This window comes from Haemaphysalis longicornis, unplaced genomic scaffold (genome assembly GCF_048455015.1).
Source record: "Haemaphysalis longicornis isolate Haplotype H1 unplaced genomic scaffold, Haemaphysalis longicornis Haplotype H1 scaffold_8, whole genome shotgun sequence".
NCBI classification, from domain to species: Eukaryota; Metazoa; Arthropoda; class Arachnida; order Ixodida; family Ixodidae; genus Haemaphysalis; species Haemaphysalis longicornis.
Window position 1 is genome coordinate 27,679,374 of NW_027526445.1, and position 71,446 is coordinate 27,750,819.

Genomic DNA, 71,446 nt, shown 5'->3' on the forward strand with positions numbered 1-71,446 from the left:
AACGAGTTGGAGGGCGACGACGACCACGGTGCCGCCGGCGGCGCCGACAACAACGAGCACGTGGAGGAGCTCCCCGAGGACGTCGACATCGACGACCCGGTGGACCTGAGCAAGCTGCTGCACGCGATGGAGCGCACGGTCGTCTACGACGACAAGGCCATGCACGCCGCGCCGCCGCCGTCGTCGGACGAGGCGCTAGCGCAATCGGCGGCGACGGCGGCATCGGCGACGGTTGAAGAGGACGTGGTGGCGCGCAGATTGGTGCACGGCGAGTACGTGGTGGACGCTGTTCCCGGCGAGAACATGCGGCCTCTGTCACTGTACGTGGACGAACGCGCCGAGGAGCTCGCCTACCCCACGATCTACATGGGCAACGACAACGGCAGCAACAACAACAGCAGCAGCAATAACAACGACAACTAACGATCGCCTCATCGACTTCCCCTCGATTGGGGACCAAGTCAACGAGAGGCATTTACGCGTTCACGAAGAGAGAAGACAGAAGAAAGAAGACAAGATTAAATAAAGAGATCATAACCTGCTAATAAAGGATGTCACGTTACCTCGCAATTAGCAGTCGTCGTTAATTACAACAATTAGCAACAACAATAGCAACAACAATTACAACAACAAGAACCAATACGTAATCCATACGACTTGCAGGCGCGCCCCCCGCGGAAATGCTCCGCATTTGATCGTGCCCCTCGCAGGGGATGTTTCTGGTTTTTTTTTGGGGGGGGGGGGCTCGACGCCTTCATGTATAAGCGGACGCGGTGACTTGAAAAGCCGTCGGGGCGAGTCAGTTCGGCTCGCAGGCAGGGGGTGGGTTGATGCGCTTGTCGGGCTGAGTCGGCGGGCAGTGGGGAGCTGAATACCGTATTTGCAAGATTATAACGCGTCACCAATTGTACCGCGCGGGTAGGTTCGCGCAGGAAAAAATAATAATTTGACGTCGGATTTACCGCGCGCGTGTAAAATACATGACACTACTTACCTAGAACAAGGAGAGTTTATTTTGTTCGTGCAACTGTGGCAGTCAAAAATAAATTGTGCTTCGTAAACTTGCTTATCCAGCTCCTGCGGGGAATAAAACTCTTGACGGGAAACATTGAAGCTAGCTCTTTGCGGCTTCAAGTTCGTTGACCTTCATAATTCTACGTGTGATGGGCTAATTGCAATAGCAGAAAGATGTGTAAAAGCTGACCATGGTACGTCATTCAGTAATGAGCGCGCCGATATTCACTCACGTGATATTTGTTTCTGCCTTCTAAGGGTCATGGTTTGCAAATCGTAGTCGCGAATCCAAAACAAAACTTCTTGATTGAACTGTGGAACTACCATATCAAATGCAATGCATCGTGTAAGTTATTGGCACGATTTGTTGAGTTTAAAACTCGTGCTTTCTATGTATAAAAAGGAAATAATGGTACTTTGAAAGGACGAAATCCTGTTGTGTGTATTTTGAAAAATGGTATGTCTTTATTTAGAGGAAGCATAGTGTACTCCCAACCACTTAAACAAGGCACAGTGTAGATCTGGGGTAGGGCAGGAGGGGTAATAGGGTTGCGGCCGGCAAAGCAAACAATTCACATATGTCAGTCGGCAGCCCTGACCACGTATAAAATGAACGAGCATCTTTTATAGAGAGAAAATGTGCTCCAGGCAATTAGGAGCGAAAGCGCGAGCACCGGAGCAATAATTTTGTTCTATCATGTGCATAGGCGAACAAAGACGTTGCGCGCACGGCTCCAAAACTCACACTATTCTTCCGAGACCTTTCGTAATATCTGTTACGCTGGACTTGTCCAGTAGTTGATAAACACAGGGTCACGTAGAAGGTTTCCGGAAAGTACGGAGGGGAGGGAGGAATAGAATGCTTGCAGTACTAAAAAAAATGTCCCTCTGACGTACCGTGAAACCATTCGGATGCTTTTTTACGGTTATAAATTACAACCGACGGAAAAACTGAATAAAATGCTACAACTGCCTGTGTACGCACGGGCACGGCGTCAGCACAACACGACCAAGTTCGAGATTGGCGCGAACGAACGGCCAATTAGGCGTTATACAAACCAACGTCGGTTCTTAACGTGCACACTCTACCAAATTTAAGGGCTATTTTTTCGCCATTAGCTCACCTAGTTTAGACTCCAATATGTACGAAAAAACGTGGTGGCTACGAACGCGCGGTGCAAATGTCGTTCCCTGTTCGCGCGAACTCTCTGCGTGGTCTGGAAGCGTAAAAGTACCACCCTTTTCTTTCCATCAACGTTTCCAGTCGTGAGCGAAATGGGGGATTAATAAAATGATAAAAATTACACCATCTTCCCGTAGGAGAACCCTGAGTAGTATGGGAAGCAGGCATGGGGTCGATTCAAGTGCTCATTAGTTTTCAGTTCGTCGTTTTCGTGAGGTTGAGGTACGCAGCTACTGTAGTATTTATCGTTTAGTTTCCATGGTAACTACCACACTTTTCACTTACCGGAATTAGGAAATGGAAAATTACGTTGACGCCATTGCTGTTTCGCATACTACTCAGGGTTCCTCTACGGGAAAATGGTGAAATTTTATTGGAGGCGGTGGGGGGTGTTAGAATGGTGAGGCATAAAAAAGAGACAGAGAGAGACGTTGTACGTGGTATGAGTTTCTCTATATTTAGGCATTATCTTCATCATGTTCAAAGAAGGTGATGTCAAGCTGTGTTTCGCATTCCGCTTTGATTATGACCGCCTTATGGTGTGTGAAATATGAATTCAAGGGCTGTTGTAGTGGATGAATCCTAAAGTTGCTGCAGATGAGGTAGATGCACGTTCCCCAGTTGGTTGTGGGCTGCTTGCAATCACGGCCCGCCGAGACTCGCCGGACGGCGCAATAACAGCAACGACAACCACCAGGGAAGGACATAGGCCCAACCATGAGATGCTTCGTATCTAAAAAAGACGGCCTAAACGGAACTGCCAAAGTCAGGCGGCCCCGTCCCAAAGCGATCCTGCGGCGCAGAATATGGCAACAGGCAATGCTCGCTCCCGATAAATGAAACAACATAACGGCAGCACAATAAAACCTGCACGGAATGGTGCTTCGCATCCTCCTCATGGTTCCCCACGGAAAGATGGTGTAATTTGTTTCCTCATTACATCGCTTATTTGAGCGAAGTATACGTTAAAACTGCTTTCAGTGTGATTTTAACCAAGCCGTTTTTTGAATGCACCAAAGTTGTGTTTTGCCTTTGTGGCTCCTTTAGACCTATTCTAGAAGTCCTGTGCACCGATCACTTGATATAGCAATAACCATAACAAAAAAGCATAACAAAATCAGGATGAGCACAAACTTTATATTTCCGAAAGCTAAAAGAAATCTTCCCCCATACCGAACCCTAACCCGACCCACTGTCCTTCAATACTTTTCTGGTCATGAAACACAGCCTTCACGCTATGGGAGAGCTTCTTCCGCTGCCCAGGGAGGCCGCACCGTGGCCCTGTTGGTGATCGGAGGGCAGGCGGGGACGTGGTCTGAGCGTGTTTGTTAGAGAACAGACGCTCGCCGCCTTATCAGCATTGCGCTTTCGCTTTACGTGTCGTGGGCCTCTGAAATGAACTTATCATCTTGTGAGTAGCAAAAAAATTTGGGGTGAACGGACATGCTGCTACTGCGTTCCTGCCGTCGGTCTGGCCACAGAGCAGCGGTGGCCGCCCGATGCACTCCGATCTGCGGTGGTGCCCCTTGCGATAGCGTTTGCACGCGTACGTAACTTGGCCGGGAGTTTCATGACCAGAGAAGCATTGAAGGACCCTGCCCGAGCCTTCTCATTTCGAAGCGAGTGCTGTACCACAGCGCCAGAGGAGCAGCTGTAGGAAGACGTTTTTAGGGAATATTTGCCCAGAGAATCTCCAGGTGGCGTACTTAACCACTCAGAGGAAACTGCCGTGAGAAAGTTCTAACAGTAATTCTAATGGTCGCAAGGATAATACAAACTACGTAAAGAGTACGTTGGTCTGCGACAACCATGAAATATTGCGCGAAAGCAGCATGCAAATAAAGGGCTACACAATACCCCGATGCGAGTTTGCGCTGCTCTATGGCTATTTAAAACTGTGGTCGGCTTCAGACTTAACATGCACTTTGTATAGAATACGGCAGACAGCCCTGCAGCCATCTTGTGGTCGACAGTCATAAAATTTGCGCTTTTTGTTTGATTGATTTATTGGTAAGTTTGAGCATGTGAGAAATGGAGTTTCAAGACACTAGAAAGAAATACAACTGTATTCCGATCACACTAAATTTATTGCTACTAGGAACATGCCTTCCAGGAGTTCCTCGCCTCCTTTCTCTTTGTTCGTCGGTTCTACCCATGGCGTCGTCCTCGATTCGTCCTCTTCTTTCCCCGGGCTATTTCTTTCTCCGTTGCAAGAAAATGCAACAGAGCGTATACCCTAGGAAGCCACACGGTTGCTCTAGCCGTTGTAATGCGCGATGCAGCTGCGCGCATGTCTTCCCTTAAGGGGTTGTCCAATGAAAAGCCGCTGGTGTGGGCAACTGTGTAAAATGTATCACTTTGCTGGGATAACAGCAACAACTGGGAGAAGCGCAGGGAAAAAGGCGAATTTTCCGCTTTGACGCCCAGCTGCCCAAACCTATAGCCGCAGTTAGACGCACTGTCAGTCACAAAATAGGCCGGACCAAGGTAGCGGTGTGTGATAACTATGGCGCGACGCCTCCGGGCCGAGCGCCTGCTGTCGGAATAGGTGAGGGCGCATGCCTGTTCCCGTCCACTCAATGCATGTCAGTTTTCTCGATCTCGGCCGCAGCGCTTCGTTTCTCTTGAATGTTGCAACCAGCGGCGCCTTGCGCGGTGCTCCGAGTGAGCGGCAAGATTTTTGGCGGTGTCTGAGAGCGTTCCGAATGCGCTTACATGCGGAACGGCGCCGTTCGTCTTTGCGATATATTGCCGGGCTCTGATTTTATTGTCATCGTTCTGACTACAGAAAACTAAAGGAAAATTTTACAACCACCTGAATGCAAAACTTACTCCACCTTGGGGATTTGCCCTAAATCTGGTCGGTCAGCTGTTCCTCCGTTAGAGTTGTTGATCAATTCGCTCTCGCGCTGCAAACGGCTAGCCTCCTGGTTAGCTCAGTTGGTAGAGCGACTGCTCCGGTTAAGCGGTGGTCCTGGGTTCAAATTTTGGAACAAACAAAGTTTTATTCAAATGCGTGCGAAGTTTTCGAGAAATTTCCTTTTGAGCCGTACGGCTGCATTGAGGCGGATGTTAAACTTTCCTTCGCCGAAAACTTACTCCACCTTGGAGTTTTAACTAAATGTGGTCAGTGACCATACTTGCAGAGCGAACAGTATGTTCCACCAAACGAATATTTTCTACCTAAACAAAAGGAAGACAAGTACAAACGCGGTGAAAAACAATGCAAATGCAGAAAATAGCTCTACAAAGTATGCTGGTGCCATCTATGTTGAATAACGGTAAATGAGGCTCCACAATCGGCTACAGAGCAGTTCTTCTGATGTCATTGCAGACGTTTTAAAAACACACGATATGGCGGGAAAGTCCCAATTTTAACCTAAATTGATTAATTTATATATGAATAAAGCATCTTTTGTTTCCGGAAAAGCGCTGGGGTTCCTATAAAACAGATAATCTTTCTAATTAAACATACTTGTATTTTGCCTGAATGGCCCATTTACAGAGAAAGACAACTAAGTTTTGTGAGTGCATGTCCTCTTGCACATATGAAATCCAGGGTTTTGTATATTGGAGTAACCACAAGAAATTACTCAACAAAGCGGCAGAAATAATTTTGGTTTGACACGTAACATTCTGGTGTGAAAGGTAGCGTCATGTTGTGCCTAAACGTGACACTAGCGTGCATGTCAAAACAACGCCGTCAGTTTCAACGCCTGAATCGAAAATCGCAAAAAGAATAGGAAAGGTTGTACATAACGTTTGTTTTATACGGTTGTAATGTTTTAAATACTGTTTTCATCTCACGTACTGTTAAACGTGTGTTGCTGCACGGTTTACTATCATGACTGCAAGTATTATTCTCGGCAGCCTCGAATGACTCGTACGTCAAAACACCCAGGTTTCGACAACTGTAGGGCGCTATCAATAAACCCGTTTCGTGTTAACGTGTTTATTGTGATGCCCTTTCAATTGGAACAGAAAAGTAGCTTGACAAAACTAGGTTATACATCCATTTAACGAGCGCCGATATCTCGAACACACGGGCGTTTCAATTTTTTCCTCCATCAGAAAGCGGCCGCAGCGGCTCGTAATCGAACGCGCGTCATTAAACTCAGCAGCACAACGGCTATAGCAACTGATCCACAGCGGCGGTTCGGGGCCCATATTAGATTCTTTTATAGCGCGAGCTACACTGGCCGGGGTTGAGCAGTTCCGCGTGGCTCCTGGAGACCCATGCTGTGCATGCGCGAGGAGTAGTGACATTACACGGCACAAAGAGCGTTGCTTGCTGCCCGGCGCCTCTCACCCACCCCACGGGCCTAGCGTCTTCGCCGACCTCCGTCCTGCACGCAGCGGCCCTGTTCACTTGATCATGTGAGAGATGACCTGGTGTGGAACACATGGCTGGTGAGTTGCAGCAACACTGGCATGGGCCTGTCGAACCACCTTACCTCTGGGGCGATTGGTGACGCTGCGCCGGAGCCGCTTGATAAATATAAATGTGTCACAAAACGCGTATACCGGGTGTGTGTCATTGAAGCAGCACTAAGCATCATAATCAAGCTAATCCAAGACAACAAGGAAAGCTAGGAATAACCAGCTGAACCTAAGCTCAAGCTACGTATATCCTGGTATGGCAGAGCTAACGCACTGCTATTTTTTTTGCAGTTGTCTAGTGGAACGAGAAGGAACACTCCCAGAACGCGTCATGCTTCGTGTTGTCCTGTTTGCGTTCGTCTTGTTCCACGTCACCATTAACACCAACGCCGCCGGTGCCGGAAAGTAAGCGCCGTTAACCTTAGGCACGTGAAAGCGAAGAGAATTTGTAAATCTGTCGGGTGTGTTATATTGCGTACACGGCCCAAAACAGACATGCTTCTCATTGTTAACAAGGTCGCTCAACAAGTATTAATTTTAACAATCCCGAAAACAGAATAAATACCACAAGATGACTGCGGCGACAGCTGCTGCTGTAATAGTGACGTGAGAAGCACAAACTATTGTGGCGATGTGATGGGACGGTAACCAATATCTGATTATTCCTGCATATGTACTGGCGTTTGTGTGCACGCAGCATTTTTTTTCTTTGGCAACAAGAGTATGTAATATAATGTGACTCTTATGGTTTAATTTGTGGAGAGTCGTGCCAACCAGTTTTGATTTCGGTTGTGAGCAACACGGCCGTAGGTTTTAAGGTTATCTCTATTCGCGAATTTACGATAGTTAAGGAATCGAGATGACCCACCATTGCAATGTTTTGGACCGCTGAAATGTGCCGGCTAAGACTTCCAGCCCTACTCATGGTTACCAAATGTAATAAAATAAATCGCCAAGGGATGAACGGCGGCTTACAGTGGCTGACCGTAATCTGCGCTACCTGAAATAATGAATATTGAGGCCTTCCGGAGCCCGCCTGTCTCTTTTATGTAGTACTCACCGGCTCATAACAGGCTGGTGGGCAGAAGAGCGGGAGACACATAACCATGTGGGAGACCAAAGAAACCCTGCCTAAAATTTGACCCTTACCCCTCACCGAGATGTCACTCATGTAGTGCTTCATACGATTGAGCTACGCCATCCCGAAGTATCACTCCGCAACAGCATTAATAAACAGGGTGATGAGTATTCAGTCGACCGACTTTTTTTATATTAGGCCCTTAGATTTGCGCAAAGACCGCCTCTATCTTGAGGTTAATTATTTATGTAGGTGGTTCAATTAAGTTTTTAGTGGCTGCAGTAAGCAGGCATGTTCGTATTGAAAAGATGCACGCCATTGCGTTTCCACGAAGTTTTATTTAGCACGATACTTCTGGCGTATCCGTACTCCGAGATATCGAATTGCAAACTTTAATTGCCGTTCGTATGATTGCGCATGCAAGACAGTGATGTCCGGCGCAAACCTCCCCCTTTTGTGACGTGCCTGCTGTGTACGGTGTGTAGTTTGACAACAGGGTGGAGGCATAGGGAGAAGTAGTAACTGGCACCCTTGGAGTCTTGGCTGGCGTTATCGCAATCTGCAGTAGTTGGAACTGCTATCAAAACACATATTAAAAGGGAGGAGCTTTGCGTCGGTCCTCACTGGCTAGCATGCGTAAACATGGCTACGGCAATTGAACTTCGCCGTTCAATATCTCGAAGCAGGGATGCGCTAGAAGAATTGTGCCAAATGAAACTGCGTAGAAACACGATTGCGTCTTACTTTTCTATTCAAACATGCCTGCTTACTGCACCCAGAAAACAGTTGATTTACCACATAATTCGGTGTCCCCCTGGCTGCAAAATCTGACTGTAGAGTCAGATTTGACTTCACGTAAAATCTAAGCACGTAATTTTTCAAAACCTGTCGACGTAATTTTTATCACCCTATACACGCCAATGACTACCCCGTCATGACATACGTTGCTGTTAACGTGTTATATAATTTTCAGCGTGCAAAGGCACACGCAACTGAATGGCTCCCACAAAAGTTGCGTTCGTCACCCCAATTTGCCTTTTTCTGGGTAGGGTTCCCATCGACGACATGCGTGATTATCGCAATTGAGTCATGCAGCCCGAACTAACTTTAATTTTGTTGCAGTGGTGTGGCGCGGACATCTTACTCGATCGAATACGATGATTCAGTCGGACGCTTTTGTTTGGACACTGTGGTCTGTGTTCTATTCCGTGCCATTCTGAGGTCCCAAAACAGCATATCCTTGCCTTATTGTGGCATTCCTATAGTTTTTTGAATATCGAAAGCATTATTCATATGACGTTTTGTTAAAACGAAAGTGTTTTATTCCCGGATACATCAAGATTTAGGTGACGTTATCTCCGTCACTGCAGTGACCTCATTACAAAGAAGCAAGCCGCCTGTAAAGGGTGCTCCCCAACACACATTGTATTTTTGCCGGAAAGCAAGCTTTAGCACTAAAAAGCTAATAATTCCCAAACACTCATCGACCACGTTTGTGCAGCCTCCATGTTGCACGCCCCGACACCATATACCCGTTTTCCACTGCCACCGTAATATGCATAGGGCATACGGGGCATTTAGACGGCGTAGCGCTTTTAGCGCAGGTCGAAACTCGGGAGGAATTTTTGCGTCAGAAAGCACGCTCTAAAAATGTACCGCTGCGTTGGCAGTCTTTGAATTTACTTGGAAGCGCTAGGAACTGAATACGTAGTTGATATCGCAATGCTACGTCGACCTGTCTTAAAGTGACCCGTGACGCTTCTCGCATACTACACCGCGTGATTTGTGCGCCAGACATCAGTTAACATCCGTGACTTGAGAAAGCATTGATTTCTCCCCTTTATAGGCTGCTCAGCTCATGCCAGGAGAACATCTGTTTCCATACATGCAAAAACAAGTACAAGGTGCTCAACGCCGAGGTCTGCGAAGGACCGCATTGCGCTTGCAACATGAATCGTACGTATACATATTTTTTTTTCGGCTGTACTTTACGGGAGTAAGAATAATTAAGTTGCGAAATTACGTACAAATTGCCACGAGAGTGTACCTGTGTTCCCAGAAAAGACGCCGTACACGATACCATCACTGACTGTAATGACGCTATATGGGGTGGAAGATCAGTCGACGTGATTCATTCCCACCCCAAAAATGCCCCATTACACGAACATGCCGCGTCCGACGTTGGTGTGGCGAAAAAGAGGACGTAAAAATGTCAGACAGCAAAGTACAAAACTGCAAAACAAATTTATTTACGTGGGCGCAGCTATTGAACCTGGGGACCAAGGAACACCAGTCCAACATGCACCAACCTTCATCATAGCCTACGTTGTTAACAGAAAGCTGAATAATGGATGCGTTGTGGCCTTCGAATTAGAGGCGGATTTCAGAGACCTATATTGAGGCGTACAACAGAAATTTGAGGATAATAATAACAGAAGTTGAAAAGCATGTCCCCGCCAGTAGCGAATACGTACCGCTTAAGGGTGAGGGCGAAAACAGAATACAAGAAATTGTGGCAAAGCAGAAAATAGGACGAGGGTCACAGCAGAAGGGTCTAACTTCCCCACTGCAGTTTGACCGGTGTAAACTCCCAAAGCATGCTTACGCAAAAAGCATCTATATATTGCTAACGTGGACGGTCGCCTAAATCTAACCTTCCTAGTCCGACAGGGAGCGAAACGACGCGAAGGGAAAAAGGCAGCGCATAACGATGGTAGTGAGAAGACACTATAGCCCGGCTGGACACGTTTCTAAATGTCTGGGCCGTCTCAGCCATGATTGACCTTTCTCTGTAACTCTGAGACGCAAGTAAGTAGAAAAAAATCCGAGCCCTACTGACCTCCGAGGAGGGCAGCCCAGTGAAGCTTGCCCTCTGGTGTGATTCGCTACGTTGGGATATCGCTATATTGGGTATTTCGTATACTGAATTTTAAGGAGAGTGGCCTGATCCCTACGTCCAAGCCGAAGGATAAGCACGATTGCTGGGTTGAGATAATAGAGAGGTTTAAAGGGACCCTGCAACACTTGCCATCGACTAATAGTAATGTATTTTGGGATAAAGTCTATTGTCCCTGAAATCTCCTCCCGCAAGAATTATAAAAATTCGTTCACAATTAATGAAGCTACGCGCAATGAGAAATCGCGCATAATCGTTCCCTCTCAACTCAACCGCGGGCAACGCGACGAAAGCTGCGCGCTCTCTCCAGGAGAGGGGGGCGGCTCGCGACGTTCTCTTCGGCGGCCTTCGATATATCACATGCCGGGTAGTTTTCTCCTTTTCTCCGCAACGCTGAGGGGCCTATTTCCGGTCTGGTGCCACAAAAAAGCAGGCATGGGTGCCTGCTCGCAAGTGCGCGCTCGGGCTTGTAGGGCGTTTTTGAAGCAATAAACATTTGTAGTCGAGTGGTCCCGTTGAAAGGGAAGTATTGAGCTCATCACTCAAACTCCGCGCGCACTCAAAACACAAAAGAAACGGCAAAACTGTGCCTACAGGTTCAGGCATAGAAGATGTTCGTACACAGCGATGACGACGACGGAAATTGGGTAATCTACCCGCGAAGTTGACCAGTGACAGCCGATCGGGCAGCCATGGCCTATGTGACGTCCCTCAGGCCATGCACAATGAGGACAACTGAAGAGAGAGCGGTTTGTTTTTCCGCGTGTTTCACATCGATTTACCCGCTCACCGCTTCACGTGCACGTGTAATATTTGGCTCAGGATTTTCCTGGCAGTGTAATCTAAACGTTGCGCAGGTTTACTTGCACTGCTCAAAGAGTGTTGCAGGGTCCCTTTAACATAGCAGTTAACCGAGTCTCACGCTACGGTGGTGGGTTAGCGGGACCCTACTGCAAAGTGCGCGCGGGGAGGGTAGGGAGGTTGATGAGGATGAGGCGGATTGCGCGAGAATGGCGAACGCTGGCCCGACGAACTAATCCCCCTACCTGGAACAAATTCTCGCCTGCGCGGCGTGCCCCGCTACTCGCCGCCGTAGCGTTGGCGGACGGAGGGCTCTATGCATAAACTCTCTATTAGAGAGTTTTAGCATGGCGGGTAGCTTCCGCTAACGTCAAGCTTCCGGGACTTGACTGGGCATTCGCTCATTGGTTCCGGTAGGGTTGATTAGTTCCGCGGTCCGGCCTCAACGGCGCCAAAGCATTCGCTCCGCGGAGGGTCAACCTCCTCGAATTGCCCCCCCCCCCGCATATTCTCAGTCGGGTGCCAGTAACCCGCCGCCGTAGCATGAGAATCTGTGCTTAGTATAATAAGTTTTAGCATATCGGCTAGCGGAGTCTCACGCTACATCGGCGAGATACTGCGACCGGAATGCGCATGCGTGGGTGGGGAGGGCGAGCAGGTTGACCCTCAGTCGAGCGAATGCGCGGGCATGGCCTAAGCCGGCCCGCGGAACTATTCAATACTACCGGAACGAATGAGCTAATGCCCAGTCGAGTCCCGGTAGCCGCCGCCGTAACGTTACGGCACGCTACCCGTGTTTGCTAAAACTGTGTAATGACATAAGGAGGATATTGAATTTAGCGTTGGAAAGCTGTAGCATGAAGCGCCACGCCCCTTGAAGGTCAAACAGGGAACGGGACGAAGAGGGCGGGGAGCGTGGTAGGAGCGTGAGGACGCCATAAAGAAAGACGAGAACCAGGAGGTGTTCGAACAGGTAACGCGAGTGTCGGTCTCTTCGCTGTTTCTACATTTCTCTGTCTCTATTTAGGGGTTCTCACTACGTTCCCTTTGATGTCCGATAAATGAAACAACATAATGGCAACACAATGGAACCTACACGGAACGCCCATGGTGCTTGGCATTCTCCTCATTGTTCCCCACGGGAAGGTGGAGAAAGTTTTTTCAAAATATGCAGACCTAATGTCTTTTTCTTCTCGTTTTTTTAACGCGAAAATATGTTTTCCCCGGTACACCAAGATTTGACCGGAGTTATATCAATAACGAAAATGACATCACCAGAAAACGTTTAATTGAAGCGGCGGCGCACGAATTCGAGCCACAAACCCTCTCGCCGCAACGGGGGGTACACAGCCTTCTGCCCACTGCGCTACGAATCGAAGCGCAAGGAGGTATACGAACGCGCTTTACACCTTTCCCACTACTTCCTTCGTCCATACGCCATCTCTGAGATGCTGCCGTCTACGAGAAGTGAAGCGAAGTAGTTCATGATGAAACTAATCAGTGCAGACAGTTGGCCCCTACGCGGGTTGCCGGTGAATTGAGGCACCCTCCGCCACCCACGTCTTTCGGTTTTGGTTTCAGTTCCCTTTCGCTCGTACGGTTTTTAAAGGAGTAGAAACCCCTCCTTCAGGGTTTTTGGTTCGTTGACAGCGGCGAAGGAGGCCTTCGCTGCGGGTGCTCAGCGGTGGTTGTGGCCAGGGATGAGACAAGGGAAGGGCGATGGCAGTATTTCATGAGCAAAAAGAATAAAACTGTATTTACGGTTATTTACAGGAGTCGGTTACAGAAAGGTGGTACAGAAATTTGGTTACAGGTTTGGTTAAGCATTGCCGTCTTAGCGATCGACCCTTCGAGTATCGCACTAGTTGGGTTACCTTAGCGATCGACCCTGGGTTACGCCCTAGACGGCAAAGCTTACGTGCACTAAGCATGCAGGCTGGCCGGTCCTTGATGACCTCAAAGATTACAGCCGTCTCCCGCTGGCCGTTATGCCCGGGATAATAGTCTCTCGTGTCCATTGTAAGCCGGGCATCACACCTGATTGGTCAGATCGACATGTCGAATCTCACCAATCGTCGGGCCAAACACCGCCTTCCCAAACTGCGCGCACTTCCCTCCTCTCCCAAGACTGAGCGGACGCTGGAAGACGCGTACACGTGCACGGGGCAGCTTTGCCACGGTCAGGGTGGCCATTAGGCGCCGCGGCACTTTCAAAAGCCGCCGCCCGGGCTTACGCACTCTAAGCGTAACACGATGGCCCGAAGGCACGCACCCCCAAAACGGTGTTTTATTCCCCTAATTGGGCGCGCCCTTTCGACACATCTGGTTGGGAGCCGGGCTCTTCATAACTAGGCTGGCGGTCACAAATGGAAGCAGGGGTGGCGCCTACAAAGGACGTCGTCCTGGCCTAAACATTGGCAGAGTGACACGGTGACCTCCGAAGCACTAAAGGGCGCGTCATGCCGAGGCGTCCAAAAAGGGGAGCCTTGCTTTCCCCAAGAAAAACCAATTACGACGGCGGCCATTAAGAGAAGCGGGGGTGGCAATGCGCGCGGCCTCTCAGCCCGCGCATTTTATCTCTCAATCTCTCTTCCTCCGCTATGCCCAAAGGCGGCAGGAGTCCTACAAGGGGCTGTGGTTTTACTCGACTTTACGCCATGTTCCGGAGCGTGCATTCCAGTGTCTAACGTTGATGCGTCTAACGGTGCCATACCGACGTAATAAAATAGCGATGTGCAAGTTTATATGGATGTACAATAAATGCTCTTGTGAAGGCCCATTTTCCTTGCGTGTTTCACCCATTCCTACGAAGGAGGCATTAACCTCCGCTGTTAAACATGTCCTGGTTAGCGGAGGCCGGCACTTACAGCAACATAAACGTCTACCAGCCGATCCCTTTCCCGTTCCCGGCACGATATTGCTCGCCCGGTGCAAACCTCTCTTATAATGGCGACATTGGGCTACGAACCATTAAATAAGGTCGCGCAGCTTTAAATAAATTATAATGTGATTGATTGATTGTGAAACTTAACGCGCCGACGCAACTGAGAATATGAAGAACGCCGTAGTGGAAGGCTCCGGATTAGTTTTGACCACCTGGGGATCTTTACATGTGCTGAAATCTCATACACACAAGCGTTTTTTTGCTTTTCGCCTCCGTCAGAAACTGTTATCGCACTACCACACCTACGTACTCTTAAGTGTCGTTCTGTTTCTAGATAGATCGGGGCGGCGGATATAGGTTGTTTATTGGAATATTCTTTATCTCTGAATAAACAAAGAGCCAGAATTCGTGCTGTGCATTTGTTGTAAGTTTGTAGTGAACTTGATAACATTTTCTTCTAATCGAACCGACGTACAGTGTTACTAATGGCAGTAGACAAGAATCACATGTTTCAGTTGCAAGGAAAGGACGTGAATACTGCTCAGACAGCGAATGAACAATGTGTTCCTTATCCTATCGGAGTTCTCACCATAGTATTACGGCACTGTTGAGTACAAGATATGAGCATTTGGTAATGTAATGTCACAGTAGGAAAGATGTCCTTAGTTTAACGTCACCTATGTTCGCCAGAAGTCTCATCCTTCATGACTGTGCTTGCTACAAGATTACGTTGTGTAAATAGTTTGTGTTAGCTCAGTGCCGTGTTTAATGCAATTCTGCAAGTTGGAAATAAATGTAATTATTTTAGACTAACAGCACTTCTGTCACTGGAAGTGTACTTTTGTTCAATGAGCCACAATATCTTGAAATGTGATTTTGTTTTCATGCTCACGGATCCTCAAATCTGATTTGACATTGTTGATGCCTTGTTTGAAACTAAGATGTTGATTCGTAGTAGCAATAGCCCTAGGTTTGGCTGCAAAAGTAAAATTTCTTTGATATTTTCACGCTGTCCTCTGGTGTGCCTGAGTGGTCACTTCATGCTGTCTACGGCGCACCAGTAGTTGTGTTGGCAGTTTCAAACAATATGATGCTGTGAGTTGGTTTTAGGCACCATTCTTCGCAACCACAAAGATTAAAGCCGCAAGGTCCACTGTAGTACTTCCAAGATATAAAAAGTAGCAGAAAATATTTTTATGAAGGGCGATGACAAAAATTGTATCAAGGTTCTACACATTTGGTTTGACATATTTTAACCGAGATTGATGTTTCTACGTTATACTTGTTAAATGAGCAAGAGAGAGAGAGAAAGACGTGCTTTATTTGAGGCCTGTGCGAGAGCATTCTTTCTGTCTGCATCAGTGCTGGCCTGTGAGGGTGGTTGAGTCGTCAGGGAGGGCGGGTGGGATGGTAGGAGTGTCTGTGGTAGGTACCCAATGTGCCTCTTGGACCCTCGTCGGCATAGACAAACGCGGCAAGAGAGGTCCATAACAAAGTGAGCGTGGTGATGTTTCGTGTTAATGGTAGCACCCAGTCGAAGTACGTCGTCGGGCGAATGTCCTCGGGGAGTGTATCGAGCGTGCGAGCACGGAAGAGAGCGTAACACTGGCAGTCCCACACCAAATGTTCTGCCGTTGCAGGCACGCAACACTGCAAACCGAGTCCTTCGCCGGGGTCATTGCCGTAGAATTTGTGGCGTAGCGCAGGTGAGAATACGGTGTTGGTGGCAAGGCGCCGAACCAACGTCCGTGTTGCCCGCGGTAACTTCTCCGGCATAGGAGGAACAGGGCGCTCATGCTTTTCGGTGGGGTCTTCCCTAACCTCACGAAGACACTGGAGTATCTGTCGGCGTCGCTGTTGTGCGAGTGCTTCCCTGACAGTTACCTCGGGCGGGCTTGCATTACTGATGGTAAATACTATCAGGGAAGTTCGCTGTCCAGCCGCAGCTCGCGCCTCGCTGCGAGCCCACTCATTGCCCTCAATACCTGAATGGGCGGGTACCCAAGCAATGGAGGCGGCTATGTTGAGGTTAGAATGTAACTCCAGGAAAAGTGCGACCAAGTCGGCGAGGATTCCTGGATATGAAGACGAAGCTTCGCTCACTCGCGTACAGATGTTGTATGCGCGAGCAAAAGAATTACCAAGAACGAGCAAAAGAATTACCAGGAACGCGACACAGTAAATTATCAATTTTTTAAGTAAAGACGATGTATGTACAACACTTACAGTATGTAAAAAGCTGACAATAAAAAAAACAGAAGGTTCCAAGATTTTCTGTGCAGAAAAACCTCCTTAACAGAACAATTTCGTAAGAGAACTGAAAACTAAAGAACTGAAACAGGGAATTCACACAATTGGTTGTAGTGAAAAACAGAATATGCTCGCAAAATAACAGAAACTTCAAAAACAGAAATCACAACTGTACAGAAAAGTTCTGGCAGTACAGCTGCCAGAAAAGGTGTTTTAAAGAGAAATTTTTGATAGTGGACGCATAGCCGTAAGCCATTATATCAGGTCGAGTAAAGCATGTAATTCGCGTCGCTATTATATGACCCATATCAAAATTTAGCCTATACGTATATTGAAGGCCATTTAAGGTTGTGACAGATCACCATGCGCTGTGTTGGCACGCCAATATAGACCCCTTTGGCCATGTTGGGAGGTGCAGCTTGCGCTTTCGGGAATTCGACGTTACAATCATCTATGAATCCGGCAAGAATCATTCGGACACCTACTGCCTATATTGCGCCCCCGTCTACCCACCATTAATGGACTCCTATGAAGTTGGTGCGACCTAGCCAGTCGCCAGCGCGCCGACCCCGTGATACACGTGATTATCTACTACCTCGAAGGACGCAACTTCATCGTGCCAAAAGCCTTCAAGCAAAAGTTGCCTGCATCCTGTTTCATCAAATAAGTCCACGTAAAATACAATTTCAACCACGGAACACGAACAAAATATCTTCATATCGTCCCTGGAGACCTTCGGGACGAACCTTTGGAAATGTGCCTCGATGACCCGTCCTCGTAACATCTCGGCAAAGCACGCGTATTTGGTAAAATTATGGCAAAGTACTACTGGCCCCGCCTTACATCCGATGTCTCCCGCTACGTCCAGAACTATACCCTGACTGCCATCGACAAAAATGCCACCGAACAGACTCTCTGGACTTCTTCAGCCTCTCGCAGTCCAATTGAGGCTCTCCCAACATATCGGAAAGGAACTTCAGGGCTTGTATCATAGTCCATGAGCCGAAACCACGATGATTGTCATAGCGAGAGACTACATGACGCGCTGCACTGAGACTGCCGCTATTCGGAAGGTGACAAAATAAGTCATTCATCAAGTTGTTCAGGCCGACAACGATGTACTACGCCATTCCGCCACACGTAGTAGACGACGACCAAAGATACCTACGGCGTGTGAAGGAGGTGCGCCAACTTGCATGAGTTTAGTACGCGGGCCAGGAGCTGCTCGAGGCCGGACGCTACAACCCCAGACGTCGAGACGCCGAATATTACCCAGGCGCACCTTGTGTGCTTGGACACCGATTAGGCGACGCGGCAGCAGTGAGAAGCTCCTGCGACGGTATTTTGGTCCCTAAACAATTCCGCGACGTGCTGGTCAGCTTATTTACGAGGTTGTCCCTGTCGGTGATTCCAGCACATCATGAAGGCACACGCGGCCACAAGTCTTCCACGTGGTTTCCCGTAGCCTTACTGAACCCAATGGCTGACTTATTCTTAGTATAAATGCTTGCTTTTAGCATTGCGTCGATGCACTTTTAGCGGAAGGGGGTAATTTCCCGAAATGTTGTTTCAATTTTGTTAACTTCTGCGTTTAAAAGACGATAGTCTTTCTTGGCCTCAATTAGCTGGAAAATTTTGGTCTGTCTGTATGTGGGTCTGTGTGTCTGCCTGCCGCTCGAATCAGGAAACCGGCCAAAGCGGAACCGAAACTGCAGAATATTTTATATACCCAAAGCCAAATCTTAGTCTAAGTTCGGTGGCAATATTCATACTTGTCAATATTGTGTAATATGAACAAAACATTAGGCAGATATGAGACAGGAAATCAACACATAAGTGAATTTGCCATGTTCCTTCACAAAAAAAAAACACGTGGATGCTTGATTTTTGCGTTAAGAAATAAAATACTTCATCCACTGCAAAAAATACATAGAGTGCCTCGATTTACCCGCGTCTCCGCCGTACGGTGGCGCTGGCATCGAGGCACCGAGCCGTGAGCAATTAAGCCTTGTCTTTACTTTAGCATTGCTCCAGCTTATTTATTTTAGGAGGAGCGCGACGGGAGACGGACAGCATGAGAGGTGAGCGGGAAAGCGAAGGGAGGCATTTTCTGGACAAATGTCTACGAAAGATTGTCGTCTTTTGTCGACATTTGCAACGAAAAGAGCACGGACGAAGCCATTTTTTTTGCCAAAGTCTCGCCGCACCCGGTGTATCTGTTTTTAAAGCGAAACCCGTTCCCCTCTTTTTCTATTCTATGCCGCACACGCTGGTCTAATTGATAGGGACAATGTTTCGCCTTGTAGTGCCTAGAATAGGATATTCTTCTTTGATCTACGGTGTTCTCGTTGTAACTCGACTGTTTCCGAAACCATCAAGTGGACGTTTATTGCTCGCAGGGCTGACGCCACGAAATTCGATTTGCTGATGCTCATCTGTGCATGTCACCGTGGTGACTGCATCCTCAATAGTTGTGCATTCTTTCAGTTTGTAAAGGAACACAAGTTCTCTCCAAATATCTTTGTTTTTCTGAGAAACCTACGTCGTCTTTGGCTATGTGACAATACGGCGCAGCCGGGGTACAACAAGCATATCGCAAAAAAAAAACTGAGCCAAACGTTGCCCTGAACCTGCACGTCTACTTACGTAAGGAAGCAGACGAACAAGCGATACAGAACTAACTATTGCACAACACGCCCCAAACTGCTAGTGATCGTACCCTCCGCGCCGAATTAGCAACATGTTTTTACAACTAATGTGAACGGGGATACACTACTTCTAAGCGTTCCAGAATGTGTTACAGAACGTATATTACAGTTCGCTTGCACATGGTCTCTGGGAAATAACATCTGAAGGGTCTTTATTCGAAGTCTACAATTTCCTGCAGAACGATATTTTTATTTTCTTCGTTTTTTTGTGCTCAGTGTGTGGTTGTGAGAATTCCGTAAATGTTTTTTGAAAGCTTGTTGCATACAAAATACAAAGTCGAAATGATTAACGATGTTTAGGAGCGGGCTTTTGTGGAGCTACGAACTTTTTGGGGATTTCGCGCTCGTTTTTGTCTCTTGTTATACTTTGTCTCTCTTTTGCGCTACGCGTGCAAGAATGATTCACCAACAATCCTTGCACTCCTGGAAAAATCTTTGCCTTCTCTTGGCGCCCGAGTGGCTGCCCATTAAAAGCGAAGCTTTATGTGGCTGGAGGACAGATAATTCGGGTGGTCCCTTGCACGCAGAAAGTTAATCGGACAATCCCCTGCGGATGCGCGAAAAAAAAAAACAGATTGTAAACGAGCTATAAAGGGAGAAATACTTGTTTACAGATTACGTACCACACTCTCGCACCAATATACCGGCAATGGTAACTAGGAAGTGTGCATGAGAGGGAGCAAAACAGAACCCTCCTCACAGCAGAGGTCGTTCGCAGCGTGCTGCGGCACTGCCCTTGGAATTTCTGCGAAAATTCCAAAAGCAGTGTACATAAATGGTTGGCAGTGTACATAAGGGAAGTGTACATAAATTCCAAGAATACATAAAAGATTGTGCGGTGCGTGGTCTGCGGAAAAGAAACAAACTAAGTTTCACGTAATTTTAGGATGGGAGTCTATCCACCCAAATCTTCAAGAGGGAAATATTCGGCTTCCAGAAGCCCTAGGATTTAATGGTAGAACAGAAGGAGTTAACGTCAAGGCTGTCGAGACGACCTAAAGAATATTAGAATGCTGGTGAATGAAAAGCAGAGAGGGTAATATCGCCTAGCACAGCTACCACCTGCAACAGAAAAAAAGCATTTTGGGCTTGCACTCGAGCAAAGCATGTTTTAAACGAAGAGTGTAAAACATAGACATAGTAGTTTTCTCAGTAGGATGACACGTCATCACCCCGTTTACAAGAGAATTTTACTATAATCAATAAATCAATCAATCTACCAGTCAGTAAAACGTGAAGTACAGCTCAAGCTAGAACGGTTGGCAGGGGCGGTGACGGTGTGGACCGAACAGCGTTAACGGTGGAATGGGAAACACCTGCCCCTCGTTGCCTTGACATTGGTATGCCACGGGCAAACCCAGGCAGCATAATAAAGCTTCTCTTGCTAACCATCTGTACAGAGGTGCACGATCACATTTTATAATTTTGGCTTCCTTCCACCACCTGGAAATGTTGTGTTCGATGCTCGCAGGACAATTTTGTTGCTAATAATTTGCCCAACAAATGCTCTTGCAAACGAGATACCTTATCGTGCAAAACAAAATAATTGTAGTTTGATCTGCGACGCATTCCTATAGAAAGTTTCGACTCTGAATGCTCGTTCTCCTTTTCTCCCTGCTCGCTGTACAGATACCTGCAGTCAACCAGCCGACTGCAAAGACACTTGCGACCTCAAGGTCAGAACTTTTATTACGCAGGGTCTGTGCCCGAACCACAGGTGCCGCTGTGTGGTGTCACAACCAGGTAAGCTTGTATTTTGAGTGCCTATTTGAGTGCAGAATGTGTGGAAAGCGAGGAGATTCAGAGCAACCAGGCAGGGGTCCTGCTTCACCACATGGTTGGCTCATTCAACATTCCATGTTAGGAGAGGGAAGAAATTCCTTTCCTCTAATAAAGGTAGGGCTCCTACGGCTCGGCGTCGAATAAAGGGTATGCCACGGTCAGGCTGCTTTGACTCGGGTCTCGTACAATGGCTGGACATCGGTTGGCTAGGTTGGAGACAGGTGGTCAGACGTCGCACTCGAGTGATGGCTAGACTCCGGAGTCCTAGGCTCCCATGCCTGCTGCCTTCCACTTCATGCGTCTCATCTCCTCCGCTCCCCACATGGCTCTCCCGTCAGACGTCGCACCTGAGTGATGGCTAGACTCCGGGGCCCAAAGCCCCGCCAGATGTGTTAGGCCTTGGGCCTAACCCATCTTGCGACTTGTTTTGTCTGCCCCGGGATCGCAGTCCCTATATCTCTCCGGATGTAACTGCCTGGATCTGACTGCCTCTCGATTTGACTCTCCTCGCCCTACGGTCGGCTTCTTGTGTTAATACCTTTTATCGTCCTTACACTCTTCCTCCCACGTGGTCAATGATCGCGGTGCCATCGTGTCCCACGAGGCATAATGAGCCACTTAGGCTTAACAAATGGAGTTCTTATTATTTGGGGGTTCGAGCGGCGTGTCCAAGACGGTAACAAGGTGACCCTGGCACTGTGAGTCATTTCCATTGCTGGCCCGCTGGACATTTTTTCAAAAGGGTCTCGTCGACGATTCTTAGGAGTTGAATGCACCGATGTGCACACACGTACACGGCCCTGTACAAGAGTAGAATCAGCGATAGTCTCTTTTATCGCCGGGTCCGGATATTGGTGGTGCTGCCAGAAAACCCTGTACCAGTGTGGCACCATGCACAGTTTTCTTGAGGCCAACCACCTGCCAAAGCCTTTTCGGCGAACACGAGTCGTCACACCTTAGCACGATTTCACGCAGCTTGGTGCAGTAGGTCGTGCAGCTCGTGCCAAGTGTCTTGAGGCTTCGGATATGAACCTCGACTTTATCATTAAGGTGTTTCAGTTGTCGGACATTGGATGACGACGACAGGGGGTACTGCTGCTCCAAGTGTGAATGGACGTATGTCCCGACGCTCTGCATTCCTTCGCCCGTCAAGAGCTCTCTTTACGTCTGTGCTTCGAGTGCTACGGGTCACCCTTTTTGCCATCGCACCAGGAGCCTATCGAGGTGACACTCTACACGGTACCGTGTTTAAAGGCCTATTTACGGCCACCCTTTCGCTGCCGGCGACGGCTTCGCTAAGCCTACACCATGGAACCGCCAGGGACGACTGCCGGCCAGGTTGCGCCGACACCACCGCAATCTGATGACTACAGACAACCACAGGCTACGCCGATTCAAGCAGATGTGCAGCCGAGTTTACCACAGGAATAAGAATGGTGTGCACGTGCCGATCTCGAAGCAACTCATGGCGCGAGCTCTGAGGCTTGCCACGAAGGGCCCTACCAGCATCGGCGCGAACACTCGAGGAAAAACAAGCAACGCTAAGGGAGGAGCCGGAGCGCTCGCCGCAACTGCCACGACAGGAGAAACTCTTCGAGGGCCTCAGACGGCAGTACAACGGGAAGAAGAACGCGCCGCGACCCCCTCACACATTCGGCTGAAGAAAGTGAATCGGCGATCTCAAGTGATGAAGACGGCATTGAAACATACCTGACGAAAGAGCGCGCCGAACAATGCGGTCATGATGTACAGTGCCTGACCCAACCATGGAAGTCCCCGCTGCACATCCCAACAACGCCGAGCTCACCACTGCATCCCAGGCGGACTGGTCTACAACCGAATTTAACGTGTGCGACGGTGACGGTGTTGACACCGGAGAGCCTACCAGGTTCGACAACGGCGTAAGCGTAAGCAACTAAATCCTAAATCTGAACCTCCCGTTAATAGGTATCTCCTCATCATGCGCCCGCGTGCCCACGAGAATCTCAGCACTTTACCAACTAAGGACCTCCACTTCGCCCTCATCTCCGCAGCGCCCGCAGAGAAAGTTACGAAACCCATAACGTCTGGAGTTCATCCTGCATCGAACACAATCAAGGTGCGTTCCACGACAAAAAAACAAGGCGATGCCCTACACAAACTCACGAACCTCGAAATTCTGGGTAAATGGATTGCTGTACAAGTCTACCAGGCTCCCGGACGAGATATGTGCCGTGGAGTAATCTATAACATCGACGGAGAGGAAAGCAAGGCTGAACTCAAGGCGGCGTTGTGGTGCAACCGTCAGAAAATACTTGACGCACGCCTAGTGGGCAGCCGTGGAGCCTGCCTGTTGGCGTTTGAGGGACGACGCCCACTTATATCTGTGATTTATTAGGGCCGCATTTCTCGAGTCACGCTCTACGAACCCAAATCGGTCGTATGCAGTCACTGTCACTGATTAGGGCACAAGAAAGACATGTGCCCTCACCAGGCAGTATCAGACACATGCTGCAAGAACCACGGAAACAATACCGCTGCCGTCACTAAAGGCAAGGAAGGAAATATAATGACCTGCCGTAACAGTAAGAAGCAGGGACATGTGGCTACCGACCCAGAACGTCCGACTAAAATTAAAGCTGATGCTGAACTAGTCGCAAAGCGCCGACCGCGGTCACAACATGAGGGAACAGATACGGTCCCCTTCGATCATCGAGCCGTCTCAGAACACCCGAACAATGCCATGCGGAGTTATCAGACAATACCTCGCAAGAGCGTACCACTAAAGCGCTGCCATCGTCAGCAAAAGGCAAAATGCACGGACAGCAGACACGTTCGAGCTACTCGCAACCGGTGCATGTTGAGCGCAAATGACACGTCTCCTACGCCGCGGCAACCACAACATCCATCCAGCTCGAAGACACTGCAAAGACATCAACTAGTGCCACAAAGGAACAACCTCCACTGAAGGGCATTCAGCAAGGGGAAGCCACTATTCAAGCCGAGCTGAAAAAACTTGCGCAAGAAGCAGATGACGTTCGATGACTGCTCGAAGAAACGGAAGCGCGGCATACCACCCTCCTCAAGCGACTCCGCGATGCATGGCGGGAACAGCCGGACATCAGGCGACTACCTGAACATGATGTTTCCGCTGCGGCAGCCATGCAACCAATGGGCCTGGCACAGCTTCTTTATCAACGGTTTCTACCGCTGCTTCAAGCACAAGAAAAACACTACGAAGCACAACAGCAACATTACCGGAGTCAACATGAACTCCCTCAGCGGTTTGGCACGTCCCGCGCTTAGCTACGCGGCCTTGCACCCGCCGCCCGGCATTTAACCTCACCTGGTGTTCGTGAGACACATCAGAAATGGTGTACGTGACCTTCGATTAATCTACGGACTCGACAAATACTGTTAACTGGACATGGCTCCACCACTTATAGTGCAATGGAACTGTCGTGGACTCCGCCGTAAAATCTCCGCTTACATCTATCATACTCCTTCAGGAAACCCACGGTGTATACAACATTGCAGGGAAGGATTCATTCATACAGCCCAGTATACCGACTCGTCGCGATCCCAATCCTCGTACCTATGTTGTGACATACGTCCTCCGCACATTACCAACACACCAGGTATATATTTCCGCATACAACTCGACCCCGTGGGAATTGGCCGTTACTCTGACTCAATTTCCTGGATGCTCTGTACCACTAGTTGTCATAAATTCGTATTGGCTTCGTAAGGCGAGAGCCGCTTTGGGGTGGGTAGGTAAGCTCATCCGCTCCTACCGCAATAATGCTATTCTTTGGCTTGGGGATTTTAACGCTCCACATCCCGATTGCCTCCACACCTACACCTCACCATCAGGTCAACGCTTAAGGCGAGTCACTCAGCAACTCAGATTCTCTCTGCTTACCAGTCCCACACGACAAGGAAATAGCTGCCAAAGATATACAGTTCCCGAACTCACTTGGGCAATAGGCTTACCTTCAGCTATATGGGAGGTCCAAGATAATTCTCTAGGCAGTGATCACCAGATGTTTCATACCGTGGTATCCTTGAATGGGGTTCGATTGTGTGAACGAGAAGTCCTCGCCTTACTAATTGAAGTGGTTTCCGGGACTTGAACGATACGGCCGCGATATCTGACCTTAGCTCCTGGAAGTAGGCAATTCTTGACGATTCTCTACACCAAACCAAGATTATTGCTCTCTCCCAGACACGTCTTGCAGTTGATGCACATCTCTTACGACTTCAGGATCAGCGCCATGCGCTTATGCGCCGATGGAAGCGAAATAAGAGCAATCGCTTCCTCAAAGCACGCATCGATACCCTCAATCGAGGCTCTAGAATATGCGCGCAGTCTTAAAACATTGAAATGGCTGTCTTTTTTTGAATTTATGAGTGGAACTGTGCATACCAGTGGAACTGTGCATACAACTCGAATTTGGCAACTTATCCGTTCTATGTCTGGACAGGCACGACGATTCACGCACATCACATCGTTGCTGCTGCAGACACTCCTTACCTTGGCTGATTTGGCTAGCAAACTTCAAACGTGTATCTTTTCATTTTTTTCTTTGCCTCTTGCGCCACCTCCTGTCACTTGTCCCACTCAGGAAACTATTGACGCAGAAGTTACATTTGCGGAACTGCGCGCACCACTCACCGATTGCAAACGACACACAACACTAGGACCGGACGTGATTACATACTCCCACTTAAGGAACCTCCCGCACTCCGCTTTAGAAATTCTTCGAGATTTCATCAATAAAGCATAGGGAACAGGCTCCATCCTCCCGAGTGTAAGACTGCTAACATCCGCCGCAACCCCAAACCAGGCAAATCACTTGCTTTGAACAGTCTACGCCCAATTTCACTTACCTGCTGTGTTGGAAAACTGATTGAACATATGGTACTGCATCCTCTCACTTGGCGTCTCGAACATAGCGAATTCTTTGACTGGACTATGACTGGGTTCCGTGCTCACAGGTCAACACAGGATACAATGCTGCGAATCCAACAAGAGGTGTACGCATATCCGAGTGCAGCCCAACTTCGAGCAATCCTGAGTCTAGACTCCTAAAAGGCGTGTGATGCAGTTTCTCAGTCGGAAATTCTTGAGGAAATCTGAATACTTAAGCCAGCTCCCGACTGTACACCTACATTCACAATTTTCTGACCATACGACTTCACTCTCTGGTGTTACAGGACTACCACCAAACCCCCTGGACTCCTACCAGGGGCATTCCTAAATGATATGTCATTTCGCCTAATCTTTTCAATTTGGCGCTTCGACCCCAGACTCGTCTGCTTTATTCTGTTCCTACTATCTCCTTTGGACTGTACGCTGACGATATAATCCTATGGTGTTCTACAGGCAGCCCAGCTGAACTGTCCGATACACTTCAGGCGGGAAATAATGCTGTCCACTCTTTCGGGTCAAGCGTAGGTCTCACACTCTCGGCACAGAAATCCGAATACCTCGTGGTCACTGACGAGCGTTTGCAATAGCTAAAGCTAGCGACCAACGTTATCAAGTAAAACGTACGATTGATGCCACGCCTCTCCCATGTAAGGCCTGGCTTCGCGTCTTCGGCTTTGACCTGCGGGATGATGGGAAGGCCTCTCAGTGGCTCAATCGATGAAGGGTCAAATCACCCAACTCACTCACATAATCGGCCGGCTGACCCAACGTCGCCAAGGCCTACGAGAACAGGATATTACGAGACTTGTGAACTCTCGAATATAAACTCGCATTCTTTACGCCCTGCCATAGGTAAAATTAACGTAATCGCAGCGATCCCAGCTCGAGCGGCTCCTCAGGCCTGCCACACGCCTGGCTCTATGGGTACCTTGATACACACCCCTAGCTAATTTAGAGGCAGCTCAGCCGTTCGCGTCACTGTCAGATCACGTTGATATTCATTTTGCGGCACAACACACTCGTCTCTACCTTACTTGTCATGGCCGTTTTCTGCTATCCCCACTTCTTTACGAGGTATCGGCCTTACCAGAAATTACACCGACATGCCCCCTTAGTATCCCCGCTCTCGCGTAACAGTTCCTACTATTCCAATCAACGTATCCACAACTTCACATCCAGGACGTCGACGAGCTCGAATATGCACTCTTCGCTACCGCTACGGTGATCTAACAACAGTTACGTACACAGATGCCTCCTCCACGAAAGGCACACGCGGGGTCACAGTAATAGTTCGTCCTGCCCACCCGCCCTTGCAGAAAATATACTCGGGCGTTCCCTCCGTCCTGTCTCTCGAGGCTCAAGCAATCACTGACACCATCGTATCCTTAGACTATAGCGGTAAACACGTGATTCTGAGCGAAAGTCTAGATGCTCTCCACTTGTTTTAGGAGCACTCGCTTCCCATCAATATGATGCGTGCACTTCACTATCATTTGGCCAAACACACAGGTACTAGCTACGTGCTGGACAATGTTGCTGGTCACGCAGGCGTCCCGGTGAACGAGCTGGCCCATCAGCTCTCCCGTGCTCCGTCCCAACCGGGAGACACGGAGACGCTTGGCCAAACCCTTTCCACCCACCCACTCAGACGCCACAAGCCCGTCTACATCGATGCCAGACTGTGCACGAGTTAGTCACCAATAGGCAGACTCTACCGTCTCCATCTCACTTCTTACCATGGGCAGATGCTTGTCTTATCCGGGAAGCGCAACGCAAACACACAGCCTTCCATCCCCACACATACTACATTAGTCAGAAGGCCATCGCAGCCCTGCACGGTGCTGTAACTGTTCTGGCTTTCCCAACACGCCGCATGTTCTTTACGACTGTTCTGCTTCGCAACCATTACTCTCAACTCATCTTAAATTCCTTTCACCTCTTCCATCTTCTCTCCAAGACTGGCTCGCGCCGCCGGAGGGACCGGACCAGGCGGCCTGGTGGCAAGCTCTGGTGGCTCACATTCGTCAGGTCCTCCCATCTGTGTAGATAAATATTTTCCAATTCAGAAGCCCGGACTTTTGGGGTCTTTTTTGTGTGAGTGTGGCAATAAAGTTTACCCACAAGATAACGACGACACCGGCTTCAAGTCCAGGAAACCTCACAGGTGATCGTGCACTAGGATGCGGTAATCTCGGAAGCACTTCTTAAATATCTCGATGGCGTCCTTGTAGCAGTCATCGGTAGCTTGCAGTCAGGCAGTGGCTGATGCAGCTGCTCTAGTGAGTAGGCTGCTCAAGTAGTTGAACGTGTCAGCTGTGCTGAGCTCGTCGCAGTTGTGGACGGCTGCCGATAACTGCGTCCAGAATCGCTGCCACGATCTGCGCTTCGCGTCCAATTTTAAAGCTTGAATTTTTTAGTTGGTGATGGGTGGATTGTCGTCGGTCGTGGCGTTGAAGACCGGAATCGTTGCAGCTTGAGACGAAGATTCGGGAATGTGCTGAACACCTTGTCACGGTATTGTCCGGCGTCTATCGTCTCGCTGCGCACTAGGCCACCTGGAGTCTCATCAAAGATAGCCTCGTCCAACTTCTCTATCTGGCCATAACATGCGCCGATTCGTTCTAGCACTACACTCACCGTGCCTGCCACCGCCTCTCGTTTTCTCCTTTTGTGGTGCTCCCCTTCTGCTAGAAGGCCATCCATTTTCGCCCGTTCCCGGCCGCGTCTTTGAAGCTGTCGTTCTATTCGGTCGCACGCAGCTGAAAACTGGCCAAGATCACGGGCTCCGCAACTTTTTCTTGGCTCTCGCGTCTCCGTGCGTTGACGGGCTTGACGTCATCTACAAGTCCCGTGTTCTGGGCATGAAATGTTTTAACTCTGGGTCCTCCAGCTGCAGCATGATGCTCAGAAAGCAGAATCACGTCTTGATGGGACGAGGATCTAATGGAATCTACCAGAAAGAATGCGCGAGCCGGCGCAGCCACAAGAGCATGCGGCAGCTCGTGAGTAATATTATGAAAATTATGATGGTCAGCTGCGTCTGCCGCGTGGGGTGAAGATGAGGAAGTCAGAGCAGTGACAGGCCGTCATGCCCTTTCCCTCAAAAACCTATTGGGGCGCCCCTCCCGCTAGCTACTCAATCTGCAAATATGATTTCACTGTGGCTCACAAGTCGGGGTGAAGCCACAACGATGCCAACGCTCTTTCCGTTGTCAACTCCCCTCAGCCGTCATCCCAAAGTAACTCGTCATCTCATATGACTTTGGTAGCGTTATCCATGGCCCCTTAGCAAACCGCCTGTCAAGGCGTCCTACCAAACCCGGTTTCTCTCCAGCGAGCCGACGCTTACTGCTGAGGACTAGTGGAACTCCTCGACGATTCAACGTCCCCACCTAACAGCCGAACACGATGCCAAATAAGTAACTTTCCCTTTACCGCCACAATTACCGCCCTACCGGTGACCAATGGGTCCCAGTCGTCCCTCGCTGTCTTAGAGCCCACATCTCGCAAGTTTTCCAAGATGACGCCACAGCAGGCCGTATTGCTTTCCACAAGACGTGTTTCCACAAGCGTCGCTTGATATGTTCCGTGCTGCGCTTCTTGTCAGTATCTTAAACGCTAGTCGTCATCCCCTACCGGTATGCTACAGCCTCTGCCTTCTCCGGTTGCAGCATTCGAAGTTGTGGGCATCGTTTTGTATGGAACTTTGCCTTTAAATTTGACTGGTCGTTGGTGGATTGTGACCGTGGTCGATAACTTGACGTGGTATGCGGATGCTGCCGCTGAACGACAGCCTGCGCTTCTGAGGTCGCAGATTTTTTTTCTGAAATACACCTTCTTACGAACCACCTCGTGGTCCTCCGCGTGCTCGTTTGTAAAATAACTTTTGTCGGCAGTCCTTGAGGAAATTCTCGAAGCTGCTGGGACTGCTGCAAAACCACGTCGAGCGATCATGCGCAGACAAACGGGCTAACAAAAGAGTTTAATCGTACACTTTCTATATGATTTCTCTCAATGTCGACCCCGACCACAGGAACTGCGACGTCATACTTCCCTTTGTCACTTACGCATATAGTACAGCCATTCAAAACGCCACTCAATTTTCACCGCTCTTTCCCGTCTACATCAGCCACCCCCCCCCCGGCCATTCTCGACGCATCTTTATGTTCCTGTCTCGTGAACACCAAAGCCAACATCAGCGATCAATTTGTTTCTAGCACGATTGAACACCGAGTCCTGCCAAAAGGACAGTAAGTCTCGCTATGACGCAGACTGCAGAGAAGTTACGTTGAACCCAATGAAGCTTTTTTTTCGACGCCGCTTTGTGCGCCAGGACTTTACGAAAAGTTTTTGATCCGTTTCATTGGTCCGTACACCCTACTCCAGCGAACCTCTCCCGTCAACTACGTCGTTGCTCCCACTTGTGGCGTCGCTGAACAACTGTGCCGTGGTATTGTAACTATGCATGTTTCACTCCTAAAGCCATTTCTCCGCAGGCCATCCTCCCTTTGACAGCCAGGATGCCCGCGTCAGCCACTGGGGAAATTAGTGTGAGCGCTGTCTTGACATTTATTGCTTGAGTGGTCATTCTCTGGAAACCACGCATCGTTGCTGTCATCACCGCATCCCTGGCCTCCGCGCGACTCTCATTCTCATCGGAGTTAGCTCGGCTGGCTGCCTCAGAATTAGCACCGTCCTGCCTTATGCCTGCTTTCTAGCTTTCCTTTCTCAATATCTTTTTCTACAACAAGCAGACCGGAAACATTTCGTCTGTCTGTCGGTCGGTGTGTCTGTCTCTCACCCTAATCACCAATGTTACTTCTGGTGGTCCTTGATACTGCGTCACTGACTCCTTGGCGGTTTGTTAGTCACCAGTTACACTAGTGGTGGCCAATCAGTGACATACCCATAGGTCACGTTGGGTCGCTTGACCGGTGAGAAGGGGCGGCAGTTGGAAAGGAGGAAATTACAGAACCTTATATAGAAGATGCTCCAAAGTAAGAACGATGAGGGTGACGGAATCGGTAAGAGAAGGACAAAAAAATCTAATCCCAGTGTCCGAGAGGGGAGAAGGTCAAAGCATGTAATCATGATGTGGGGAGACGGAAAAGGAGGTAAAGGGGATCGGGGAGGGAAGCGAGGTGTGGGTAGAATTGGGGAAAGAAAGCAAAATGTGGGGAGTCTGGATAGAGCGGGAAGGAAGTGGAGTGAGAGGCAGTAGAAAGAGAGTGTTTAGAAATTGGCGTGGAATTGGGATATAAGCGAAGACGATGAACAGGGCATGAGGGGCAGTGGGAGGGAACCGGAGGAGGCAGGTTATGGGAATGTGTGGCAGAAGCACTATTACGTTTGAAATCCATTTACACAAAAAACTAGTTACGCACTTCTGAGGAGATTGTGACGTTCATCAAAATGATATGCTGAAGCACATCGGGACAATGTAACGGGAACAAACTGCTAGATTACGCGCATATTACTCTCATTTCTTTCCTTAGATGTTTAAGATTGACGCAGAACACCGTTTCTGCTAACACTGTGCTGGTACTGCTATGGTTGTGGCCGCAGAAGTTCGCACGACGCTTTTTTCAATAAGATAAAATACGGTCGTTCTCAGACAGAAGTTGATAATAGCCGTTCTTTTCTGCATCCTTCCATTCGGTCAGGATGCCTTCAGGAGGCATGCACTGCTCTCTGTGAAGTGAAATTCTATTCAATAAGTGGCATCAAGGGAGTTTGTGACCGTAACGAGTGCTACTGCAAAGGTGAGTTAAAAGGAACAGACAATCGATCGTCATGGTGAGCACATCATTCACCTCATACGAAAGCCAGAGGTTAACCGCTGACTTTTTGTATAAACAGGCAGAAATAATGTTGAACGAAAATTCCGGAAACGTGAAAGGTGGCGTCCTGTATCGTCTAAACGTGACAGTACGTTCCGTGTCAAAACAATTCCGGCGATTTCAACGCGTGATTCAGAAAGCGCATGAAGAAAAATGAAAGTTTACACAGTGTTGCTGTTTTATATCTGACGACACGTTTTAATTGTTACTTCCAATCCCACGTGCAGTTAAACGTATGTTGCCGCTCGGCTCACTAATGGCTGCCAGCATTCCTTTCCGCAGGACACGTATGACTGGCAGAAATAAAAATTTTAATTTCAAATGTTCGAACGCCTTAAAAAGAAGGCTGTGTCAGATTAGGGTGGTTTAATTGATGCCCTTGTATTTGGGTAAAAGAAGATATACTCGAAAAAAAAGCGGTTTTCTGTCCCTTTAAATTTCATTTTCTTTACATTCCTACAACCATATTAAGCCGGAATCAAACCACCTTCATAGAGAGGGAGGCTTATTTAGGCGCAACTTCGGCGAGAGGTCTTTATGCGTGAGTGCTACGTTCACGCTTGAAGTCACCCTAAATCCACATTTGCTGTTTGCCAGATCGTCAACTGCACGGAACAAGCTACCAAAGTACGTTGCGTACAACTACGTTTTCTGGGCGCAAATGTGGCATGGAAAAGGAAAAACTTGATGCGACTGCTGGATTACTGTCTACACAAGAATGCTGTTATAAACATTACGTTTAAGCAAACTAACACAAAATTTGAACATGCAAGCGTAAAGATCTCTCGTTTTGAAACAATGCCAAAAAGAGAATACCGGGAACATTGATAACTCTGTGTATATACCTTAACCCATTCAGAACTACGAGCGCTTACTGTCCCTAGAGCTATACGCTAACTCTGATTGTTTATCACCGTTTCAGTTCACACATTTTCACTTTTGGTTAACCAACAGCTCTCTTTGCTTGACAAACCCGTAGATTACTAAGAATAGGTATAAAGGATATTTTTGGGTTGACATTATTGGGGTTTTGGCTTTTTGCATCATCAGTAATCCCTCGTTATAACGAAGTCAGCGGGACGGCAAATTTTGTTTAAGCAGTAAATTAATATAAGCGATCACTCGATATAAGCTGAAGTAATTGAGCTTTAATTTCTCCACAACAGCGAGGAATCAAAACAGAATGTATTGAGTGACCTAAAACTTTATTCAGGTGTAAAAAAATACAGTGAGCTTTGGCTGTTTCAAGTTTCTGCCGGGAGCGAACAACCCTTGATCTAATTGGACTAGGCATTGCAGGACTGTGGTCGCCGTTAATGCATTCAACTTTATCTCGCAGCCCGCTTAGGTACTCCCGCGTCTAAACACACGCGCAGTAGGCGCCCAAGTGACTGAACGTAGCGGGCCACGCAGGAGGAGCATTGAAGGAGCAGCAAAGTCGAAACTGGCTGCAAGGCGCCGAGGAGTTGACATAAAGGCGAGCGAGAGCTCCCACACTGGAGAGCGAATAAGGAGGCGTAGTCCACTTTTATGGGGGAGTACGGGCGTCACTGAACGCTACGAGATTTTCGCGCTCGAAAGACCTGGAAATGCCGTTGCTCGAGCCTGAGGTCGTGTTTGTTGCGCTCAAAAAATTGTTAACGCTCAATGTGGGTACGGAGCGCAATCATCAAAAGTGACCGGATTTGTACTATTGGGTTTGCATGATCACTGGACAATTTTTGTCTTGGGTGTGCATTCGTGCAGTTTGCAAAACAAGAGTTTTTCTGCGCCACGTTGTCGACGACGCTGCTAATTCCTCAGTTCGAGTGTCGGTATTCGCGCACCATCGCGTCCAAGCTATTGACTAGGAACAATATCTATGAACAAAATTCATTGACCCTACCACGCATTAGGTCCATTAGTCTAAAGTCGGATGGCTCGAATCGAGCACAACCAGCTCGAGAAAATCGCCGGGGGAACACCATAATATGTTGACGCGCCATGTGACCGCCTGACTCGTCGCTGGGTAGCTGCAGCTCGGCGACGCCTCCACTCACAACTTAGCTCTAAGGGGGTCAGGCTCTTCGTGCACTTAAAGTAATGCCACCTAGAATGCATGCGTTTTGGTTTGGACCAGAGGAAAGTTCGAAGAAAGCGATATTTCGAATAAAGCGATATTGTCATAACCAGAGATCACTGTATATCATATTGTTTGTTGATAATATTGCGTTTACTCGAACCGTTTGGGACCTTAATCAGCAGTATTTTTATTAAAAATGAAATACCGCAAGTTGAATGAATTGTGCCATTAAATCTGTTTTTAGACTGAATACCTCACTAATAACTGCCTGAGGTTTAGTTTTTGATGTTGTGTATTGTTAAATGCAATAGAGGAATAGATCCCCAAGTTCCAAAGAACTTTCTGGGGAACTTCCCATGACAATATATCTCTGTGTTATAAGGTTGTTATACTTTAATGTGAAAATTCATCGCTTTTAAAGTTTTCACAAAAACGATTAGTAAATGGGCCATATGCTGCAGGCGATTTGATAGAAAAACGTTCACGCGCACAAATGTAATACGGCAATTTGGAAATTTCAAATCTTCTTTGGCTAAGTGAGGTTAGCCCGAAGAGATGCTCGAAACCGTTACATGTGTTTTGAATGACGTGAATAAAAACGAAATGCGGCGTAAAAGTTTATATCAGGTTTATGAAGAATGTATTTGCAGAGTAAGTTTTCGATTTCAATGCTAGTCCTGCGGTTAGATGAAAATAGCTCAAAGTTTTGGTGTATTTAGGGGCGTTCTACGTAGACGGTGGAATGTTGTGCTCATTCTCTGTCATGAAGCAACTGAGTCTGCAGGAGGGTGAAATTTTCAGGAAGCATCAGGAGTGCTAAACAGTATAATGCACAAAAAATATGAAGCGTGTGAGTCCGTCAAAAACATGATAAGAAATCACCACTGGTTCAAAATAATGTACTCTCATTTTTAGCTGTTATGAATGAGCAAACTGCCACACAGAATTTCAATTCTAAGAAACGAAAAGGAATCCGAATGGTGCGGTGAAAGTTCAACTATTATCGGTGCATCTATGCAGTTGAAAATATCAAAAATGTTTTTCCACAAAGTTGACTGAGGTTATCCAATCGGGTGAAAAGAGGATGTGAGAGAAAGTTGAAAATTTCAAGAAACTTGGAGTGCGCTGTGGGGGACGTGTGAAAATTCCCAGTCCGCGGTTGCAGCTCTGGCCTCTTAGGTCAATTGTACCCCAAGCACGTAACGTCCAGGCCTTTTTTCTACTCGAAAGTCGAATGGCTCTGGTCTGTGGTAGGTGGTAAATCTTTGATAGGAATCAGCTAAAAAAAACGTACCCAAAAGGTAGAGGGAGATACACGACACACTGCTGACTATCAACTGCAATTGTACTGAAGGAAACACAGATATATACATACGAAAAAAAACAAAAAATATACAAAATATAAAAAATATAAAAAATCTTGTTCACGTCAGTCAGTGAACTGATTAGCGAAGATCGCTTCGCACCAAGCAACTCCTTCTGTCCACCTTGCTACCCACGTTCGAGACTGCCACTGCGAAGCCTACGTGCACAAAATCGCAGTTATCGGACGGAAGAGAAGTAGAGTAGGACGAGAGATACCTAAAGCATTGGCGATAGACGTGAGTGTGCCGTCTTTGGCCCTGTCACATACCGAAAAAGAGTTTCTGCGCAGCGATCTTCGCTTATCATTTCACTGACTGACGTGAACAAGCTTTTTGATATTTTTATAATTTTCGTGTTTTTTTGTATCAATATATCTGAGTTTCCTTCAGTAAAATTCCAGTTTATATTCAGCATTGTGTCATGTATCTCCCTCTTCGTTTTGTGTTGTGTCATGTATCTCCAGCATTATGTCATGTATCTCCCTCTTCGTTTTTTGTTCCCTCTTTTTTTCAAGCTGATTCCTATCGAAAGTAGAGTATTACGGCAGTGTGGGCTGGTAATCCTCTAGTCTTCTCCCTAGAAATTTTCATAGTACCCTTTAGCCTAGCTTGTGCAGCCTCAATTTGTACCTGAAATATGTACACCGACATACGCAGCACTCTAAACCTGGAGGGGGGTAGATAGGGGCGCTACCGATTTTAATTGTAGATCGAAGAGAGCCTTTCCAAAGCAATACTATAAAAAACGCCGCGTCTTTCCATCTAAACTGCTATGTATTCGGTCCTGTATTATACCCGATAAAGAAAGCAGCGGGAAAAGTAATTTTCCGAAAAGTTTCACATTTCGTGGCTAATAAGGATCTTAGCACAAAACACTTCTAAAGGGAGCTTTTGTTGGAAGTAGGGGCAAAGTAAGAAGACCGGTCACGTAATTTGTGTGTTTTTTGGTGGGCTTCTCCATTTATTACACGCGCTCCCTTTTCGGCCGCGATTAGGAACTAATATAGAACCACAAAGATGCAGGTTCGATTTCCAGCCGCGGCGGCAGCTAAGCGAAAAGCAGAAATACACGTGTGTCGATATTTCGGCTCACTTTAAAGATCTCAAGTTGCCCTAAACGAACCAAAGCCTTCCACTACCGCGTGCCGCTTAGCGCAGATGTAGCAAAGCAAGTAGAAGGCGGTCAATCAATCAATACTTCGAGAAATATAACCTAATACCGTGTTAATAGTTCCTTGTACAAGCAAACTAGGTATGACACAACAAACATTGAATATTTATGAAATACAATATTGTGCGAAACCTGAGCAGCACGTTCCTTACAGTAACTTGTGCTATTTTTGTAGACCCGCAATCCGGCGGGACGATGCACGGCCCCTCCCAGCTCATCACCGCTCTCGTCGTGCTCACCACTGTGGTGAGGATGCCTTCGCTGGGCAAGGGAATGATTCATGCTCTGGTCATGCCTGCCACCCTACTCGGGTTCGTCGCCAATCAGCTTGGGTTGGGCTCACGAGTCACAGTCGTCTAGGTCGCCATCAATACCACGGTCCTGGGCTTCTTCGCTGCATTTTTCTCGTGGCGAGAGCATCAACCTCTACGTCAGCGCCAAAATTCGCCCACCTGGGTCCAGTGTAATCGGTTCTACCGATAAAAAAACTCCAATAAAAGGTGGATAGCAATTCATTGCACACCTGCTAACCTAAAATCAATGAGCTGGCGGTCTGCACTGTAAACCGATGTGTTGATGGGGAAAATGCAAGCCGGGTGAAAGAGAAAGGAACACACATGGTAAAACCAAAGGTTTTTTTTTGTTTTTTTTGCTAATTTTTGAAGTACTATGAGCTAAACTGACTGAGGTTGAGCAGTTTCGCGTGGCTCGTGGAGATGCGAGCTGCACTGCCTGTGGAGCAGTGACATACCACGGCGCAACGAACGTTGCTCTCTGACCGGCGTCTCTCACCTACCCCACGAGCCCAGCGTCTTCGCCGACCTCCTTTTCGCACGTGGAGGCCCGGTCTACGTGATGATCATGCGAGGGCTGGCCGGGTGTGGATCCGATGACTGGTGCGTTGCAGCAACAACGGCGCGCCCCTATGGAACCAGCTCAGCTCTGGGGTGATGTGACGCGGCGCCGGAGCCGCTTGACAAATCTACATGTGTCACATAACGCGTATAGCGGGTGTGTGTCATTAAAGTAGCAGTAAGCATGATAGTCGACCTAATCCTAGACAGAAGGAAAACAAAGAATAATCAGCTCAACCTTAGCTCACGGTACGCATTACCTGGCATAGCCGAGCTGAGCCGCTGCTAATTTTTATTGCATATTTACTTTTATTGTGTTTAGTAGTTACTACCGAATGACGATGTGTATTGTCCACATACGAAATCAAGTTAGCGCGGTAGGTTGGTACTTAGGTTGGAAGGTAGGCAGGCAGGCAGGCCGGCCGGTAGGAAGTCAAGCAGGCAGGCAGGTACGTAGGTAGCATGGTAGATGGGCAGGTTGGTAGGTGGGGTAGGTTGGTAGGTAGGTAGGCAGGTAGGTAGACAGGCAGGCCGGTAGATAGGTAAGTAGGTAAGTAGGTAGTTAGGTAGGTAGGAAGGTAGGCAGGTAGGTAGGTAGATAGGTAGGTAGGTAGGTAGGTAGGTAGGTAGGTAGGTAGGTAGGTAGGTAGGTAGGCAGGTAGGGCGAAAGGTAGGCAGGCAGCCTTGCAGGCAGGTTGGCAGACAGATATGACCGAAGTAGGCACGTAGGCATGCAGGCAGAGGGCAGGCAGGTAGCTAGGCAGGTAGGTACATAGGTAGGAAGGTTGGTAGGTAGGTAAGTAGGGATGCAGGCAGGCAGATAGGTAGTTAGGTAGGTAGGTAGATATGTAGGTAGGTAGGTAGCTAGATAGGTAGGTAAGTAGGTTAATATGTAGGTATGTAGGTATGTACGTAGGTAGGTAGGAAGGTAGGTAGGTAGGCAGGCAGGCGGCAAGGTAGGTAGTTAGGAAGTAAGGTAGGCAGGTAAACAGGCAGGGTGGCAGGCAGACAGTCAGACGGGCAGAATAGTAGGTATGTATGTAGGGAGGCAGGTTGGCAGGCATGCTGGGAGGCACGCAGGCAGGCAGGAAAGTATGCAGGCAGGTAGGTAGGTACGAAGGCATGTAGGTGGGCAGGCAGACATGCGGGAAATCAGAGAGGTAGTCGATAGGCTGGCAGGCAGACCGGGAGGCAGGCAGGCAGGAATACAAGCAGGCAGGCAGGCAAGCAGGCAGTTAGGAAGGTAGGTAGGTAGGTAGGTATTCAGATAGGTAGGTAGGTAGGTAAGAAAGAAAAGGATAGTTAGGCAGGTAGGTGGGTAGGTATATAGGAAGGCCGGTAGGCTGGCAGGAAGGCCGGCAGGCATGGCGGCAGGCAGTCAGTAGGTGTGTAGGTAGAGTAGGTAGAGTAGGTAGGTAAGCATGAAGGCAACAAAGGCAAACAGGTAGGCAGGAAGGTAGTAGGAAGTAGGTAGGTAAGTAGGTAAGTAGGTACGTAGGTAGGTAGGTAGGTAGGTAGGTGTGTATGTACATAGGTAGGTAAGGAGGTAGGTGGGTAGGTAGATAGTTTGGTAGGTACACCGGCTCATAGGTGGGTAGGATGGTAGATAGGAAGGAAGGCAGGCTGCAGACTGGCAGGAATGCCAGCAGGCAGGCAGGAAGGTAGGTAGGTAGGTAGGTACGTAGGTACAAAGGTTGGGAGGCAGGGAAGTTGGCCAGAAGGCACTCAGACAGGCATGTAGTGAGGTTGGTAGGAAGGCAGGGAGGCAGGGAGGCAGGAAGGGATGCAGGTAGGCACTCAGGCCTGTCGAAAGGTAGGTACGTAGGCAGTTAGGTAGGTAGATTTGCTGATAGGTAGTTAGGTAGGTAGTTAACTAGTAAGCAAAGTACGTAGGAAGCAAGGAAGCAAAGAAAGCAGCTAGGTAGGCAGGCTAGTGGGTACCTACCTACCTACCTCCCTGTAGGTAGGTAGGTAGCTAGGTAGGTAGGCAGGTAGGTAGGCGGGCAGCCAGTGAGGGAGGTAAGTAGGGAGGGAGGCACTTAGGTTGGTAGGCAAGCAGGTAGGTAGTAGATAGGTATGTATATATGTATGTATTGATGTGGGCAGGCAGGAAGGCAGGCAACTACATAGGTAGGTTGGTAGGCAGGCATGGGGGCAAGCAGGTAGGTAGGTAGGCAGGCAGGTACGCTTGTAGGTAGGTAGGTAAGAAGGAAGTAAGGTTCGAAGGAAGTAAGGTAGGTAGCTAAGTAGGTAGGTAGGTTTTTGGTAGGTAGTCAGGCAGACATGCAAATTAGTCAGGCAAGTAGTCAGGCAGGTAGGTAGGTATGTAGGTAGGTAGGTAGGTTGGTAGGTAGGTAGGTAGGTAGGCAGGCAGGTAGGTAGGTAGGATGGTAGGTAGGAAGTAGATAGTAGGTAGGTTGGTAGGAAGGCATGCAAGGAGGCAGGAAGGTTGGTAAGTAGGTATGTAGGTAGGTTGGTAGGCAAAAAGGAAGGCAGGCAGGCAGGCATGTGTATAGGGTGGCAGGCAGGCATGCAGGTAAGTAGTAATTAGGTAGGCAGGCAGGCAGGTAGGCAGGTAGGTAGTTATGTAGCCATATAGGTATATAGGTGGGCATGTCGGTATGTAGGAGGGAAGGCCCGCAGGTATGTAGTAAAGTAAGGGGTAGATGATCCGACAGGCAGGCACGCAGGTAGTTAGCATGTAGGAGGGCAGGCTGGCTGGCAGACGGGCAGGTTGTTATATAGGTGGGTAGGTAGGTAGGTCGGTAGAGAGGTTGGTAGGTATGTAGCAAGGCATGAATGGTGGCATGCACGTAGAATAAGTAGGTAGGTGGGTAAGTAGGTAGGTAGGTAGGTAGGTAGGTAGATAGGCAGGTAAGCAGGCAGGCAGGTAGGCTGGCAGACAGGCAATGTGGCAGGCTAGCAGGTAAGCAGGTAGGCAGTAAGGCAGGAAGCGAGGCCAACACGCTGTTAGGAAGGTAGGTAGCAGGCAGCAGACAGTCAAGCAGGCACGCATGAAGGCAGGGAGGTAGACATGCAGGCAGGCATGCAGGCAGGCAAGCAGGCATGCAAATAGGTGCGTGGGTAGTAGGTCAGCAGGCAGACATGCAGGCGAGCAAGTTGGTAGTACACGGGCTGGTAGGTAGTCAGGTAGGCATGTAGATAGGTTGGTAGGCAGGCAGCGAAGCAGGCAGGCAAGCAGCTCGAAACTAGGTAGGTAGGTATGCAGATATGTAGGTAGGTAGGCAGGCAGGCAGGGATGCAGGTAGGTAGGTATGAAGGCAGGCGGGTGGGTGAGTGTGTAGTTAGTTACGTAGGAAGGTAGGCAGGCAGGCAGGTAGCTAGGCAGGTAGGTAGATACAGTAAAGCCCCCCTATTTCGAACACGGATATATTGAATCATGGCCTATTTCGAACCCTTGTGTAATTCTGATAAAAATACATGGATTCAATTTTCATATCGAACGCGATTTCGCTCACGATGAATATATTGAACTCTCCCGTGCCGGATTTTTCCCTCTGCTTAGGCATGCGGCTGTCTTTCCCGCAATACATAGCAACGTGGTGGCGTGGGTGTCACTTGGGACTCCCGCGAGAGCTCCAGATTTCCAAACCGGCCATGGCAGAGTAGACCAGCTCCAAGCATGCATGCCGTTGGCGCTGAAAGCGTCATATTGTGCTCTGCGGGCTGCTTTGTCACCGATCTTCAAGACTGCGCCGCTCGCTGCCCGCACATGCTCGGCTCGCTGGGTTTGCCGTTATTTGCTTGCATCCATGCTTGTCTCCGCTATGTCGAAGGCGCGGAGGACTCCGTAGAGCTTTCTACCAAGAGCAAAGCCGTAGCTGCCGTGGCCCGGCTAGGGCGATTATGCAGTGCCCTTGAGGGGAAGCGGTCTTGTGTGTGTCGACTGTTTAGATACCGTGGTGCAAGCAGTCACCAGCAACGCGTTTCGCTCCAAGAAGCAGGTTATACTCACGCAGATCTTCCGCCCCAAACAATGATTGTTTTCGTTCCGAGAAAGTGTCATATGTATATTGAACTCAAGAGTATTAAGAGCTCAGCATCATATCATGACTCCATCGGCAGGATTAGTCTCATGTGTGTTTGTTGTGCTTCACTTTCTATACCAAAATTTTACTATATCCAACTATTTTAAAACCGTCGAGCTGCTCGATATAAGCGGACTTTATTGTAGCTAGGTAGGTGGGCAGGCTGGTAGGTCAGTATGTAAGTGGGTAATTTGGTAGGCAGCCAGGCAGACAGGCAGGCAGCTAGTCAACTAGGTCTGTATGTTAGTAGGCAGGCAGGGAGGCAAGCAGGTAGGTAGGTGCAGGCAGGCAGGTAGACAGGTAGGTAGGTAGGTAAGTGGGAAGTAAGGAATGTAGGAAGTTAGGTAGGTAAGTAGGCGGGTAGGTATGAATGTAGCCACATAGGTAGATAGGTAGGTAGGTACGTAGGTAGACCGGCCGGCAGGTAGGTAGATAGGAAGGCAGTCAGGAAGGTAGATCGAAAGGTAGGTACGTAGGCAGCTGTGCAGATATGTAGGTAGGTAGCTAGGTAGGTAAGTAGGAAGCAAGGTAGTTAGTAAGGCAGGAAGGCAAGTGGGTGGGTAGGAAGGGTAGGTGGGTAGGTAGGTAAGCCAGCAAGAAGGAAGGAAGGTACGTAGGTAGATAGGTAGACATGTAGGTGGTAGGAAGGAAAGTAGGTAGGAAGGTCGGTAGGTAGGTAGGCAGGCAGGCAGATAATTTGGAACGTAGCCAGGCAAGCAGGTAGGTTGGTCGGCAGGTAGGTAGGTAGGTATGTGGGTCGGTGTGTAGGTAGGTGGGTAGATAGGTAGGCAGGTAGGAAGGTAGGCAGGTTGGTAGGCAGGCAGGCAGGCAGACATGCAGGTAGGCAGGTAGGTATGTAGTTAGATAGGTAGGTAGGTGGGTGGGCATGCTGTTAGGTCTGTGGCTAGGTAGGTAGGTAGGTAACCGGACAGACAGGGTGCTGGTCAGCAGGGAGGTAGGCAGGGAGGACAGCATTCAGTAAGGTAGGTATGTAGGTAGGTAGGTAGGGAGGTAAGGATGCAGGCAGGCATTCAGGCAGGCAGGCAGAAAAGCAGGCAGGTAGCTAGGTAGGTTAGTACGTAGGTAGGTGGATAGGTACGTAGGTATCTAGGTGCGCAGGCAGGCGGCGACTAGATAGGTAGGTTGGTAGGCAGGCAGGGAGGCAAGCAGGCAGGTAGGTAGGCGGGCAGGCAGGCACTGGAAGGCAGGCAGGTGGAGAGGTAGGTAGGTAGGTAAGTAGTAAGTAATATGGGTAGGAATTTAGGTAGGTAAGTAGGTAACGTTTAGGTTAGTAGGCAGGCAGACAGGAAAACTGCAGTCAGGCAGGCAGGTATGTAGTTAGGTAGGTATTCGGGTAGGTAGGTAGGAAGGAAAGCAGGCATGCAGGCATGCAGGCACAAATGCAGGCAGGAAGGCAGGGTGGCAGGCGGGCGGGCTTGCATGCAGGGTGGCAAGCAGGCAGGAAGGCAAGTAAGTAGGGAATTAGAAATGCAGGAAGGCAGGTAGGTAGGTAGGTAGGTAGGTAGTTAGGAAGGTAGGTTGGAAGCAAGGTGGGTAGGTAGGTGGGATGGCTGGCATTTATGTAGGCCGGCAGGCAGGCAGGCAGGCAGGTAGGCAGGCAGATAGACAGGCAGATGGGTAGGTATGTAGGTAGGTAGGCAGGTAGATATGTAGGTAGGTCAGTAGGCAGGTTGCAAGGTATGTAGGAAGGTAGGTAGGGAGGTATGTAGGTAGGAAGGCAGCCATTCAGGACGGGAGGCAGGCTTGCTTGCAGGGTGGCAAGCAAACAGGGATGCAGGTTAGTAGGCAATTAGCAATGCAGGAAGGCAGCTAGGTAGGTAGGTGGGTTAGTAGGTACGTAGGTAAGTAGGTAGGTAGGTAGCATGGTGGGTAGGTAGGTAGGAAGGCAGGCGTTTAGGTAGGTAAGGCAGGCATTTAGGCAGGCAGGCAGGCTGGATGTCCGGTAGGAAGGGCGGTAGGCCGGCAGGAAGGAAGGCAGGCAGGGAGTCAGGCAGACACGCAGATGGGAGGTAGGTAGGTAGGCAGGTAGGTAGGTATGGAGGAAGGCAGGCACGAAGGCAGGCAGGCTTGTGTGCAGGGCGGCAGGAAGGCCGGCATGTAAGTAGATAATTAGGTAGGCACGCAGGCAGGTAGGTAGGTAGGTAGGTAGGTAGCAAGATGGGTACATAGGTGGGCAGGTCGGTATGTAGGCGGGAAAGCACACAGGTAGGTAGTAAAGTAATGGGTAGGCAATCAGGCAGGAAGGGAGGCAAGGCAGGCAGGGAAGCAGCTAGGTAGGAATGTAGAAGGGCAGGTTGGCTGGCAGGCTGGCACGTAGGTATATAGGTAGTTAGGTAGGTAGATAGGTAGGCAAGTTGGTAAGTATGTAGGAAGCCGTGTAGGAAGGTACGGGCGTAGGAAGGTAGGTACGTAGGCAGATAAGGAGGCAGGTATTTGAATAGGTAGGTAGGTATGTAGGTAGGTAGGTGAGCAGGGAAGCAGGCAGGCTGGGAGACAGGCTGAAAGGCAAGCAGGTAGATAGGCATGCAGACAGGGATGCCCGCTCGCCATCAAGATAGGCAGCTGACAGGCAAGTAGGCACGCATGCAGGCAGGTGGATACCTAGGTAGTAGGTGGGCAGGCAGACATGCAGGCAAGCGCGTAGGTAGTAGACAGGCCGGTATGCAGTCGGGTAGGCAAGTAAATAGGTTGGTAGGCAGGCAGGTAGGCAGGCAGGTCGAAAGGTAGGTAGGTAGTTTTTCAGATGGGTAGGTAGGTAGCAAGGTGGGTAGTTAGGTGGGAAGGCAGGAATTTAGGTAGGTAATACACAGGCAGGAAGGCAGGTATTCTGGCCGGCAGGGTGGCAGGCAGCAGGCAGGAAGGCAGGCAGGCCGGCAGGCAGGCAGGCAGACATGCAGATGGGTAGGTATGTTGGTAGGTAGGTAGGTAGGTAGGCAGGTAGGGAGGCAGGAATGTAGGTAGTTAGGCAGGCAGGCAGGCCGACAGGTAGGTAGGTACATGGCTATGTAGCAAGGTAGGTAGACAGGGAGGTACGTAGGCACGTAGGAATGTAAGTAGGTAGGTAGGTAGGAAGGCAGGCAGGCAGGAAGGTAGGTAGGGAGGTAGGAAGCAAGATGATTTCAGGTTGGTATGTAGGTGGGAATGCACACACGTATGTAGTAAAGTAATAGGAGGTATTCAGGAAGGCAGGGAAGCAAGGCATGCAGGGAGGCAGGTAGGTCGGGATGTAGGAGGGCGGGCTAGCTGGCAGGCTGGAACTTAGGTATATAGGTAGGTAGGTCGGTACGCAGTTGGTAGGTATGTGGGAACGTATTTAGGAAGGTAGGTACGTTGGAGGGTAGGTACGTAGGTAGGAAAATAGGTTGGTAGGTAGGTAGGTAGGTAGAGAGGTAGGTAGGTAGGTATGTAGGTATGTAGTTATGTAGGTAGGTAGGTTGGAAGGTAGGTAGGTAAGCAGGGAGGCAGGCAGGCTGGCAGACAGGCTAAAATACAGGCTTGTAGGTAATTCTTCAGGGAGGCCCGCACGCCGTAAGGTAGGTATGTAGGTAGGCAGTTGACAGCAAGTAGGCACACAGGCAGGCAGCCAGGCACACAGGCGTGCAGGTGGATACGTAGGTAGTAGTTGGGCAGGCAGTAATGCAAGCAAGCACATACGTAGTAGACAAAACGGTATGCATTTGGGCAGTCAAGTAAATAGGTTGGTAGGTAGGTAGGCAGACAGGAGGGTCGCATTAAGGTTGCACGCAGATAAGTAGGTAGGCAGGTAGGTAGGTAGGTTGGCAGACAGGCACGCAGGCAGGCAGAAGAGCAGGTAGGCAGGTACGAAGGCAGGCGGGTTGGTAGACTGTTACGACGGCAGGCAGGCAGGCTGGCATGAAGATACGCAGGTAGTTTGGTAGGTATGTAGGTATGTAGGCTGATGGGCATGCTGGTGTGTCAGTGTGTAGGTAGGGAGTTGGGTAGGTATGTAGGTAGGCAGGCAGGAAGGTATGTAGGTTCGTACATAGGTACATAGGTGGGGAGGCACTCAGGGAATTAGGAAGGAAGGTATGTATGTCGGTAGGCAGGCAGACAGGCAGGCAGGCAGGCAGGTAGGTTGGTTGGTTGGTAGGCAGACAGGCAGACAGGTAGCCCCGTATGTAGGTAGGTAGGTAGTTAGGGAGGGAGGTAGGTAGGTAGCCAAGTAGGTAGGTATTTGGTTGGTAGGTAGGTAGGTAGGTAGATAGGTAGGTAGGTAGGTAGGAAGGAAGGTAGGAGGGCAGGCAGGCACGCAGGCGTCCCGGCAGAGATGAAGGCAGGCCGGTACGTCGCAGGCAGGCAGGCAGGGAGGCGTGCACAGAGTCAGGTCGGAAGGTAGGTAGGTAGGTATGCGATCTGTAAGGCAGGCAGGCATGCAGATAGGGAGGTAGGTAGCAGGGTACATATGTAGGCATACAGGTAGGCAGGCAGGGAGGCAGGCGGGTTGATGGGTTGGTAGGCAGTTACAAAGTCAGGCAGGCAAGCTGGCATGAAGATACGGAGGTAGGTTGTACGTCTGTAGGTAGGTAGGTACATGGGCATGCTGCTTTGTCGGTGTGTAGGTTGGGAGTTAGGTAGGTATGTTGGTAGGCGATTCGCGTTCTCATACCTTCCTGGGCCCATCTTCTTCTCAATCGCGGGGAACAAATACGCTGCGCGTGCAGAAATCGACGCTGTGGTATGTCCCTTTGGCAACTTTTTATTTTTTTCTTTTTGTTCGCAAGGGAACTGACCCCGCCGCTTAGAAATGCCCACTTTGAACCATCCAGACACGCGCTAATCCCCGCCGAGCAGTTAAAGGCCAACTCAGAAAGCAGAACTAACCATTCGTATTATCAAAGCTTCCCGACCTGATCTCCGTCTCCGTCGTGGGGAAGAAATACTCTACGCGTGCAGAGATCAACGCTGTGGTATGTCCCTTGGATTCCCGTTCGAACTGAGGCCCAGGACCGAGCTCATGCAATCTCCGCCACGTGCAGATAATACACTGCATGTTCAGAGAACAACGTTACGTTATGTTCCCCAGGGCGCATTCGCATTCGCACAGACTACCGGGACCCAGTTCAGTCTCCGACGGGGGAAGAAAATAAGCTGCGTGTTTTGTTGCGACATGTCCCCCGGGCAACTTTTGATTTTTCACCTCGCGTGTAGAAAGACCGTGGTTCGAATCCCGGTGCCGGACAATCCCCTCCCCAGAACAAAAAAAAAACCCTTTGCAATTCTGGAATTGCAGTTGGGGCTTGGGGTGCGCCCCGACCCCGGCGACCATTGCCGGTAAAGCACTCCCTCATCAGAGCAGTAGTGGCTACACCGGTGTATTAACGGCCACAAGCTCCCATGAGTACGCCAATAAACCCACGGCCCGCAGTCTCCATGGCTGCAAAGCAAATCACCACGGCGGCGGTCAGACCTGTGACGCAGCGGGGATGCTAAGAATCCCTAGGCCCGGACAGGCCGCCATTGGAATCTGAACCTGGCAACGTTTAACACGAGAATCTTATCTAGTGAAGCGAGCCTGGAGGTGTTGTTCGAAGAATTAAAGGGCGTCAAATGGGATGTCATAGGGCTTAGTGAGGTTAGGAGAGCAGGTGAAGCCTTTACGGTGCTGAAACATTAACACATTTTATGTTACCGCGGCCTAGAGGACAGAAGAGAACTGGGCGTAGGATCTCTAGTCAATAAAAGCCTAACTGGCAACGTAGAAGAATACTGTAGCATCAACGACAGGGCAGCAAGTCTTGTAATTAGGCTCAATAAGAGGTTCAAGATCAAGGTGGTACAGTGGTAACCCCACATCCAGCCATGACGACCAGGTAGTGGAATGCTTCTATGAAGATGTGGAATCAGCAATGGCTAAAGTAAAAACACAGTATAACATAGTTATATGCGATTTCAATGCTTGAGTAGGCAAGCATCATGCTGGAGACAAGGCAGTTGGGAAGTATGGTCTGGGATGTAGAAATAGCAGGGGGACCTACTAGTTGAGTTTGCAGAACGGAATAATCTACGCATAATGAATACCTTCTTCTGTAAATGGGAGAGCCGGAAGTGGAAGTGGACGCGCCGAATGCGGACCATAAAAACGAAAGCGACTTCATAATATGCGATAACCCTCGCGTTGTGAAGGATGTGGAAGTGCTCGGAAGGGTAAGGTGTAGTGACCTTCGTATGGTAAGATGTCGAATTAAGCTAAATTTGAGATGGGACTGTAACAAGCTAATACGAAGCAAGCCGATCACTGAGCTAACAGTAAGGCATAAAGTAGAAGAATTCAGGACCGCGCTGCAGAACCAATACTCAGCTCTTACCGAGGAAACCCAGCTACGACACAGGAAGCCAGCGACAACCTTACACGCATTATCACGGAGTGCGCAGTAGAGTTCGGGGGCACGATGGCTAGACAGGATACTGGTAAACTTTCCCAGGAGACAAACGATCTAATTAGGGAACGGCAAACCATGACAATCTCCACCCCAGTTGACAGAATAGAACTAATGCAGCTTTATAAGTTATAAGAGCAGACCTATTGAAGAATGGAGGAGAAATTGTACTTGAAAAACTGGCAAACCATACACGCAATGCCTGATTACAGCAAGCATACAGGAATCTTGGAAGAACGCGAACATCATCCTAATCCTTAAGAAATGGGACATGAAGGACATGACATATAACAGGCCGATCAGCTGACTGTCATTCGTCTACAAGGTACTTACCAAGGTATTCGCTAACAGAATTTCTTCCGCCTTAGATTTCAGTCAACCGAAAGAACAAGCAGGGTTCCGCAAAGGTTCTTCAATAATAGACGATGTTCATACAATCAATCAGTTGATAGAGAAGTGCGCTGAGTATACTGAACCCCTATTGGTAGCCTTCATAGATTATGAGAAAGCATTCGACTCGGTCGAAACTCTAGCAGTTATTCAGGCATTACGAAACCAGGGAGTAGGGGAGCATTATGTAAAATACTAGAGAATATCTACAATGGGTCCACAGCTACCGTCATCCTCCATAAGGAGAGCAGTAAAATACCTATAAGGAAGCGCGTAAGACAAAGAGACACAATCTCTCCAATGCTATTCACAGCATGCTTACAAGAAGGATTCAGAACGTTAGATTGTTAACAGGTGGGAGTAAGGGTAAGGGAGAATACCTCAGTAACCTCCGATCTGCTGATGACGTTGACTTGCTAAGTAACTCGGGGGACGAATTGCAAACGATGCTTTCCACACTAGACGAACGGAGTAGAATCGTGGGCCTGAAAATAATGTGCAGAAAACTAAAGTAATGAAGAATAACCTCGGAACAGCACAACACTTTGGGATAGGGGGCGAGGTAGTAGAAGTGTTAAAATAATATATCTACTTTGGCCAAGTTGTGACCCCTGATCCCAACCACGAGCCAGAGATAATTAGAAGGATCAGAATGGGGTGGAGTGCATACGGCAGACATTCTCACATAATGAATAGCAGCGTACCATTGTCCCTGAAGAAGAAAGTGTATAACACCTGCGTCATACTGGTACTCACCTACGGGGAAGAAACGGGGAGGCTCACTAAGAGAATTGAACTTAAATCGAGAACGACTCAGAGGGCAATGGAGTGGATAATGATAGGTGTAACATTAGGGGAGAGGAAGAGAGCGGAGTGAGTCAGGGAACAAACGTGTGTTAAGGACATACTAGTGGAAATTAAAAAGAAATGGGCGTGGGCAGGGCAAGTACTGCGAAGGCAAGATAACTGTTTACCATTACAGGTAACAGAGTTGATCCCCAGAGAAGGCAAGCATAGCAGGGGGCGGATGAGATAAATAAGTTTGCAGGGACCAACTGGTCACAGTCGGCACAGGACCGGTGTAATTAGAGAATAATGGGAGATGCCTTGGCCCTGCAGTGGGCGTAGATAGGCTGGTGGTGAGGAAGATGATGATGATGTAGGTAGGCAATCAGGCAGGTATGTTGGTAGGTAAATAGGTACATAGGTGGGCAGAGAGTCAGGGAATTAGGAAGGTAGCTACGTATGTCGGTTGGAAGGCAGACAGGCAGGCAGGGTGGTAGGTTGGTTGGTTGGTTGGTAGGCCGAGCAGCAGAAAGGTAGGTCCGTACGTAGGTAGGTAGGTAGATAGGTAGGTAGGTAGGCAGATAGGTTCGTCGGTAGGTAGGTAGGTAGGTCGGAAGGTAGGCAGACAGCCAGGCAGGCAGGCAGGACGGAAGTCGGCAGGTAGGCAGGTAGGCAGACAGGCAGGCAGGCAGGTAGGTAGGTAGGAAATTAGGAACGTAGGTAGTTAGGTGGGTAGGTAGGCAGCAGCTAGGTAGGCAGATAGGCTGGGAGGCAGGTAGGTACGTCCGTAGGTATCAGGTGAGCAGGCAGACATGCAGACATGCAGGTAGTAAACCGGCTGGTAAGCACTCAGGCAGGCATGTCGATGGGTTGGTATGCAGACCGGGAGGCAGGCAGGCAAGCAGATAGGTAGGCAGGGAGGCAAGTTGAAACGAAGCTAGGTAGATATGCAGATGGGTAGGTAGGTAGGCAGGCAGGCAGGCATGCATCTAGGTAGGTATGAAGGCAGGCGGGTTGGTGGGTGTGTAGGAAGTTATAGGAAGGTAGGCAGGCAGGCACGCAGCTAGGCAGGTAGGAGATACAGCAAATACCGCTTATATCGAACCCGAATATATCGAAATATGGCCTATATGGAAATATTACCCTTGTGTAGTTCTGATAAAAATACATGGATTTTAATCTTATATACCGAACGCGAAATTTCTCTCAATATATATATCGAACTCTCCCGCGTTAGATTTTTCACTCTCCTTAGGCATGCGGCCGGCTTTCCCGCAACACACCGGCACACGGCGGCGGCGGGGGTGTCACTTGCGACTCCCGCGAGAGCTCGAGTTTCTCCGAACCAACCGTGGTAGAGTAGACAAGCTCCAAGCACGCATGCCGTTGACGCCGAAAGCGCCACATTGGGCTCTGCGGGGTGCTTTTTCATCGATCTTCAAGTCCGCGCCGCTCGCTCCTCGCACTTGCTCGGTTCGCTGGGTTTCCGGTATTCGCTGGTATCCATGCTTGCCTCCGGTCTGTCGAAGACGCCGAGGACTCCGCACCAGCTCCCAGCAAGAGCGAAGCCGTAGCTGCCGTGGCCCTGCTAGGACAATACTGCAGTGCCTTTGACGACAGCGGTTTTGTGGTTGTCGACTGTTTAGATACCCTGGAGCAAGCAGTCAACAGCAACGCGTTGCGCTCCAAGACGCAGGCTATAGTCACGAAGTTCTTCCTCCCCATAAATGATTGTTTTCGTTCCCAGAAACTGTCGCACCAATAGTTACCCCAGTGTGTTAAGAGCTCAGCCTTAGCTCATGACTCCGTCGGCAGGGTTGCTCTCATGTAAGTTTTTTGTGCTTCACTTTCTCTATCAATTTTTTGCTATATTGAACCAGTTTACAACCCTCGCGGTGTTCGATATAGGCGGGCTTTACTGTAGGTAAGCAGGTGGGCAGCCAGACAGACAGGGTGAAGGTTAGTTGACAGGCAGGCAGGCAGAAAGGCAGGGACGACTGCATGCAGTAAGTGAGGTAGGTAGGTAGGTAGGTAGACAGATAGGTAGGCAGGTAGGTTGTTAGGTAGGTATATCGGTAGGTAGGTAGGTGGGTGGGTGGGTAGGCAGGCAGGCAGGCAGGCAGGACGGCAGGGAGGTACGCAGACAGGCAATTTGGTAGGCAGGTAGGTAGGGAGGTAGGCAGGCAGTCAGGCAGGCAGGACGGCAGGCAGGTACGCAGACAGGCAGATACGCAGACAGGTAGGTAGGTAGGTAGGTAGGTAGGTAGGGAGCTAGGTAGGTAGGTAGTTAGGTAGGTAGGTAGGTAGGTATGTAGGTAGGAAGGCAGGCAGGCAGGCAGGCAGGCAGGCAGACAGGCTTGCATGCAGGGCGGCACGCAGGCATGAAGGCAGGTAAGTAGGTAATTAGAAATGCACGAAGGCAGGTAGGTAGGTAGGTTGTTAGGAAGGTAGGTAGGAAGCAAGGTGCGTTGATAGGTGGGATGGCTGGCGTTTAGGTAGGTAAGTAGGCAGGCAGGCAGGCAGGCAGGCATGAGTGCAGGCAGGCAGGCAGAGAGACAGGCAGATGGGTAGGTATGTAGATAGGAAAGTAGGTAGCTAGGTAGGTAAATGGCCAGGTGGGTAGGTAGGCAGGTAGGTAGGTAGGTAGGTATGTATGTAGGTAGGTAGGTCGGTAGGCAGGTTGGCAGGTATGTAGGAAGGCATGTAGGAAAGTAGGTACGTGGGAGGTTAGTTAGGTAGGTAGGTGGGTATGTAGGTATGTAGGTAGGTAAGTCAGTATGAAGGCAGATAGGTATGAGGGCAGGCAGGCTTGCATGGAGGGCGGCAGGCGTGCAGGGGTGCAGGGTATTAGGAATGCAGGATGGCAGGTAGGTAGGTAGGCATGTAGGTAGGTAGGTAGGTAGGTACGTAGGTAGGTAGGTAGGTAGGAAGCCAGGTATTTAGGTAGGTAATTAGGCAGGCAGGCAGGCAGGAAGTCCGGCAGGCAGGGCTGCAGGCAGGCAGGCAGGTAGGGAGACACGCAGATGGGTGATGCACATCGCCGTGTAAATCAAAAGATCTGTGAAAAAAGGTTCAGAAAAGGTTAGGAAGAACAAAATAAAACGTTTTCAAGAGGTCCGAAAGAAAGAAAGAGAGAAACAAGGAGAGAAAGACGCACATCACCACGTAAATAAAAAGATCTGTGAAACAAGGTTCATAAAAGGTTAACAAGAACTACATGAAAGGTTTTCAAAATGCAAGAGGTCAAGAATTGACAAACAAGAAGTAGGTAGACAGGTAGGTAGGTAGGTAAGTATGTAGGTTGGTAGTTATGTTGGCAGGAAGGTACATAGGTATGTAGGGAGGTAGGTAGGTAGTCAGGTAGGAAGGCAGGCAGGCAGGAGGGTAAGAAGGCAATTAGGTAGGCATGCAGGCAGGCAGGCAGGCAGGCAGGAAGGCAAGTAGGTAATTAGTTAGGCAGGAAACAAGTATTTAGGTAGGCAGCAAGATGGGTAGGTTGGTGGGCTTTTCGGTATGTAGGTGGGAATGCATGCAGGTGGGTAGTAAAGTAATATGTAGGTAATCAGGTAGGCAAGGAGGCAAGCAGGCAGGCCGGCAGGCAAGTAGGTAGGCATGTAGGAGGGCAGGCTTATGTCGGTAGGTAGGCAGGCAGGCAGGCAGGTAGGTTGGTTGTTTGGTAGGCAGAGAGGGAGACAGGTAGGCCCGTATGTAGGTTGGTAGGTGGGTAGGTAGTTAGGTAAGTAGGTAGGTTGGTAGGTAGGTAGGTAGGTAGGTAGGTCGGAAGGTAGGCAGAAAGCCAGGCAGGCAGACTGGTAGGCAGACTGGATGGAAGTAGTCAGGTATGCCGGTAAGCAGGTAGACAGGCAGGTAGGTAGGTGGGTAGGAAAGGAGGCACTTAGGCACTTAGGTGGGTAGGTAGGCAGGCAGGTAGGTAGGTAGATAGGCTGGTAGGAAGGCGGGTAGGTAGGCTGGGAGGCAAGTAGGTAGACAGGAAGGCAGGAAGGCTAGCACGTACGCAGACGGACAGGTAGGTAGTTAGGCAGGTAGGTACATAGGTAAGAAGGTAGATCAGTAGGTAGGTTTTTAGGTATATAGGAAGGCTTTTAGGAAGGTAGGTAGATGGGGAGTTAAGTAGGGAGGTAGGCGCGTTGGTAAGTAGATGGGTAAGTAGGTACGTAGGTAGGTAGGGAGGTAAATGTATGGTAGCCAGGTAAGTAAGAAAGAAGGTATATAGCCATGCAGGCAGACAGGGAGCAAGCGGGCAGTGTGGCAAGCAGACAGGCCGACTGGTAGAATGGTAGGTATGTATGCAGGCACGCAGGTTGGCAGGCAGGCAGGCAGGGAAGTATGCAGGCAGCAAGGTAGGTACGTAGCACGTAGGTGGGAGGTAGACATGCCGGAAATGAGAGAGGTAGCAGAGAGGCCGGCAGGCAGTCAGGCAGGCAGATAGGTATGATGGTAGGCCGACTGAGAGGCAGGCAGGCAGGAATACAAGCAGGTAGCCAGGCAAGCAGGCAAGTAGGAAGGTAGGTAGGTAGGTAGGTAGGTAGGTAGGTAAGATAGAAAGAGGATATTTAGAGAGGTACGTATGTAGGTACGTATGTAGGTAGGTAGGTAAGATAGAAAGAGGATATTTAAAGAGGTACGTATGTAGGTACGTATGTAGGTAGGTAGGTAGGTAGGAAAGCTGGCAAGCAGGGCGGCAGGCAGTCATGAAGTGGGTAGGTAGAGTAGGTAAGTAGGTAGGTAAGCATGAAGGCAGCAAGGAAGGTAAATAGGTAGGCAGGTAGGTAGTAGGAAGGAAGTAGGAAGGAAAGAAGGTAGGTAGGTAGGTAGGTTGGTAGGTAGGTAGGTAAGTAGGTAGGAGGAAGGTAGGTAGAATGGTAGATGGGTACGTACATAGGTTTGTAGGTAGGTAGGTAGGTAAGTAGATAGGTAGGTAGGTAGCCAGGCTAATCTGTGGATAGGTAGGTAGGCAGATAGGTAGACTGCAGACAGGCAGGTAGTTGACGTGCAGGGATGACGGCAGGCTGGCACGCAGGTAGGTAGGTAGGCAGATACGTATGTAGGTACGTTGGCAGGCAGGCAGGGAGGGCAGCAGGCAGTCAGATAGGCAGGTTGGAAGATTGGTAGGTAGGCAGGGAGGCAGACAGGATGGAAGGCAAGCAGGCATTCATGCAGGCAGGTCAAAAGGTAGGAATGTAGGTAGGTAGGTAGGATTGCTGTTAGATATGCAGGTAAGTAGTAAGGAAGGTAAGTGGGAATCAAGGAAGGAAGGAAAGCAGTTATGTAGGCAGGTTGGGGGTGAAAAGGTAGGTAGGTAGGCACATAGGTAGGCAGGCAGGCAGTCAGGGAGGCAAGTAGGGAGGCAGTCAGGTAGGTTGGTATGCAAGTAGGTAGGTAGGTAGGTAGGTAGGTAGATAGGTAGGTAGGTATGTATGTAGGTGGGCAGGCAGTCAGGCAACTATGTAGGTATGATGGTAGGCAGACAGGGAGGCAAGGATGTACGTAAGTAGCCAAGCAGATTGTAGGTCAGTAGGTAGGTAGGTAGTTAGGTGGGCAGCCAGGCAGACAGGGTGCACGTTAGCAGTCAGGCAGGCAGGAAGGACTGCATGCAGTAAGGTAGGTAGATAGGTAGGTAGGTAGGTAGGTAGTTAGGTAAGTTGGTAGATGGGCAGGCAATCAGATAGCTAGGTAAGTAAGTAAGAAGGTAGGTATGTAGGTGTGCAGGCAGGCAACAAGGTACGTAGGTTGGTAGCCAGGCAGGGAGACAAGCATGTAGGTAGGTATCCAGACAGGCAGCCAGGCAGGTAGGCGGGTAGGTATGTAAGTAGGAAGTAGGGTAGGTAGGAAGTTAGGTAGGTAGGTAGGTGGGTAGGTCGGTAAGTAGGTAAGACGGTAGGTCGCTAGGCAGGACGGCAGGTAAATACGCAGGCTGGCAGGCAGTCATGGCGGCACGTAGGTAGGAAGGCAGGTAAGTAGGTAATTAGAAATGAAGGAAGGCCGGTAGGTAGGTATGTAGGTAGGTAGGTAGGTAGGTAGTTAGGAAGGTAGGTAGGAAGCAAGGTGGGTAGGTAGGTGGGATGGCTGGCATTTAGATAGGTAAGTAGGCAGGCAGGCAGGCATGTGGGCAGACAGAATGGCAGATGGGAAGGTATGCAGATAGGTCGGTAGGTAGCTCGGTAGTTAGGTAGGCAAATGTGTTGGTAGGTATGTCAGCAGGCAGGTAAATAGGTCGGTACGGAGGTTGGAAGGTATGCAGGAAGGCATGTAGAAGGGTAGGTACGCACGGAGGTAGGTAGGTAGGTAGGTAGGTAGGTAGGTAGGTAGGTAGGTAGGTATGTAGGTAGGTAGGTAGGAAGGTATGTAGGTAGGTAGGTAGAGATGTAGGTAGGTAGGAAGGCAGCCAGGCAGGAAAGCAGGCTAGCATGCAGGGCGCCAGGCAAACAGCGATGCCGAAGAGTAGGTAATTAGGAGGGCAGGAAGGCAGGTAGGAAGGTAGGTAGGTAGGTAGGTAGGTAGTTAGGTAGGTAGGTAGGTAGGTAGGCAGGTAGGTAGGTAGGTAGGTAGGTAGGTAGGCAGGCAGGCAGTCAGCAGTCAGGGAGGCAGGTAGGGACTCAGGCAGCTAGGTAGATAGGTTGTTAAGTATTTAGGTAGGTAGATAGGTATGTATGTAGGTTGGCAGGCCGGCAGACAGGCCACTATGTATATAGGTAGGCCGGCAGGCAGGCAGGTAGGTTGATAGGCAGGCAGGCCGGCAGGTAGGTAGATAGGTAGGCAGGCATGTAGATATGTAGGGAGGCATACAGGCAGGCAGGTAGGAATGCTTGCGGGTTGGTTGGTTGGGAAGCTCGTAGGTAGGTAGGTAGGCAGGTCCTCGTAAGCGAGTACCCAGGCAGGCCGATGTGTCTCACGTGGCCCTACGAGACCAATGCAGTCCCATACAAGGTGATGGATGGTTGGCTTCAGTGACTGCCCACATGCGTAGCAGACGTACAAAGGGTCGGATGGTGATGCCACCGCAGATGAAAGGTCTTCGGAAGCTGCTGCCGTGGAATTGCTGCTCCTCATTGTTCTATTCGAGGTGTGCCTCCACCTGGCCACGACATCATCTGTTAAAGCGTATCCGGAGCGCGCACGATTCAGGAAGACTTGTGCAGCGCGGCTAAGCCCAGGAGGCACTGGGACCGGGTTGATGGCCACTGTTGAAAGGATCTCCTGTCGGCGGCACTGTTTCCCGCAGCGGCGTTCGCCATCGGGATGAAAGCAGAACTCCTCAGTGAGGGAGCGGTCAAGCTGCGGGCGGAAATTTCGACAAGCCTCGCTCGCCAGCTGATGGGCCCACTCACTACCGAGGGCTCTTGCGTACCTGGGTGTCAGGCGGACGTTTAATGTTATGAGCGACTGAGTGCCGTCTGTGTGGTCCAATGAGATAACGTAAAGCCTCTGCGCTGTCCGTAAACATGCTGACGTTTCGGTACGTTCGGGGATCAGCTGCCAGTAGGCGTACAGCCAGCTGGACCCCCTCGTCGATGGCGCGAAGCTCCAGCGATGTGGCGGTAGGTGGTATAGTGCGGGTGCGGGTTGTGTCTGCGGCCGGTACACGTGCAACGACGGCGAGGGACGCCGTTTGTAAATGGCGCCGCCACAAAGCAGCCACGAAGACAGAAAGTGTTGATGAGTCTTCTGTGTTCAAGGGAGGGGTGGTGACCAAAGGAACATGTCTATGCGATGGGTAAGTTCCTTGGTGACGTGGAGTGGGTGCTGGCCATTGCTCAGTAATGAGCTCATCCTCCCAAGGTGGGATGTGCTCATGTATGGGTGGCACAGACTTGTCGAAATCCTCACCGGCATGGCATAGTAAGTGCGGCCCTGGTGGGTGAGATTGCGGCGGTCTTTCGCCCCCTCTGCCCTGGATTGGATTATGCTTTCAAGAGTGGGAAGACCAGCGTACCGATAGAGCTCCTCAATCCTTGTGTGTCGTGGAAGCCCAGTTATAGCTCAAAGCGCTTCCTGGTAAAGTACTTCTAGCTGGGGGGTCTGGTGTTTTGTGAGGGAATAGCACATGGCGCCATATGTGGCTTTGGACACAAGTACACTTTGCACTAAACGCCGAGCTACGTCCTGCGATGCCCCGCCAAAGGTGTTGGAGATGCGGCGAATGAGGTGCAGGAGGCTACGCCACTGCGGCCGAAGTTGCTTGATCCACTCTGTAGCGCCACCGTTCTGGTGAACGGGCACCGCGAGGACACGCACCTAATCCAGTGGAGCAGGCTGGAGCGAAACGCCGTCAATGGTTAAATATATATATGGTTAAACGGATATATCAAATAATTGGCTATGTCGAACCCTTTGGTAATTCTGATAAAAATTTCATGAATTTTACTCTTTTTACTCTTTTTATAGGTTAGTTAGCAGGGAGGCAGGCAGACAGGCATTGAGGACTGCATGCAGTAAGGGAGGTAGGTAGCTAGATAGGTAGGCAGATAGGTAGGTAGGTAGGTAGGCATGTAGGTAGGTAGGTAGGTAGGTGGGTAGGTAGGCTGGATTGCTCGCATGTCCGATTTTGTGCTCCACTTTCTATATCAAATATTTTCTGTATCGAAATATTTTACAACCCTCGCGCTGTTCGATATAAGCGGGTTTTACTGTAGGTAGGTAGGTTGGCAGGCCGGTAGGTCAGTAGGTAAGTAGGTAGGTAGGTAGGTAGGTAGGTAGGTAGGTAGGTAGGTAGGTAGGTAGGTAGGTAGGTATGTAGGCAGGTAGGTAGAGAGGTAGGTAGGTAGGTAGGTAGGTAGGTAGGTAGGTAGGTAGGTAGGTAGGTAGGCAGCCAGACAGACAGGGTGCAGGATCGCTTGCAGGCAGGCAGGCAGACAAGCAGGCCGGCAGGCAGGGAGGTAGGCAGGGAGGCAAGCAGTTAGGTAGGTAGGCAGATACGCAGGCAGGTAAGTAAGTAAGCAGGAAGTAAGGTATGTAGGAAGTTAGGTGGGTAGGTATGTGGGTAGGTAGGTAAGAAGGTGAGAAAGGTAGGTAGGTAGGTAGGTAAGCAGGTAGAATAGTAAGCAGGTAGGTAGGTAGGTAAATAGGTTGGTAGGTATGTAGGTAGATTGGTAGGTAGGTAGATGGATAGGTAGGTAGTTAGGTTGATGGGTAGGTAGATAGGTACGTATGTAGGTATGTTGGTAGGTAGGTAGGTAGGTATGAACGTAGGCAGGCAGGCCAGACGGCAGGCAGGTACGTAGGCAGGCAGGTAGTTAGGTAGGTAGGTAGTTAGGTAGGTAGGTAGGTAGGTAGGCAGGTAGGTATTTAGGTAGGTAGGTAGGTAGGTAGGTAGGTAGGTAGGTAGGGAGGGAGGTAGGAGGGTAGGTAGGTAGGCGGGTAGGTAAGTATGTAAGTAGACAGGTAGGTATGTAGGTAGGTAGCTATGTAGGTAGCAAGGTACGTGGGAAGTCAGGTAGTCAGGTAAGCAGATAGGCAAGCAGGGGGCAGGTCAGAAGATAGGTGGGTCGGTAGCTGTGCAGATATGTACATATGTACGTAGGTAAATATGAGGCAAGGTAGTAAGCAAGGCAGGTAGGTAGGTGGGTAGGTAGGCATGTAGGTGGTAAAAAGGAAAGTAGGTTGTTGTTAGATAGGTAGGTAGGTGTGTAGGTCGCTAGGTAGGTAGGTAGGTAGGTAGGTAGGTAGGTGGGCAGATAGGTCGGTAGGTTGGAAGGTAGGCAGGCAGGTAGGCAAGCAGGCAGGCAGACATGCAGATAGGCTGGTAGGTAGGTAGGTAGATAGGTAGGTCAGTAGGTAGGTCACAAGGTAGGTAAGTAGGTAGGTCAGTAGGTAGTTTAGTAGGTCAGTAGGTAGGTAAGTAGGTAGCAATGGAGACAAGGTGCAGGTTAGCACAGAGGCAGGCAGGCAGGACAGCACCCAGTAAAGTAGGTAGGTAGGTAAGTAGGTAGTAGGGAGCAAAGAAAGCAGGTGGGCATGCAGTCAGGCAGGCAAGTAGGCAGGCTGGTAGCTAGTTAGGAAAGTAGGTAGGTATGTAGATAGATACGTGGGTATCTAGGTGGGCAGGCAGGCAGGCAACTAGGTAGGTAGGTTGGTAGGCAGGCAGGGAGGAAAGCACGTAGGTAGGTAGGCAGGCAGGCAGTTAGGGAGGTGGGTAGGTAGGTAAGTGGTAAAAAAGTTGGGTAGGAATTTAGTTTCTGGTAGGTAGGTAGGCAGACAGGGAAACTGCAATTAGGCAGACAGGTATGTAGGTAGGTAGGTAGGTAGGTAGGTTGGTAGGTACGCAGACAGGTAGGTAGGTAGGATGTAGGCAGGCATGCAGGTAGGCAGGTAGGAAGGCAATCGAGTTTGTGGGCTGGTAGGTACGTAGAATGGTAGTTAGATTGGTGGGCTGGCTGGTAGGTCAGGTAGGTAGGGTTGGTAGGCTTGCAGGAAGGCAGCCATGTACAGGAAGCACAGGCAGGCATAGGCAGGCAGGCAGGCAGGTTACCAGCTAGGTAGATAGGTAGGTGGGTAAGTAGGTAGTTAGGTAGGAAGGCAGGCAGGCAATCAGGCAGGTAGGATTGTGTGCAGGTTGGCAGGAAGGCAGGCCGGTAAGTAGGTAATTAAATAGGCAGGCAGGCAGGCAGGGAGGCAGGAATGTAGGTAGATAGGTAGGTAGCAAGATGGGTAGGTAGGTGGGCAGGTCGGTATGTAGGGCGGAAGGGACGCAGGTAGGTAGTAAAGTAATAGGTAATTAATCAGGCAGGCGGGGAGGCAAGGCTGGCAGGGAAGCAGGTAGGTAGGAATGTATGACGGCACGCTGGGTGGCAGGCTGGCATGTTGGTATATATTTAGGAGTGTTTGTAGGCAGGTTGGTAGGTATATAAGAAGGCATGTAGGAAAGTAGGTACGTGGGAAGGTAGGTCGGCAGGTAGGTAAGTAGGTAATTAGGTACGTAGGTAAGAAGGTAGGTAGGTAGGTAGGCAGGTAGGTAGGTAGGTAGGTAAGTACGTAGGTAAGCAGGGAGGCAGGCAGGATGGTAGACAGGAAGAAAGGCAGGCAGGTAGGTAGGCAGGTGGGCCAGGAGGCCCGCACGTCATCTTCTGCCCCAAAATATGATTGTTTTCTTTCCGAGAAAGGGACCTATCAATTGTAAACTGCAGTGTTAATAGCTCAGCAATAGCTCATGACTCTATCGGCGTATGGCTCTCATGAACGCTTTTGGGCTTCACTTTCTATATAAAATTTTTGCTATGGTGTACTTTTTTACAACCCCGCGCTGTTCGATATAAGCGGGCTTTATTTTAGGTGGGTAGGTGGGCAGGCTGGTTGGTCATTAGGTAGTAGCTATTTAGGTAGGCAGCAAGGCAGACAGGGTGCAGGTATGCAGGCAGGCAGGCAGGCAGGCAAAAAGGGAGGTAGGTAGGCAGGCAAGCAGGCAGGCAGTTTGTAAGGCGGGCAGGCACGTAGGCAGGCAGGTAGATAGGTAGGTAGGTAAGTAGGGAGGTACGTACGTAGGTGCGTTGTTGGACAGGCAGGCTACTAGATATGGGGGGTGGTCACCAGACAGGGAGGCAAGCAGGTAGGCAGGTAGGCAGACAGGTAGGCAGGTGGGTAGGTAGGTAAGTAGGTAAGAATTTAGGTAGGTAGATAGTAGTTAGGTAGGCAGATGGGTAGGTAGGAAGGTATGTAGATAAGTAGGTAGGTAGGTAGATAGATGGTTAGGTAGGTCGATGGGTAGGTAGGTAGGTAATCAAAATGCAGGAAGGTAGGGAGGTAGGTAGGTATGTAGGTATTTGGGAAGGTAGGTAGGAAGCAAGGTGGTTAGGTAGGTGGAATGGCTTGCATTTAGGTAGATAAATAGGCAGGCAGGCATAAAGGCAGGCAGACAGGCAGACAGGCTGGCAGATGGGTAGGTATGTATATAGGTAGGTAGGTTGCTTTGTAGGTTCAGGAATGCCGGTAGGTAGGTAGTTATGTAGGTAGGAAGGTACGTAGTTCGGTAGACATGTTGGAAGGTATGTCGGAAGACATGAAGAAAGTCAGGTATAGTAGAAGGTAGGTAGATTGGTAGGTAGGCATGTAAGTAGGTAGGTAGTAGGGAGGTTGGTAGGTAGGCATGTAAGTAGGTAGGTAGTAGGGAGGTTGGTAGGAAGGCAGCCAGGCAGGCAGGCTGCCAGCCCTGCATGCAGGGTGGCGGAGAAAGAGGGATGCAGGTTAGTAGGTAATTAGGAATGCAGGAAGACAGGTAGTTAGGTAGGTAGGTAGGTAGGTAGGTAGCAAGGTATGTAGGTAGGTAGGAAGGCAAGCATTAAGGTAGGTAAGTAGGCAGGCAGGCAGGACGGACGTCTGGCAGGCAGGGCGGCAGGCAGGCAGGAATGAAGGCAGGCAGGAAGACATGCAGATGGATGGGCATGTACGTAGGTATGTAAGGAGGTAGGTATATAGGTGTTAAGGCAGGCAGGCAGGGAGGCTTGTGTGCAGAACTACAGGCAGCCAGGCAGGCAGGTAAGTAGGTTATTAGGTAGGCAGACCAGCAACAGGTAGGCAGGTAGGTAGCAAGATGGGTAGTTTGGTAGAAAAGTAATATGTAGGTTATCAGGCAGGCAGGAAGGGAAGCAGGCAGGCAGTCATGCAAATAGGTAGGCATATAGGAGGGCAGGCTGAATGGCAGGCTGGCAGATAGGTATATAACTAGGTAGGTTGGTAGGCAGGTAGGTAGCTAGGTGGCAGGGCACGTGGAACGTAGGCAAGTAGGAAGGTATGTAGGTAGGTAAGCAGGCAGGTAGGCAAGCTGGCAGACAGGCAGAAAGGTACATAGGTAGGTGGGTAGATAGGTAGGTTGGTAGGGAGGTAGATAGAAAGGCAGGCAGGCCGACATGCAGGTAGGCAGGTAGGTAGGTAGGTAGATATTGCCGCGAACCATGTATGGGCTTGGTTATTTGTTGTTTGTTTTTACTGCCGGGCAACGCCCGGCTATGGTATCTGCGTTCCAAGCAAAGCGCGACTTCCATTCTTTACTTTTATGCCGCACGGGCTATCACATTCAGATAAGCAAACTGTTTCGCCCTTAATTCGCTAGCCCAGAATAATCGTCTGTGATCTACAATGTTCTGGATGCGAATCGACGGTTCCAGAAACACTCGCGCCGAAAGATAATAAGCATGCAGAGCAGACGCCTCGGCATTCGATTCGACGACACTCGCCTGTGCAAGTCACTTTGTTGACCGCCGCTTCGCCGCCTCTGTATTCTATTGAGTTGTTAGGGGAGCACAAGTTCGCTCCAATAGACGTGTTTCTAATTCAAGAGAATTGCATCGTTCTTGTCTTCGTGACATCTGGTGGAGGTGCTGGGTACGCACCCTTCATGCCCACTACAACCTCTGGAAGCCGCCAAGCCAGTCCAACAAGAGCCAGCCTCCGCGTGCAAGATTTACCCCCCGAGTTCGGTCTACTACCGGAGAAAGCGAAGAAGAAAGACGTCGCAACCAGCACCATGCTCAACCAAGCCAATCCTCCTGTCGTTCGGCAGCAGCCACGGGAACCGCCATCATTCCGAGGAGCCCCCGCAGAAGACCCAGAAGAATGGTTGGAGAAACTGGAGCGCGTCCGGAAATTCAACAGGCGGGACGACGCATAAACGTTCCGGCATGTTTTCTTTTACTGGGAAGATTCGGCTCGCACTTGGTTCGAGAACCACGAGAGCTCCTTGACAAACTGGGCTCAGTTCAAAAGCGAGTTCACTAAGACCTTCACTACCGTCGTGCGGAAAGAAAGAGCCGCCCTTTTGTTGGAAACGCGCACGCAACACCCCAACGAAGGCTTCGTGATCTTCATTGAGGAGATGAAGCAGCTATTTCGCCGCGCGGACCCCGAAATGACGGAAAAAAAGAAGCTACGCTTCTTGATGCGCGGTGTGAAGGAGGAACTGTTTGCTGGACTTTTCCGAAATCCGCCAAAGACCGTCGCCGAATTCGTGACCGAAGCCAGCACCATCGAGAAAGCACTCGAAATGCGTGCTAAGCAGTACGACCGGAACTATGTTGGCATGGCCAATGCGAATTGCGTCGACAACGTGCGCATTCCCAAAGATAGCCTACGGAAGACTATCCGCGAATTAGTGAGGGAGGAGCTGCGGAAACTGCTCCCGACGCCGCCGCAACCACAAGTCGCTTCTCTTACCGACGTCATTAGAGAAGGAGTGCAGCAAGCGCTGGGAACTTCAACGACGCCTGTAGCACCTCGCGAGCCGCAAGCCATGAACTACGCGGCTGCTGTACATTGCCCTCGCCCACCTGCACCCTATCGTCACGGGGCTCCGTACCGTCGTCCCCTCTCGCCGGCCCAACCAGCTGCGGCGCAACCCCCTGCCCCAAGGAAGACCGACGTGTGGCGAACGTCCGACAATCGTCCGCTGTGCTACCACTGCGGAGAGGCCGACCACGTCTACCGTCGCTGCCCCTACAGGAGGCTCGGTTTGCGAGGGTTCTCCGTCGACGCACCCCACCCCCGAACTGGCCAGCGCCCATCGGAGATCGAAGAGTACCTGTCCAACACCAGCCGTCGACCAGCATGTTTCAACCGTTCGCCGTCACCCTACCCATACCAGTCGCCGAACCGCCGTAGCAATGCTGAGTTCTCACGTGGAAGGTCCCCCAGCCCACGCGGGGAAACTAAAGGAAGCAACTTCTGGAGGTGAAGTTGCTCTACGGCGAAAAACTGGAAACCCTCCAACGACGCAAGGACGCGCTGAAGACAGTGATTCACGACATGCCCTCATCCCGACGACCCGACCTAACCCTGACGAGACTCCCGAACACGACGACAGCTACACGGCGCGACGCGTACCCGACCTGACCGAGACGTCCGTTAAGAATACGACGACAACGACGATGCACAGTGCCCGACGATCAACACGTACAAGCAGAGATACGACGCCCCGACGAACTCGGAACTCGAGGAAGACTGCATCGGACGTCAAGGTGTTCATCGACGGCTTTGACGTAGTCGCCCTCGTAGACACGGGAGCTGACTATTCAGTAATGAGCGGACCATTTGCGTCTAAACTGAAGAAAGTTATGACCAGATGGGACGGTCCGCACATACGCACAGCAGGAGGCCACCTCGTGACGCCCAGTGGAACGTGCACTTCGCGCGTCACCATAGACGGCACAACGTACCCTGCGGCGTTCGTCGTTCTGCCTAACTGCTCCCGCGACGTAATTCTTGGAATGGACTTTTTGATGGACAACGGTGCAATAATCGATCTGCAGACTAAGTCAATAACTTTTTCCCCCATCACTCCATGACGCCGGAACCGAACCCCGAACGACGTGCTGCTGTAAGGATTGCCGATGATCATGTCACCCTGCCACCCCGCGCAAGCTTGATGGTCGCAGTCTACTGTGAAGATGCTGCCCCTGACGTCCACGCTATCGTAGACACTGATCAAAGGGTGCTTATCGATCGTGGTGTGTCTGTCGCAAGAGGCATTGCGCGCTTCAAGGAACACCAATCCCAAATTTTGGTTACTAATTTCACCGAGGAGTACCAGCATTTAAACAAGGGCGCGGCAATTGCATTACTCGAAGAAACGCAACAAGCAAGTGACGTGATCGCGGTCGCCGACTTTGAACGCACACCCGTAGAAACCTTCAAGCTCCCGCAGGCATTCGACGTGAATCCGGCGCTACCGCAAGAACAGCGGAAAAAATTATTGTCTTTTCTGCGTCGCTATAGCGAATGTTTTTCGTCGAGCGCAAAACTACGTCAGACCCCTCTAGCTAAGCTCCGAATAATAAGCGAAGATGGAGCCCGACCTACCCGACAGTCACCGTACCGCGTCTCTTCACACGAACGGGAAGCCATCCGGACTCAAGTCGACGACATGCTCTGCGACGACATTATACAGCCATCGAAAAGCCCCTGGGCTGCGCCCGTCGTACTCGTAAAGAAAAAAGACGGCACATTTAGGTTTTGCGTTGACTACCGGCCACTGAACAAAATCACGAAAAAGGACGTGTACCCCCTCCCCCGAATCGACGACGCCCTCGACCACCTCTGCCACGCGAAGTACTTCTCATCGATGGACCTGAAGACCGGCTACTGGCAAATTGAAGTGGAGGAGAGAGACCGAGAGAAGACTGCATTTATAACCCCAGACGGCCTATACGAGTTCAAGGTGATGCCGTTTGGTCTGTGCACAGCACCAGCGACATTTCAAAGAGTCATGGACACTGTGCTAGCTGGACTTAAGTGGCACACCTGCCTCGTATACATCGACGACGTCGTGGTATTCGCCCGGACTTTCGACGAACACCTTGAAAGGTTGGAGTCTGTACTCGAGGCCATTCGTACGTCGGGGTTGACGCTGAAGCCTGAAAAGTGCCGTTTCGCATACGGGGAACTCAAGTTTTTGGGCCACGTCGTCAACGCCGCGGGAGTCCTACCTGACCCGGCAAAAACTTCAGCCATTGCGAACTTCCCAAGGCCGAAAGACAAGAAGGGCGTGCGAAGATTTCTCGGGCTGTGCGCATATTACCGGCGCTTCGTCGCAAACTTCGCACGCATTGCAGAGCCACTCACGCGCTTGACGAAAGATAGCACCCCTTTCAGCTAGGAAAACAACTAAGAAAAAGCATTCTGCGAGCTGCAAAAACGCCTGCAAAGCCCACCCGTGCTCGCTCATTTCGACGAAAATGCCGAAACGGAAATGCACACGGACGCCAGTGATATAGGCTTGGGTGCCGTACTTGTCCAAAAGCAAAGCGGCTGCGAAAGGGTAATCGCCTATGCCAGCCGTGGTCTGTCGAAGGAGGAGAAAAACTATTCTGCCTCTGAGAAAGAGTGCCTGGCTATTATATGGGCGATTTCAAAATTTCGCCCATACGTGTTTTGAAGGCCATTCAAGGTTGTAACAGACCACCATGCGCTGTGTTGGCTCGCCAATTTGAAGGACCCCTCTGGCCGTCTTGGGCGGTGGAGCTTGCGCCTGCAGGAGTTCGACGTTACAGTCGTTTATAAATCCGGCAGGAAACACTCCGACGCCGACTGCCGGTCCCGCGCCCCCGTCGACCCACCACCACAAGACTCTGATGAAGACAGCGCGTTCTTCGGGATCGTGACGGAGAGCGACCTAGCCGCCCAGCAGCGTGCGGACCCCGACTTACGCGTCATAATCGAGTACCTCGAGGGATGCAACGTGGCCGTTCCTAGGACCTTCAAACGCAGCTTACCAGCATTCAGCCTGAGAAACTCCGTCCTTGTGAAGAAGAATTTTAGCCCCGGAACAAGAGCGAAGTACCTTCTCGTCATCCCCGCGGGCCTTCGTGACGAAATTTTGGAAGCGTGCCACGACGACCCGTCTTCCGGACATCTGGGCACAGCCCGCACTATTGGAAAAATGAAGGCGAAGTACTACTGGCCCGGCCTTACCTCTGACGTCACCCACTACATCCGGAGCTGCCGTGACTGCCAACGACGAAAAACGCCGCCGACAAGACCCGCCGGACTTCTGCAACCGATCGCCGCCCCATCGAGACCATTTCAACAGATTGGAATGGACCTTTTAGGCCCGCTCCCTACGTCACGATCACAGAACAAGTGGATTGTCGTAGCGACAGACTACATGACGCGCTACGCAGAGACCGCCGCTCTTCCCAGGGGGACTGCACAAGAAGTGGCGAAGTTCTTTGTAAGCCAAGTTGTGCTGCGACATGGAGCCCCGGAAGTCCTAATCACAGACCGCGGAACGGCATTTACTGCGGAGCTTATGCAAGCAATATTACGCTACAGCATCACGGATCACAGAAGAACGACGGCGTACCACCCCCAAACAAACGGACTAACAGAACGTCTGAACAAGACAATCGCAGATATGCTGTCAATGTACGTTCATGTTGAACATAAGACTTGGGACGAAGTGCTCCCGTATGTCACGTTTCCGTACAACACGGCTATCCAGGAGACGACGCAGCTGACGCCGTTCGAGCCTGTATATGGAAGACGGCCAACTACGATGCTCGACGCCATGCTTCCGCACGTAGAAGACGACGACCTTAACACCGACGTCCAAGGATACCTTCAGCGTGCGGAGGAGGCCCGCCAGCTGGCTCGAGTTCGTACAACGCGCCAGCATCTCGTGGATGCCGGGCGCTACAACCTCCGACGCTGAGACGCCGAGTACCACCCAGGGGACCGTGTTTGGGTTTGGACTCCCATCCGACGACGCTGACTCAGTGAGAAGCTTCTGCGACGATATTTCGGTCCCTACCAAATTCTACGACGTGTCTGCCAACTTACCTACGAGGTGATCCCCGATGGTGATTCCGGAACATCACGAAGACGCACGCGGCCCGAAGTCGTCCACGTGGTTCGCTTGAAACCTTACTATGCAAGATGACGGACTTTTTTTGTTGTTGTTGTGTTTGTTGTTTGTTCGAACTGTCTTTTATTTCAGCATCGGGTCGATGCACTCTTAGAGGGGGGGTAATGCCGCGAACCATGTATGGGCTTGGTTATTTATTGTTTGTTTTTACTGCCGGGCAACGCCCGGCTATGGTATCTGCGTTCCAAGCAAAGCGCGACTTCCATTCTTTATTTTTTTGCCGCACGGGCTATCACATTCAGATAAGCAAACTGTTTCGCCCTAACGTCGCTAGCCCAGAATAATCGTAGGTGATCTACAATGTTCTGGATGCGAATCGACGGTTCCAGAAACACTCGCGCCGAAAGATAAAAAGCCTGCAGAGCAGACGCCTCGGCATTCGATTCGACGACACTCGCCTGTGCAAGTCACTTTGTTGACCGCTGCTTCGCCGCCTCTGTATTCTTTTCAGTTGTTAGGGGAGCACAAGTTCGCTTCTCATTCAAGAAAACTGCATCGTTCTTGTCTTCGTGACATAGATAGGTGGGCAGGCTGGTAGGTCAGTAGGTAGGTAGGTAGGAAGGCTGGCAAGCAGGCGGGCAGTCAGGAAGGCTTGTGTGCAGGGCGGCAGGAAGGCAGGCAGGTAAGTAGGCAATTAGGTAAACAGGCAGGCAGGAAGGCTGGCAGGTAGGTAGGTACATAGGTAACCAGATGGGTAGGTAGGTTGGCAGGTCGGTATGTAAGTGAGAAGGCACGCAGGTTGGTAGTAAAGAAACCAGGCAGACAAACAGGCAAGGCAGGCAGCGAAGCAGGTAGGTAGGAAAGTAGGAGGGCAGGCTGGCTGGCATGCTGGCACGTTGCTATAGAGGTCGTTAGGTTGGTAGGTCGGTAGACATGTTGGTAGGTAGGTAGGTGAATGGGTAAGCAGGGAGGCAGGCAGGCTGGCAAACAGTCAGAAGGCAGGCAGGCAGGTAGGCATGCAGGCAGGGAAGCTGGCACGCCATCAGGTAGGTACGTAGGTAGGTAGGTAGGTAGATAGTCAGCAGACAGGAAAGCAGGCACGAAGATAGGCAGGTAGGTACGTAGGTTGTAGGCTGGTAGGCTGGGAGGAAGGCAGGCAGGTAAGTAGGTAATTAGGTAGGCAGGCAGGCAGGTAGGAAGGTAGGTAGATAGGTAGGTAACAAGATAGGTAGGTAAGTGGGCAGGTCGGCACGTAAGTGGGAAGGCACGCAGGTGGGTAGGTAGTAAGGTAATAGGTAGGTAATCAGGCAGACAGGGAGCCAAGGCAGGCAGGGAAGCATTTAGGTAGGAATGTTAGAGAGCAGGCTGGCTGGCAGGCTGGCATGTAAATATATAGGTAGTTAGGTCGGTCGGTAGGCAGATTGATACGTATGTAAGACGGCATGTAGGAAGGTAGGTACGTGGGAAGGCAGGTAGGTAGGTAAATAGGTAGGCATGTAGGCAGGCAGGATGCCCGCACGCCATCAGGTAGGTAGGTAGGTAGATAGGTGTCTAGGTAGGTGGCCGACAGGCAAGCAGGCATGCAGGCAGACAGGGAGGCAGGCAGGCACACAGGCAGGCAGGTATGTACGTAGGTACTAGGTGGGCACGCAGACATGCAGAGAAACAAGCAGGTAGTAGACAGGCCTGCAGGCAGTCAGGCAGGAAAGTGGATGTGTTGGTAGGCAGGCAGGAAGGCAAACATTTTGGAGGGCAGGCAGGCAGGTCGAAAGGTAGGTAGGAAGGTATGCATATAGATTGGTAAGTACGCAGACATAAAGGTAGATAGGTAGGTAGGTAGGTAGGTATGTAGGTAGAATGTAGGTAGGTAGGTAGGTAGGTAGGTAGGTAGGTAGGTAGATAGGTAGGCAGGGCAGCAGGCTGGCAGGCAGACGGGCAGGCAAGCAGGCTGGCAGGCAGACAGGCAGGCAAGCAGGGAACCAGGCAAGTAGATAGGTAGGTAGATGGGTACGTGGGAAAGTAGGTGGGCATGCAGGCTGGCAGGACTCTAGGCTGGTAGGTTGGCAGGAAGGCAGGCAGACAAACAGGTATGTTATGAATGGGCCGAGGACCACACAGGCAGAGAGAAGACCACTGGATAACACGTCGGAGACTATATATAAAAAGGCTAAGGACAAGCACAGGACAGTAGACGCTGGGTTGGTATATACAGGACGGGCTTGGGTCACACGGACGCGCAGCCCGTAGTTAGAAGGTACACAAAATAGTCTCGTAGTTGGGAAGGTCCGAGAGCAATGCCCAATAGGCAACTTAGCTCACTCTCAGTCGTGACGCGTTTCTAACGGCTCCAACAGCATGAACGGCAGCGCCCAACAGCCTGACTGGAACATCAGCAGTCGGCACACAAGCGCCACGATGACGGCGCCCAGACGCGCCCTCGAGCCTTGGCAGAGGGCTGCGACGGTTGTGCTCCAGGTGGCCCGTGGACGAAGCGTCCCACGGGGTAGTTCCCACGCAACCTCACCCTGTTCCACCCCTTGGCTTCCAGCCGTTCGCGTACCAGCTTCCGCGATCACTTCCACGCGGCCCCTCTTCCTCGTCGTCATCGCTGTCGCTCTGCTGGCGGCTCACTTTCGCGGCGAATCACTCACGTTGCCATTCAACACATCACCCCCACATTAAGAAAGTTGTTAGGGGAGCAAACAACTATTCTTCTAGTCACGTCCCCTGGTCAAGGTCACAGCGCACTCACGCACTGCATGCAGTCAGAAATAGTCAGTTGCATGGTGGCTTGTCGCTGCTGGTTCACACGCATGGAGTAAGAAAGTGGACAAAAGGTTTGTTCTCAAACTATCAGTCAGTAGCTTTCATTAAACTGTGTCGTTGAGCATGTATGCAGCGGCAACTTGTTCGTTGTTCTCTGGCTGCAGGTGTGGCATGAGCGCACAAACCGCTTAGTATCATTTTGCAGATCCGGCCAGTACAAGTTGCCTAAATTCGCTAAGCAGTCTTGCGAATGCCCGCATGTCTAGGTGTGACGTTCTCATGTGCCGCTCGGATGATGAACTCCCGGAAGATTTTCGGCACTACCATCTGCTTCACCGTCTTTCCCTCTGCAAATTGGCACTCTCTATATAAGAGGCCTTCGCTTTCGATGAAAGTGTATCGGTGACCTCGTGCGGACCGAGACTCCTTCCCGACTTTTCGGTAACAGGACCTCAAAGTGTAGTCTTTGCGCTGCTCTTGGGGTAGTCGATCTCGGTGGTAAGGAGTGCACGAAGGCGGTGGCACGTTGAACCGTGTCGACTTCGGTCGTTCAGTCCTTGCAACGGCGGAAATCAGATAGCAGTGCTCCGAACGTAGTGTTCGTCCCAGGCTGCTCTTCGGTGTTTCCCTGTTGCCAGCAACTTCGTACTCCCAGTCACGATGTGGCTGGTGAGGCTCCCTAACTTTTGGAATATTGCCGAGAATCAGGGCGTATATGGGACGACCCATGCAGGCTGCGATGATCTCTTCCACCAAATATGGCATGTGAACCCGGATTTTTGCTTCTGGCAGTTCCTGGACGGAGCCGTCAAGAAGAACAACTCGGCGTGTCATCCCAGTCAAGCAATCGTCGTCGACCATATCTCGGCGGACGATGGCTGTGTCACTTCCAGTGTCTCGGAGCATGCTGGCGAATTTTCCTAGCAGTCGTCCAGAAACAACTGGCATTCCCTTGACGAGAAACGGCGAATTTCTACCGCTGGTGTTAATATAGTTGGAACCACGTCCAGTTGTGCCCGACATATAGCCCTTGTGGAACTTGGATTTCGAGACTCTCTTTGGAGGCTCGTAAATGGCCCATGTAATCAGTTTGTCTTGGTCTCCTGACCCACTTCGACAATTGTCGGATCTGACACCTGGGCGGCCATGCTTGGAGCAGTTTTCATGTTCTTTGGTCACAGTGCGACCGACTTGCGCGCGTTGGCCAGGACGATTGCCTAAGAACACTTCTGTGTTGCCTTTTCCGGGTGTGTTGGCTGCACCCTGCGTAATGTCCGGCGCGACAGTTGGAAGCTTCCCTAAGCTCCCAAAGCTCTGCGGCTCCAGGAAATGGTCCGTGACGTCTACCAAGGCATCCAGGGTGGCACACTTGCGTTCCTTCAAGAAGGAGACGAGTCTCGGGTGGCAACAACAGTAGAATTGCTCCTAGATTAAGAAATTACGGATACCTTCGTAGGTCTTGGAAATGTTGGCCATTTCCACCCAATGATAGAAGTAGCTCGAGAGCCTCACCGCCAACTGCTTTCCCGTCTCGCCAACTTCAGCCCGGG

The 71,446-nt window shown here is 50.2% G+C and overlaps 1 protein-coding gene across 1 annotated transcript; it reads left to right on the forward strand.

The window, feature by feature from the left end:
* Positions 1–9,507: 9,507 nt before the first annotated feature.
* On the forward strand, positions 9,508–36,685 carry LOC144148227 (uncharacterized). The gene is made up of 3 exons (XM_077679803.1): positions 9,508–9,611; positions 20,824–20,937; positions 36,501–36,685. The coding sequence occupies exons 1-3, from the start codon at positions 9,605–9,607 to the stop codon at positions 36,683–36,685; spliced, it is 306 nt and encodes a 101-aa protein (XP_077535929.1). The 5' UTR covers positions 9,508–9,604.
* Positions 36,686–71,446: the final 34,761 nt, after the last annotated feature.

What these genes read in the sequence shown, in the direction of transcription:
- LOC144148227 (XM_077679803.1), top strand. An exon ending in CTGTGTGGTGTCACAACCAG is followed by an intron (nt 20,938 to 36,500) that starts GTAAGCTTGTAT and finishes CTATTTTTGTAG; the next exon opens with ACCCGCAATCCGGCGGGACG.